The sequence below is a fragment of the Silurus meridionalis genome, chromosome 1 (assembly GCF_014805685.1).
Source record: "Silurus meridionalis isolate SWU-2019-XX chromosome 1, ASM1480568v1, whole genome shotgun sequence".
NCBI lineage: Eukaryota > Metazoa > Chordata > Actinopteri > Siluriformes > Siluridae > Silurus > Silurus meridionalis.
In genome coordinates this window covers 19006195-19078283 of record NC_060884.1, presented here as the reverse complement: position 1 = coordinate 19078283, position 72089 = coordinate 19006195, and the positions used below count along the sequence as shown (strand labels likewise).

Genomic DNA, 72089 nt, shown 5'->3' with positions numbered 1-72089 from the left:
CCTCACCATAAAAATGAAAAGAAAATTAACATTAATAAAGGCATTTGATTCATTTAGAGCCGATGTGTGTTTTTTTTTGGAGAGGCTTGGTTTTATTTGGTTTCTTCACAAAATTAGGTCTACTCTGTCTTCCTTGAAGAATTTCAATCTTAGCACCAAGCACAGGTCAGGTCTTTGAATTAAATTAGTTATTATAAATCTAGAATGGTCTTATTTTTACTGGCAAACTCGATTCGTAATATCATTATTTAAGGAAGCATCACCTACTCCATCTTCTTAGACAAAGAATTTAGACTGGACTGTGGACTGTAATAAAAACAAAAAAACGAAAAAAATAAAAATAACCCACTGGCTTCAGGATTTCTTTGGTATATCTTATAATTAACTGCTTTATCCTGATCTGAATTACTGAGGTTTTGGAGCCTATCCCAGAAACAGTAATAGTAATAATAAAAACATGTATGTTCATACATGTTCCATATGTAACTCTTTCATGTTTCGCATTTGTCATTGTTTATTTGCAGATGTACATCCAGACAACCACTCTTACCATCTCAGTCAGCCTGAGTGCGTCTGTGTCTCTGGGATTGCTCTACATGCCCAAAGTTTACGTGGTACTCCTCCACCCTGAGCAGAATGTGGCTAAGCGCAGCACACGTAGCTTGAAGGCTGTGGTCACTGCCGCCACCATGTCCAACAAATTTAACCCCAAGGCCAACCTCAGACCCAATGGAGAGGCCAAGACTGAGCTGTGTGAGAACCTGGAAACTCAAGGTGAGAAGCCCCTTTTGTGTTCTACATTTCTTGTTCTCATTTTTTTATTTATTCATCCATAGGCTCTGTGCCTGTCAAAATAAGTGGAGCAGTACTAAAACAATTTTCTTACCTATACATGTATATGAAAATGTACCTGACTCCGTTGAATGTTTTTTTTTTTTTTTACAATACTGTCTACATTATATATGTTCTATTTAAACTACTTTGAGTTAAGCAACCAGATATGAAATATTTGTAAATATGAAACAAAAGGGTGTTTTTAAGTCTATGTAATATTCTCTCTCAGGGCCATGCAGAAAGGGGCACATGGATCAAGATTTTAAAATACCATCTATAGAATGACCTGCTGCAATATAGCAAGCAATATTCAGAGTTTTACAAGAAACAATAAGTGACAATTCATTTTTTCAACAAATTATCTTGGATCATCATCATCATCATCATCATCATCATCATCTCTGTGATTAACCAGTTTATCCTGGTGAGGTGGTTTCAGATGCGGTTGTGGGAACACTGGGCTTGAGGTGTGAAAATGCTTTGTATGGACTGCTAGTCTTATACATTCATGGCTTTAAATATACACACTTTCACACCCTTATACATTCCAAGGGGACAGCTGTAATTACAATACAGCTAAAAAAGTATGACACAAGACAGTAGTGCAGTAAACAAACAATATATGCATCTAATGCATGCGAGTTAAAAAAAATAGGCATGTGTTCTCTCTGTTTTCATCTTGTTTATCCTCTGTGTGTCCATTACATGACTAGTGTGTTTTTTATATTGTTAAGATATAGTAATGCTGTTTGTGTTAATGCTGATAATGTGTTTAAAATGAACTAACAGGACATGTTAAACAAAACGTGGGAGCATAAGATGAACTCACTGAAACCAAAGTGCCTACAAATTTCAAATATGGTGCAGTTCTGCTTGTATTCTCTTATGCAGTACATACAATTAAGTCACTGCAGCAACAAGGATCACTTTATTCCCAAATTTTTGGTTTGAAAATGCTGCCTAATCTCATTCTAGAAATTCAACTACAAGGTAAATTGTTTTATATTTAGTTGGCCCTTTAGTCTTGGAACTCATCTTTCACCATTTGTAAAACTGGGCACTAAAGTAAAACTGGGCAAAATGTAGATAGTCTTTGCACAAAGTAAATATTAGCTTATTCAGCAGAAATTACTTATGATTATGCAACCACACTGTTTGTAGCCTGCAGAGAGATTTAAATTGTGCCTGTGGAGAGAGTTAGGCACTACGGGCTCCATATTCAGGAAAATAACAATCTGGTTTACTCTTGTGATTTCATTTAGACATGAAGAAACAGATGTTAATTACAAGCAGCTGGGAGGAAAATTTTGAAACATGGCATGTGCTCTCTCTTTCAGGACTTAGCCCCAGACAAACATACATCAGCTACAGCAACCACACAATGTAACAGAAGGCAGATTGCAACTGAGAACCATCAGACTATTGTGACTGGAAGTCAGGCCATTACAGTTGACTACTCTCATGGTTTCTTTCAGACAGGTGAACTTACAGAAGAGAACTTGGGCAGTATACTAAAATATTCCAGTGAAGACCAGATAAAGATCCTAAGGGGGACATCTTTATGTCTCAGGATGTGACTCATAACTTGATCTCGTTATTCCAAAGGATCTACCTACCAGTCATCCCAAGGGATCCCAAAGAATCTGCCCAACAGAAAAGCACAAGAAGCAAGTCTAAGTCACTGCTATGGACCTCAGTGAACAGACGAGCTTCAGTGCAATCAAAACAAGAAACCCAATTGAAAGGACTTAAAAATTGTTATGAACAGTGGTGCATGTGTTAAACAGAGAATGTAAAAGTAAATATGTATGCAATGCTTCTCTGTTCTAATTGGTATTCAAACTCTTACATGTCTGTTTGCTTATTCAGAATAGACAATAATTTGACCTGATGAATACACAATGCTCTGAAATTCTGTATGGACAATGTATTATGTTGAAAAAATCAGTCATTTCAAACATCTGACATAAGACATTTTCTTCGCTGAGTGTTTTTCAAGTCTGCATCTTCATATCGAACTACCCAGATCTACAGTAGCTTGGTCAGACACCCATTTTCTTTAATTACACTAGGCTCAGCCTTATGGTAAATTTATTTAATTAAATCTTATTAATATGGTTGAAAATAAATAAAGTCACAGTAAGCTATAATTATTTTTTTTACAATGCTTTGGAGTTTGAGCCTTATTGGAAAATAAAATCTCTTGACCGTGTCCTGACAAAAGTCCATATGTCCAGGCAGACATACAGTCTCACTTGCTAGATTATTAGGTGTATTGACTGTAGTAATTCCATCAGTTAATTCTAGCCATGCAATTTTTTTACTATAACAAAACTGCCAGTCTCTCTATGGTGTGGGCTAATCGTCCTCTGTGGCAGTTTCTGACTATAGAACTTTTGTTGGCTGAATATTTCTTCAGTGACAACGAGGTGTTTAAGAATCATAGCAACACTGCTGCACCAGATACACTCACACCACATCATCAACCAAATAATCTTTGGTCTTACTGGTGGTTACTAATCCACTGATAAACAATTTAGGGTAAACAGTTGTCTATAGGAACAGAGGCTACAGCAAGCAACTTAAAAGTGCAACTCTGTAGAAGATGTTCCAGAATAAAATGACCAATGACTGTAGCTACAAAGTAATTATGTGCAATAAACTGGCATCTGAGCATAATGTTTGATGTGAGGACCTATAATACTAATAATTATATTTTTATAGGTAACACAAAATTGCAGTGATGCAGTTTGCTATGGAGAAAACTTTGGATCCAGGGGCCAATGGGTAATCCCTAGAGTCCAAAATTCTCAAAAGCCTAAGTGTGATCAGTCATGCTTTTTCTATATTATTATTTCTTTGCTACAATAATAAAAAAAAGTCTTTACCCATTGAAAACAACAATCATCTAATAATCTGAAGCATAGGAAAGCAAACATTCTTCAAATGATTGACAGCATTTTTAAATATGTTACTATACTGTGAACTAATCTGTGTGTGTACGTGTGTGTGCACTAATGTATTGAAACATTTGATTGTTTAATTGCAACTATGTATAATTGTGCATAAATAAAGAGCAAATATCTGATGTTACCTCTTGTCAATGTTGGGTGGCTCTACAATTCTAAAACTTTCTGTGGCCCATAGGTGTCGTAAGTAGATAAATATCTCATTATGGTTCACATGTACATTTATAATATTAACACTAAGGATAGTAAGAGTCATTTGAGTACAGTAATTCACACATCTCAAGACCTTCTGACAGAGTTATACAGTGCTGTATGATATATTTGATGTATGCCACTGGGAATGGACTGCACTTAGAAATAAAAAGGTGTTCATACCTGTCAGCCACACCCATAGGTAAAGGGGAGTCTAGGGTTTCTGCTTAGAGAATATCTTTCCTGCATGGCAAAGAAGCAGTAAACCAGGGGTCTGCAATGCTTAATTTTTATTAAAGGTTGCAAAATCAGTCTACTAGAGTTGGGTGATATAACAATGAATATACCTTTTTTTTTGCTTTAGTGATTACCAGCAAAATGGCAATTGTGTGCAGTGGTCTAGAGAAATGGCTGCCAGATATACATTTAAGAAGTCTATCAGTCCCTAATGAATAATTATTATCTTTGGAATTGGGCATTATGCAAGATACAGCCAATACGATGCAAAATCTTCCATTTAATGGCAAAGGCCAACGTTCTAGAGGCTCTTGTGTTCAGGAACTGGTAGGTTACGGTACTTGTATGTTCATTTGGCACAAGGGACCAGAACAACACAAGCATGATGATATCTGCTACGCCTTGGGGTAACAGGGTTGTTTGTGTATCTACCCTCAAGATGATTAATAATGCCTGCTTCAGTGTTATGGAGGTCTTTTCTGAGATGTGTGCAAGGAAGATAGACATTAGTCTCTCCTGATAAAGTGCAGTTTGTAAGTAAATAGACAGTGAGCAGATTTAAATATTTAAACTGCATATCAAATATTGATTTAAATATTGAAATGGTCAACTTTAGTTCAAGAATATTTGCATAACCTGAAATTTGTTTTATTAGAAATCCTCAAAAGGGGTGTACTTTACCTGGTTCTGCTGTAATACAGCAATTTTCATTTTCATTTCCAAATGATCTGCCCAGCAAATGGGATGTGGTCAGAAAACAAAGATTAAAATGCATCAAAGTATTATAGTAACTGCATACCTACAAAATAAACTACTAAAATAAATTAGGTTTGATAAAAATTTCAGCAAATCCAGTCCATGTATATAAACCCCTGCATCATAATAGAATCTGATACCTTTGTACCAGTGGAACAAACACTATCATGTCAGTGTAATTGCTGTGTTGAGGATGTTCCCAAATATGTCTGGTAAGTACTAGTTTTATTGTCACCCCTTTTTATTGCTGATGTATTAAAAATGCACAGCAACAGACAGACTACAATCTGTAATTATATACTCACTTATATACTCACAGAATGCGCTTAAAGGTGTAGATGGTGCTGATGAAAAATCCAAGAAGAACAGTAAACAGATGCCAAATGAATGCAGTCCAAAAGAAAGAAAGAAATTTCCAACAAAAAAAATGTGTTTAAGTAATAATATTTTCTTGCTTAATTTAGATGTATAAACAATTAAAAAGAAATGGACAAATCTTGAAAAACGTATTTATTTCTATATGCTCTTTGTTCACAAAAACTCTGGTTTTACCTTTGACCATGGTCTGTTTCCCTGGTGCACAAATATGAGGTTTCACACACGGAAAATCCTTTTGCCATTCGTTACTATTGAAAAAGCAACAGAAATAATGCATAAAAAGAGGTTGTTGAAAACAAATCCTTGGAAATACTTTTTTTCTGAGAATATCTCACAAAATTCAGAACCTGACTTCACTAAGCATGATTAGGACTACAATAGTGCGATATACAGACCAATCTAACTTTGTGATCATGTAGCAGTGGCTAATATTTAATATAATATCAGACAATATTTTCACGGACCGGCCTTTAAGGTGTGGTGGATAAATACAACAAAATAAAATGATATGACTGGTATTTTCTAAATATAATAAACGTGAATGCACTGTGTTGTTTTTTGTTTATTTTGCTAGCTGGGGGTTTCAGTTTAGTGGTAATGTATTATGTGTTAGCGGCCGGAGCAGCCCCTTTAAGAAGGTAGCAGATTGAGGTAAGACATGTGACCGAGGCATCATGACATGCATCAAGAGTGAGTCATAGACAGATGTGGTGGAGAGAATCCGGTAATTTTCCAAAATAAAACATAGTTCAGAATCAGATAATAAATAAAACAGAAATAATGTAAGTTATGTATTCTTTCTGTGCGCCGGTACCAATTGACCCACGGACCGGTGCCGGTCCACGGCCCAGGGGTTTAGGACCATTGTACACCATTAGCATGCTTACCAACAAAAATAGCTAATACTTGTAAAATATTAGGTGTTTCAATTAGTTAAGATTTGGTTATTCTGGGTAGAGACAAAAATAAGTAAAGAGCAGCAAAATCTGTTAATAAACACAAAATCAATATCATGTAATGATTTAGATTACTACTGTACATTTTACTTTTGCAACCATATTCTATTTTATTACATTGTAAATTCTGTTTAATTCCCATTTTTGTTCTTTGGTGTCTTTGTTATACTTAATTTACCGTATTTTTCGGACTATAAGCCGCTACTTTTTTCCCACGTTTTGAACCCTGCGGCTTAAACAAAGAAGCGGCTAATTTATGAATTTTTCCTGGGTTTTTCCCAGTTTTACAAACCTAAAGCCAAAAAACTGAGCGACATAACATTAGACCAATGAAATTTCCGAACGGAAACGAAAAAACGCACCTTACCTGTGTTCTGAGCTGCACGGCATCAGGAGAAAAACTTCCACCGGTGGCGCACGACGATGACAAAAGATAAACTTCCGAGAGAAATACAGTGGTACCTTGACCTACGAGTTTAATTCGTTCCGTGGGCGAGCTCATATCTCAAATCAGTTTTCCATACTTAAAATGGCATTAATCCGTTCCAACCCTCAAAATGACACCCTGTTTTTATGTTTCATGTTATTAAATTGGAAAATACATTTCTAAATAACAAATCTTGTATAAAAACATAATAGAAAGAGTATGTAATGATATAGTAAGGTTTTATTCAGTGTATTTTCCTTGGAGATGAGACGACTTGAGCTAACGAAAACGCTGGTGGGGTGTGTGTGTGTGTGTGTGTGTGTGTGTGTGTGTTGGTGTGGAGGGGGGGTAAAGGCGATAAGTGGAGGCTGAGGGAAAACTAGTTTTTTACTATCACTCCTGTACACTACGTATCCCTAAACTTTTACATTTTTACTTTTTCTTCTTTGCTTATCTTAATTTTCGTCACAATCTTCGCTTTCTGGCTTCGCTTCGCAATCTAGCAGCGGCATCTTGAGCTCGAACCTTAATTTTTTTCTCGCGTAACAAAGCAAAAAAATCGACCGATTGACCGCTCGTACCTCGGAAAACTTGTACATTAATGCACAATGCAGGTCAAGGTACCACTGTAGTTGTGAAAGGAAGGAGGAAGACAGTGAACATAGACCTACTTGGTCGGCTACTGTTTAGATACAAGCCGTTGTAACACGTTGAGTCAGGGTGAAGGGAGAGCTCGCTAACTCCAGTTGCAACACAAATCATAGCACAGACAGGTTTCCAAAACTCCTGCTTTTTTATTTTTCTTGGCAACATCGTTATGGGTTAGTCAAAGAAACTTAGAAATGAGCATCAGAAAATAAAAAGGACATAATCCTCGGTCTCACACACGCAGTAATACCGGAGGAATGCAGTGGCAGGCTATTCCCAAAATACCGCTACGCTCCTTATAGAAGCGCAACATATTGCATTTGGTGTCTTTCCTTAAAGCCTGTGTAAAGTTAATTAGTTTTAGTGTAGACACCTGCGGCTTATGGACAGCTGTGGCTTATTTATTTAAAAATAAAAATCTTTGTTAAAGTCAGTGGGTGCGCTTTATAGTCCGGAAATTACGGTATATTCTTTTAATTTTTTAATTTTATTATATGTCACTGAACAGTCATAAGAAGCATTTCAGTGGATGTCATAGTGTGTATGGTTATGTTTATAACAAAAATATAATCTGAAAATTTATTTAAGTACATTTAGTCTGACATCTACATGCTTAAAAATAAGAATATAATGGAATTGAAAATGTTTTGCAAGACAAGCTCGCTTCTGCTCCACGTGTCTCCAAGCTTGTTAGACATCATAGAAAGTGATCGTTATTGTCCCTTTCAAAGCAATTGTCCCAAGATATTAATCCTATGGATTTCAGTGAAAGTGTTTTGTAGAAAGAACTGCATTCTTTTAAAAAGTTTAGACAAAACCGCATATATGAAATCAAAATATTATTAAATGCATGTGATTTTTATATATATCATATGTGCTCAATGTGAATGGCAATAACTCTGGAAGACGCATAGTACCTAAGCAAACTAGCATCAAGCTCTCTTCGTAATGTTTATGAGTTTAGGTTTAGCTTAAAAAACATAGACCTGCCACCTTTCTCAAAGCTGTGCCAATTGCATAGACACTGGACGTTTCTCATGATATGGTACATGCATGCCAACTTTTTGGACTAGCTCTTTCCAGGTTGATAACATTGCAATGGCAATTACAATTACAAAATAACAGTAAAGTGAGCAGGAAAAGACAACAAACAATTAAAGTGTCATTGTCTACCCCATATTTCTCAGCTTGTGTAAACATCCCTGTTTGCTTCACGTTCTGCGTAGACTATTTAGCATGTAGGGTGTTGTTTTTAGTAAATGCTAAAACAGGATGGGAAGATTGGGGGATGGGATAGTAAGTGAGTGGGTTCACCTAATGCTGCTAATTATGATCTCTATTTAACCCCTGCCCTTTCTCCCCAGGTGTATGTATATGTGAGTGGTCCCTACTGTGTGTTTATTGATGTGGAGAAGGAGGGCAAGATGCTGGAGGTTATATTCATGTTTAATTATCCACAAGTCTCTGAGATCAGTTTAAACTGCCACCTGTGATGTCTTCCTTTCACCTAAATATCCCTGGTGTAACTAACATATTGCTATTTTTCCAGATGGACTGTCCTGTTCTTCACAGGATGCCATGCGAGTGAAAAGATTGAGGAAGTGTAGACCTTTGCAGGAACAGTGAAAACACGTATAAGTGACAGCAAAGATGTAAACTTTCACAGAGTTATTTTCAGCAGAACTTTTTAACACCATTCTAATTTGGATTAGCTGATCTAAATCCCTGTGATCAGTAAAAAAATAAAAAAATAAATAAAACTATAAAGATAAGCACTGTGCTATGAATGCTCAATCACAATTAACTAATCGGCAAGTACATTACAAGAAGTGCACAGGCCCTGTTTCTGAATCATGTGAACCAATGACATACAGGCAAGTGTGGCACTGAATAGCAGCTGTGTATTTTCTGAAGTTACATGTCTAGATTCATGTTAGATCATAATCTATTAAGAAAATTGAGTAGTCAGTTTCTATTATCAGAAAATGTTTTATTAAGTAAAACTCCAAGCTGCATGATAGTAACCTACATCACCATATGACTTACCAGCAAGTTTAACATTTTAGATATATAGCATACAGTGCCCTCCGCAATTATTGGCACCCCTGTTTAAGATGTGGTCGTGGACTTCTAAAAATTCTCCTTTTTTTTTAAAACAACATAGAACCCAAATGCAAAAAAAGAGAAAAATCCAACCTTTTATTTAAGTACATAACTTTGGTGGTAAAAAAATCACACATTTAGAAAAAAAAAAAAAAACTTGAAATCATGTGTGCCACAATTATTGGCACCCCTGATGTTAATACTTTGTACAACCTCCTTTTGCCAACAAGACAGCACTTAATCTCCTCCTATAACATTTCACAAGATTGGAGAACACAGAGAGAGGGATTTTTGACCATTCTTCTTTGCACAATCTTTCTAGATCATCCAGTGTCCTGGGTCCTCTCTTATGCACTCTTCTCTTTAGCTCGCCCCACAGGATTTCGATTGGGTTGAGGTCTGGGGACTGAGATGGCCATGGGAGGACCTTGAGTTTGTGACTGCTGAACCACTTTTGTGTAGATTTTGCCACATGTTTTGGATCATTATCCTGCTGAAAGACCCAATGACGACCCATCTTCAGCTTTCTGGCAGAGGCCATCAGGTTTTATTTAAAATATCCTGGTACTTCAAAGCGTTCATAATGCCATGCACCTAACAAGGTTCCCAGGGCCTTTGGAAGAGAAACAGGCCCACAGCATCACAGATCCTCCACCATACTTCACGGTGGGCATGAGGTGCTTTTCGGCATACTCATCTTTTGTTTTACGCCAGACCCACTTAGAGTGTTTGTTGCCAAAAAGCTCAATCTTAGTCTCATCTGACCAAAGCACACGATCCCAGTTGAAGTCCCAGTACCGCTTAGCAAACTCCAGGCGTTTACGTTTGTGAGTGTTAGTGAGAAAAGGCTTTTTCCTTGCATGCCTCCCAAACAGCTTGTTGGCATGTAGAGAGCGTCTGATGGTTGTTTTGGAGACTCTGTGACCCCAAGATGCCACTCTTTGATGCAATTCTGTGACGGTGAGCTTGGAAATTTTTTTTACTTCTCTTACCATCCTCCTCACTGTGCGTTGTGGCAAGATAAACTTGGGACCTCTTCCAGCCTTGTTTGTCACTGTTCCAGTTGTTTTAAACTTCTTAATGATTCCTCTGACTGTAGATACCGGCAAGTTAAGGCGAGTGGCTATTTTCTTGTAGCCATTGCCTGACTTATGAAGGTCGACACACATCTGCCTTACTTGAATGGTGTGTTCTCTTGTCTTTGCCATGTTGACAAATGGGTAAGAGAATTAGGCCTCTGTGTCACGTCATATTTATACCCCAGGGAAACAGGAAATCATGAATTACTAATAAAAGTCCCTAGATACCCTGACCAACCTTAGCAACTACAGAAAAATATATTTAAAAAAAAATAAATAAAAATTTTTCAGAGGAATTGTTAGGGGTGCCAATAATTGTGGGACACATGATTTCAAGTTTTTTTTTTTTTCTAAATGTATGATTTTTTTTACCACCAAAGTTATGTACTTAAATGAAAGGTTGGATTTTTCTCTTTTTTTGCATTTGGGTTTTATGTTGTTTTAAAAAAAAGGAGAATTTTTAGAAGTCCACGACCACATCTTAAACAGGGGTGCCAATAATTGTGGAGGGCACTGTATATATCACATTTAATTCAATATTCTAAATCAAAATACCGTAATTTCCGGACTATAAAGCGCTGAATTTGACAAAGATTTTTATTTTTAACATAAATAACATGTCTACACAGAAACTAATGAACTTTACACAGGCTTTAACGAAAGACACTAAATGCAATATGTTGCGCTTCTATTAGGAGCATAGCGGTATTTTGGGAATAGGCTGCCACTGCATTCCTCCGGTATTACTGCGTGTGTGGAGACCGAGGAATATGTCCTTTTTATTTTCTGATGCTCATTTCTAAGTTTCTTTGACTAACCCATAACGCTGTTGCCAAGAAAAATAAAAAAGCACGAGTTTTGGAAACCTGTCTGTGCTTATATGATTTCTGTTGCAACTGGAGTTAGCGAGCTCTCCCTTCACCCAGACTCAATTCGCTACAACGGCTTGTATCTAAACAGTAGCTGACCAAGTAAGTCATTGTTCACTGTCTTCCTCCTTCCTTTCACAACTACAGTGGTACCTTGACCTATGGGTGCATTAATGTACGGGTTTTCCGAGGTACGAGCGGTCACTCTGTCAATTTTTTTGCTTTGTTATGCGAGCAAAAAATTGAGGTACGAGCTTGAGACGCCGCTGCTAGATGGCGAAGCGAAGCCAGAAAGCGAAGATTGTGACGAAAATTAAGATAAGCAAAGAAGAAAAAGTAAAAATTTAAAAGTTTAGGGACACGTAGTGTACAGGAGTGATAGTAAAAAATGAGTTTTCCCTCCGCTTATCGCCTCTACCCCAACACACACACACACACACCCTCACCGGCGTTTTCGTTAGCTCAAGCCGTCTCATCTACAAGGTAAATACACTGAATAAAACCTAATTATATCTTTACATACTCTTTCTATTATGTTTTTATACAAGATTTGTTATTTAGAAATGTATTTTCCAATTTAATAACATGAAACATAAAAACTGGGTGTCATTTTGAGGGTTGGAACGGATTAATGCCATTTTAAGTATTTTCAATATGGAAAATTGATTTGATGTGCGAGCAAATTGAGATATGAGCTCGTCCACGGGAACGAATTAAACTCGTAGGTCAAGGTATCACTGCATTTCTCTGGGGAGTTTATCTTTTGTCATCGTCGAGCGTTTAAAAATTAACACCGGTGGAAGTTTTTTCTCCAGATGCCGTGCAGCTCAGAACACATGTGAGGTGCGTTTTTTTCGTTTCCGTTCGAAAGTTTCATTGGTCTTATGTTATGGAGTTCAGTTTTTCAGCTTGAAGTTTGTGAAACCGTGAAAAACCCAGGAAAAATTCATAAATAAGCCGCTTCGTGGTTTAAGCCGCGGGGCTCAAAACGTGGAAAAAAGTAGCGGCTTATAGTCCGAAAAATAAAGCTTATATAAAGCTTATATTCAAAAGGAACATGATGCAAGCAGTGGAGGTCTTACTCAATGACTGGCAGCTTTAACTCACCACTGTCCGAGCAGTAGTCCAATTCTTTAGACAGTGTTAGCCGCCATTTCTATTGATGCATGTTGGAAGTTTATCTGGAGGGGAGCATTGCCACCTTACAACTAGGTTTCCCAGTTTGATTCTGTGCTAGATTTACTATTGGATTTCATGGATGTTCCTCTACCTCACCATCTTTCATTGATTTTGGGATAGGCACAAGATTCATAAAAACCCTCCAGAAAAAAGGGGATACTAGATAACTAAATAAAAAAATAAAAAAATACATTTTGGCCATATTCTTTCCATTGACATGTAAACTGGGAATAATAATTATGATTATGATAGATATGATTAAAAAGTTTTTTCTTGCAGGTAAGACACAAAACCTTTCAAATAAAAATGCTTACTTCACAAATATCAATATAATATTGATCAGATATTTAAATGACTTTACACAAGAAATATACACACACCCAGATTTAAGACACTAGCTTTATATGAACGTCTAACCAGATGGTCTTTGAAAAACTTCATAATAATGCTAGTGATGAGGCAAATTTGTAGACCAGGTAGCATGCAGAAGATGCAAAAAGTAGAACCATTTAACTACAGACTTGGATTTTTATGAAATCTCTTGACAGAGGTGCCTTTGACAGAAGTACTTCGATCCCACAAATCATAAATATCTAAACACTAAAAACTTTTTGAAGCAGTGAGAGACTCATGGTGGTTTAAGAGTTTTTTGGAGATTATAAATCTTCTGAATGACCACATGAATCACCTGGACTTCAACACTGGTGCTTTTAGTGGATATTTACGATTCCGCAGATCATGAGTATATCCATTAAAAACATAAAAAAACTTTTTAAGGCAGCGGGAGACTCCTGGTGGTTTGAGAGGTTATTGCACATCTGTTATTATGGCTGGTTCTACTGTATATGGTTCCTACAGCGTGTGTTGTTTTATATTAATATTACATTTTAATGTTATAATATAAAACTATATTATAATATTTGGTTACATGACATTTAATCTAAAATTGTATTTGTATAGGCATCCATCTGTTATACGCAGCACAATTTGATTTAGTAGTTAACTTCAAGCTGGGTTTTTTTTTTTTTTTTTTTTGGGAAATGTTGAATTTCAGATGATTGATATGACTATTCAGATTACTTTTGCCTGAGAGAAATATAAGATGCTTGACACATGAAATAATGAAGTGTGGGACTATACATTATTTATATTATGGCAGTAAGAATATTATAGAACTTGCTCATATTTCTTTATTTTAACTTTTCTACATTTATTCAGAATGTTAAACCTTTCCAAATTCTGGATACTCTTGAGCAGAGTGAGGCTTTACTAAACAACAACAACAAAAAAGGTTTAATCTGCAGAAATTGCAGACTTAACATTTAAATTATAAATAATAATCCTATTAATTATCATTGATTTTGTTCTGCTCAATATTTTAATATGAGTACAATTATCTAATTTTTTTTTTTTTTGGGGGGGGGGGTCGTTCACATACTATTACTATTATTATAACTATTACACTTCAATAAACATAAAATATTAAACGTGTCACTCAATGTAAACCCTAATTTATCATAACTCTAAAGTGCAAGACTCACAAAAACACACGCAAATTAACCACCAGTATATAACCAAATGTGGCTACTAAAGCATATGGGCATCTTACCTTTAGAAGAGCTGCAGACGACGAGAGGACTAGGAATTAATTTTTTTAAGAACAAGATGAACCATTTTCTTATATCCATTGTTAAAGAGTTTTAAATTAAAAGTGTTTTGGTAAATGTTTTAGACAAACTTTAGAATAACGATTTCACTGACCATTTAGCTGATTTACGTTAATGACGTAGTGGCAGCGTGTATGTAATTGACTATGTTGGCACTGCATTATGGGTTTGTAATTTTTATTTATTTATTTACTTATACTCTTCATTCTTTAACCAGTATTCATGGTATAATAAAATACATTTGTAAAACATTTTTTGTAATTATTAAGTTATTATTTTGAGAAGTAAGGGGGCACAGTGACTCAAGTGGCCGGGCCATGCCCCCCAGGGCCTGCTCGTGACCCCAACACTGAGATTACATGGGGAATTTTTATTGTTATTTATAAAAAATTTTTTTACAAATTATATACACTTCAGTAGATGATTACAAAGATTAATAACACAATGAAATGTGCTGACAGAACATTTATGAATCATAGTGTATCAAATTCATCCCCTAATTTTAATTTAAGGCAATGGGGTGTTACATTAAGTGTGTGTAATGCATTCTGTCCTATGGGGTTTGCCTAGGCAAGGGAATAGGCATGAGCATGATGTCCCCAGAGTGACAGTGCCATGTGGAGAACTATATAAAGTAAATAAAGAGTAAAATATATATTGTACACCGTTCAGTGAAATGCTGACTCTCGTTTTCATTACTGTGTTATTTTAAACGTGTTCAGGCGGACCCAATCCAAAAGCTCGGTCACATGAGCATGCCCCTGAAGAGACTGGAGCCTCAATCCAATAGAACAAATAACCGCATAACAATACACATAAAAATACATACCATCTGAATACATGTCCAAAATGTTCACTTTTTTAAGTACAGCACAAAGTATTTTAGGCAACTAGGAGGTTTTAAAGTCCTTCCAGCCCTACTCACATTAAGTATGCTCTCATCAGGTCCCTCAGGTGCCACACTCAAATCCCCTTAAGGTAAACTGCACTTCAACCCATCTAACACGTCAGACTCTAGAGAATTAGAATTATGCAAGGAACGAGAAACTTCAGACAATCTCTCCTTAGATGAAAGTGCTGGAACAAGCAATGAATAACCCAGCCAACATTTTCATGTGAGCCCCATGCAGGTCTCTTGGGCCCTGCATGGGCAACCCAAATAGGGCCCAGAGAAATTTGTCCATCAGCTCCACATGGGCCCCATGTGTGTTTGCCCAGAGGGGCCAATGATGGGGCCATGGTGGGCTTTAAGTGGGACCCGTATAGGTGTTCTTCATATGGGCTCATTTGGGTCCAAATAGGTGTTAAAAATGGGGCCAAAGTGGGCAACAAAAAGGACCCTTATGGGGCCCACATGACCCAATCATGGGCCAACCCACAAATGGCCCCTTTATGGGGTTGTGGTACCACAGTGGGTGAGATTTGGGTCCCATTTATTAATTTCCTCATTGATTTCTGTGGGTGAACTTAATGTGCTACTATGGAAAATCCACTGTCAAACCATTTCAAACCTCAGTTACAATGTAAAACTGTGCCTGACCAAACAAAGAACTAATATTAGTTGATTGTATGTGCTGCTATATGTTTAAAATTACACGGTTGAGTATTTGAACTGTGAAAAATAAATGACTTCAACTCAGAATGTGTAAATCACATTTAATTCAAATTAATTAAAGTAAACAAGAAACAGGAATAACAGAATTACTGAGTAAAATAGTTTACTGGTGGGTCTATGCAGATTCCTCAGCTGCACACCTACAAAACAGTAAAGAAAGAGAAGACAGAAAAGGCAATTTAGTAAATTTTAAAATACTACTATTCACAGCAGCATCTAAAAAAACATGCATCAATATAATTAAGACATATCCTAGAATCTCATCAGTGAATTGTTCCCACCTCTGCCTCGCACAGTAATAACTTATGAATCCAAAACTTATGAAATGTAACAATTAAAATATTAACCTTGCGTCTGAACTTGACTCTTAAACTAATATTTGGCCATTGCCAAAAGCCAGTGATTAGAACAATGATTCTGATCAGCTGAAAGATGTAAGTCACACCTCAGATCAAGGTGGCCCAGAAAGTTCAACGCACTGCAACTGAAGAAAACATATGCAAATAGAAAAAACACCAGCAAATTAAGAAAACATCACAGTGCTTTTACTGTTTCACCGTCCTATCACGAGGACACTATATGGAGAAAACACGGTTGAAAATGGTTTGAAAAGTCGTTATTGACACATTTTAATAGACAATTTCCTAGTTATTTGCCAATCGTTAAGAATTTTCAGTTTCCACAGGTGTTTATCTCTGAGGTAAACCAGTTCAATCTCGACACTTATTATTGTAATATCGGGCCTGTAACTTTAATTACCCCAAATCTTTCAGAAGTATACATTAAATAAAAGCAACAGTAAAATGTGATTAATTTAAAACAAAAGATCATTTCTTACCGTGACAGAGATGTCAGGTTATCGTGCTCCAGTGGTAGTGAGTGACGACCGTTTCTTCAGAATCAGAAGGCGGGAGCACAGGAGCCAATGGGAGGCGCTGTGAGCTGCACAACCGAATTATTTTTATTTTATTTTTTTTAACTAAAGGTCATACTATGTTATTGTTAATATGTAACATTTAGATAAACAAAATGGGCAACCTAACTGGGGCCCACAACCGTGACTAAGCTGGGGCCCACATTCAGCCCATTAAAGTGCCCACTCTGACCCCATGCCCATATGATGCCCATATAACCCAGATAAAACCCATGTGGGGCCCACATGGACATGTTTGCTGGGAAGGTCTCAGTCTATTGTAATGCACAACCTGTTTAAGTCCAGTGTGCTCATGATCCTGTATGTCAGTCCTGACTCTCCACCAGACTCTAAGACTTGTACAACCTTCAAAGGTCCTTTCAAGTGAGGTACCAGCTTCGTGCTGCTTTCCACAGGATTATGGAGCCACACCCTGGCACCGACTGCATAAGGCTGATGTCTGAGTCCTGAATCATGATATAATTTCTGGCGATTAAAGCTACTTCACTGTACATTGTTTTTTGTCAAGTAAAGTGGAAACGAATGCAGCATGAGATGTTAAATGTTGTTCTGGTTAAGTGCACATGTGGCATGCAACAAGTCAGTGGGCATCCTTAGTTCTTGTCCATTAACCAAAAAGAATGGTGAAAACTTGGTGCTAGGGGGAGGTGAAGAATTGTATGCAAACACCACCTTTTTGATGTAATCGTCCTACTGACCACCACATGGCAACAGTATCTTAGCTATTTGATCAGTCAACGTTCTGGTAAAACGCTCCACCATTCCGTCTGATGCTGTGATTTTCTTTATATTCAGCAAACGACAGTGGGTCAAGACCACATCTGATTCAAAAAGTCTGCTCAAAAATTATTTAAAAAAATAAAAAATTATTAATGAGCAGACAAACTGCCGTTTGTTATTGGCAGTTCCAAAATGATCATCTGGACTCTCTCAAAGGGTTGCATTTTTGGGGACCCACCCATGGGTGCTTGATGAACAGTGACAGGCTTACGATAAGTTTAGCATGCAGTACATTGTCTTTATGTCCTTAAACCTAGATGGCCAGTAGCAAAAGCGCTTTCCCTGTTTCCACACCCATTCCGGAGAAAAATTATCAGCAGTTGGGGCCCAGTGAAGCTGAAAACTATGTCATGTTTAAGAACATGAGGGACCACCATCTGAGCAGCAGGGTCATCTGTGAGAGGACAAGAAACCAAGTGACACGACAGTCTATTTATAATGGAATTTACATAAAATGTGAGATGTACAGTACCTGCCAGCTGTCTTCTAGGAGACCTTCGTGAACGCGCCACCCATCGCCGTACTGTGCCAATATCTGGATGGTTCTGCTGCATAGTAACAATATCTGCTGCATTAATGACTAATCAGACAGGCCATTTCATTGTCCGCACTGAAGGACGAGGCAGAAACAGCCACATTCCCAGCCCCCTCAGTGGTCTTAAAGGAACAAGACACGTCATTATAAGATTGTGCAGTATTCACCCCGTCAACTTATTATTTCAGCTACTATCTCACAGTCCTTTTAATCTGATGTCACCGGGTGACAAGACAGCACATCAGCATTTTTATGCTGAGTTTCCTTTTTGTGCACCATGACCTAATTTTGCGGGTCCGACTCCAAAAGCCATCTAGCCCTTCTGCCCCTGGGATCAGGCCGAGGAGCAGTTCAGAATCAATATTTGTCTAATAACATGACAAAACATTAAAAATGTAAATAAAATACAACCTTCTCACCAGAGATGCAGACTCATAATTTGCAGCGATCCTCAGAGGCTGTAATCCAGTGGTACCGCTCGTATTCACTGTTTTGGAAGTGGAGAACAAACCCTTTCCTGGGCTGAGACAAGCTAGCTAGCGGGGTTGGCCGACCTCCTCACGATGTCTAGCTTTTCTGGAAAATAGATTTTTAAGTATGACCAAATTAATTTCTCTTCATAAAAATGTCTAACTCAGATGTATCCATGAGTGCAGTGCTACACACGTGTTTTGCCAGTCGAACTTGTAACAGTAACAGTTTCCTTCTGACTAACCAATCAGAGGACGGAAAATGCTGACGCTATTCCGAGCCAGCTAGCTGGCCCTGTGAGGCGAATATAAAATCTGATCAGAGCTATTTCTTAAGGAGACTATAGTAAAAGGGCCAGCAGTATTGACTTTGAAGGCCCTGGTCAGATTAGATTGACATGGCAGCACATAGAGGCTAAAATCTGATTGGACAAAAAAATCTAACATTCACATACACATACTGGAAGAAGTGTAGCCAAGAGAAACTCTACAAAATGAAGAAAATAAACTGTTGGGAATAAATTAATAGAATTCCATGAAACAAATATTAGAATTTAGGTTTTAAATGTAGGTCAGTACTTCTGATAGCCAGAGAAGGCTTTGCTGGCCCTGACCGCCCACCACTGTTTGAGGGAAATTGTGGAACTGGCCAATTTCAGACCTTCTGTGTTTCTGGGGTCAGTTTGGAGATCTTTCTCTGAACATGACCCCAAAATACTGCATGATCCCTTGCCAGGTGGGAATTAATCTGTTACAATTAAATGGAATGAAATCCTGTGTTAATGAATACAGCACCAGGTGAGACTTAGTTAGAAAGACAAATCCAAAAAAAAATAAGGAGAAGGTCAGTAACAGTGCACCAGTCTCAATGAGGCAGGTCTATTGGGGTTAAAGAGTCACAGTAGTAGATGTGTATTAGAATTTGGCATATAGATTCTAGAAGACATTTTATATTAAACCGCTAAATAAAACATTTTGTAAAGAGTCTTTTTATTTTTTTTTAAATATATATTCTTGCCATTATGTAGGTCACAAATTGCTCATTAGGGACCCACACCCAGAAAGCTGCTGACAATGTTTGTTGAAAACAAAAGCACTACAAAATTAAGATCTAACTGAACTGAAGTCAGTTTAAATTTGCTCTGAGTGCCTACCTACAAATTGTCCTTGTCATGCACATTTATCAATGTCCCGTGTTAATCATGACAAGTCTGTAATTCATGTAGCTATTGGACGTCTTCCAGATATTGTGACTAGCTCAGCTACATCGTCGCCAGCTAATAAAGTCCTGAACTTGGCATTGTACTCAGATGAGAAGGCAGCTGGGGATGATGTTTTCCCAACCTAATCATAACACTTAATTGTGCTTCAGATTCATTGCTAAGAAAAAATATCAAGCAGTTACTCATCTATAAAAAGCAAGAGCAATGTATAAATATTATTGCCTGAAATAACTAGCTTGCTAGCTTGGCTGTACATTGAGTTAAAGAGAAAAAAAATACACTCAAAGAAAAAGTAGAACAGAACAAGTCCATATACAAAACTCGTGTCCAGTGGTCCCTAGTTCTGAATTGAAATAAAGCTTGTTCTGTGGCACTAGAGGCAGACTTACAACATGGTGACTTACAACATGGCTTGCTGACTGTTTATTATCATCGAGGGAAATAACTAGCAAAATATTTATGTTTTCAAATATATGCATCAGGCAGTTTTTGTTGCAGAACATATATATATATATATATATATATATATATATATATATATATATATATATATATATATATATATATATTCATTATCTGACCTTAAAATCTTTTAAAAATAAATTTCTTATTGATAGTTTTTTGTTTAATTTATAATGTTTAATACTGGGTGAAGTCAAATTATAGTTTTTATTTATCGGTGCTTCAATATGTGAATTTCTATGTATGTATGTATGTATGTATGTATGAATGTATGTATGTATGTATGTATGTATGTATGCATCTATCTATCTATCTATCTATCTATCTATCTATCTATCTATCTATCTATCTATCTATCTATCTATCTATCTATCTATCTATCTATCTATCTATCTATCTATCTATCTATCTATCTATCTATCTATCTATCTATCTATCTGGTCTAGGGTCTTTGGTTCAATGCTGAGCTTAGTATTCTGTCTCCCATTTCCCATAAACACACAGTGAAGAGAATTTGCTATAATCCCTAAGTCTGATTCAGTGTATATTTCTATATTGTATGTATAAATGTATGTACATTATGAATTGATGGATGGATGGATGGATGGATGGATGGATGGATGGAGGGATGGAGGATTGGATGAACAGATGAACAAACTTGTGATTTTTGAAAGACCGCTGTTCATGGGGAATATAAGGAAATGTTATTTTAAGAAAAGCATTATTTATGTATTCTTATTTCATATTTTATATTATTACTGATATGTTTTCTATCTAGAGCTGATAGTGGAAGCGTGGCTGGTGGGTCAAAAGGAGAGACGGATCTGCAGCATCAGCGCTTGTGTCTGACATTACACCTGTAGCTCTACGGGAGAGTAGCAGCCAAGAGAAGTGAATATCAATATTGTGTCATATAATGCCCTGGGTTTGTGTGTTGGACATAGTACATAAATCACGCTGCCTTGTGGTAGATAGATTATTGGAAACCTGTGATGTTTTGTGTGTTCGAGAGACTTTTTTACCTAAATAGGACTTGGAAAGATTGAACTCCTTACATTTTATGTGGTGGGAAATCTACCACTGATTTGAGTGCTTGAATTGTTCATGGGAGAATGGCACCAAAAGTTAGATCAGCTAGTTAAGGTGGTTAGACTGGATGTAGACTAGGCTATAGGAATTTATTTCAGTAATGGTGGCAAAAAGTACATAATTCTGAACATTTATGGACCCTATAAGAGTTTTCAGAATAAAGATGAATAACTTTTAACAGTTTAATAACAGTTTTTCTTAGTTGCTTTGGAGTGTTTCTCAGATTAGAAATTACATTCTCAAAACTCCTTGTTCAACCTCCACATCATTTAGTCATTTGTGCACATCATAAAAACATTTCTTGTTGCTTTGATCAAATTGCAAATGCTTTAGTACATTTATTTATTCGATTGTGTACAATTGTCTGCTGTTTCCTACATTATCAGTTGTTTATGTCATGTTGATTTAAATGTTATACTAGTTTTACCTAAATAGTCTTAACCCCTAAAACAAATAGAGTTTACTGCATCAGATGATGATGATCAACTAGTTCTCTAAAACAGGTCAAAGGTGAATCTTGTAAACCTTCAATTGGAGAGTGTATACAGACAAAGCAAAACAAAAAAATACAATTTTTGAAAATGGATGAACAACTAAGAAACTAACAAACACGTGTATAGTACAGTAAAAGTCTAAATCCTGTCCGATCTCTTGCAATCAAAATAAATCAAATATGCAATCAAATAAATGAATTTGTGCTGCTGGAATTCATATATACCATACAGAAGAAAATTCTAATATTGTGCATTTTTAATCATTGTAACCCAAACTATATTTTATATCAAGAAATACTAAAACTTTACAGAATCATACTGACAACACGACTAAGCATTTTGATTATCTAGTTTGTAAACAATGACAAAAGGACTTGTTATTCTGATGGCAATGATATGTGTTTATTGACACAAATACTTACTTTTGAGAGATGAACTAAGGATTTTGAGCAAAATACAGGCTTTTGCAAGAAAAACAATGTATTGTGCTGTTTGTACAAATTGTTTTGAGAATGCATTTACTGGCAAATCTTAAGGATGATTCCAAAGCAACTAAGAAAAACTGTTATAGAAATTTTAGATGACAGATAATGACAACTGGTTTAAACTTGTTGCATTCAATGACTTATGCAATAAGATGATGCTGAGATGTTTTATGGTTAAGACTATTCAGTATAATATATTTTGTTTAATACTACAAAAACAACTGATAATGTAGGTAACATTAGACAAATTGATTAAATGAATGTACCAAAGCAATTGTGATTTGATGAAAAGCAACAAGAAATATTCTTATGATGAGCACAATTGACTAAATAATGTGGAGGTTAAACAAGTAGTTTTGAAAATTAAATTTCTGATCTGAGAAACGCTCCAAAGTTGCTGTAAGAGGAATGAAACACAATGAGGGCTCACTGCAAAATAATAATTCATAAGATTTTTTGGAAAAAAATTAAAAAATTATAATAATTGTAAAACATCTTTGCCAACAAATATTAATAGGGTATGCGGAGCAGGGAACATAACTTAGCTGTGGAAAAAACATTACTATGAGCTCTTTAATTGTGGTAAAAAAATAACTCCTTTGTAGTGGGTCATATTGAAAATAATGATGATGTGTGATTTTCACTAGAGGTTTGTAATGCAATTATGAGGTTAAAAGAAAACAATGCATGTGGTATGGATATTCTGCTGAGCATTTAAAATTTGCGAATAGAAAACTCTGTCCTCTGCTTGCTATTTGTTTTACTGGGTTTTTAGTTCATGGCATTTTACCTGATTCTATCTTATCTGTTATATTAGTGCCTATTATCAAAGATATAGCTGGGAAAAGAAATAGTATGGATAGTTAGCCACCTATAGCCTTGGCCAGTTATGTATCCAAGTTGGAAAAGTTTGTTTGACCTCTGATAACCAGTTTGGATTTAAATCTAAAATTGGATGTGTGTATTTTTGCTCAAAAGGAGAATTTTAGATTTTTATATAAGTAAAAATTCCACAATTTGTATGTGTTTTATTGATGCATCTAAAGCCTTTGATAGTGTAAATCATGAAAATTATTTTGTAAGCTACACGACAGAAGCGGCGAAATGTCCAGTGTTACCTGTTTTTTTTTTATTTTTCTCAGTTAAATGTTGTGTAATTGACAGGTTTTATTTTTAATCATATTTATTTTTTTGCTTTTTATGCTTTATGATTATATATGATTATAAAAAAGAAAGAAAGAAATAAAGAAAGACAACAGCTTGCCACTGGGACAGTACCCTTAAAAGGACATCTTTGTACCTTATTTACCCCAAAAATGTATAGTTGTACATTAAGGTACACATTGGTACACTAAGGTAGTAATGTGTACCTTTTTGAGTATAAAGTACAAAGATATCCTTATAATGGACATTATGGAGTATATTGTTTATATATTTCAAATTGTATTTTGTGCATGCACAGTACATGGCATACAGTAATGGATACTTGCACATTCAAATAATACTTCATTTTGTTCTATTCTAAAGTCCATGTTTCAGGAATAAAACAAGTAATTCAAACAAACTATTAAAAGAAAATATGTATTGAACTCAACTGACAAACATGTCAAGACCCTATATCAATTATACAATTAGATGAAATAAAAATTTAGTGTCATTTCCTTTAAGCTTCCTGGCTGGTTTGTTTAAAAGTAGTAGCTTTTTACACAGTGTTAAAGCTAACATTTATCTCAATATATAAAGCTACTTAAAACTGCCAAAAGTGTTTCTGCGACGTTCCTTCCCATCTATAAAAGAGTTTAAGGAAAATACACAGAAAAAAGTGAATGTACTAGGGCGTGTGATGATGACGTGACAAGTAAGTGACTGATTGCCATGGATATGTGAACGTCATGTATAGACTATCTTGTCTCTTTAAATCACTCTGCATTTATATACATTGCTCCATTAAAACCCCAACATGTCGTGAACACAACTCTCCACTAAAAAAGTGAGGGGGACAAATTGACTTTTTATAAAATGTGCGTGGGACATAACCCCTGCATCCCCCGTGTAATCTACGCCCCTATGTACTGTATAGAGCATACTGTACACTTATGTATACTGCCTATTTATAAAAGCATTACAGAAGAAGAAGCATGCAGAAACTTAAGGTAGCATATAATGATGGAAAGATGGTGTTGCTTAAGGTGCCATGATGGAGTAGTGCAAGTCAGATGTTTGCCAGCGTTGGTGTGCCAACCTGCTCTGCTGTGTTATGTAATCTCATGTACAGATGTAATGTATGTGTAGGTTATTAGAGTCTGTAAACAGTAGTCTGTATGAAAATACATAATATTGTGGATTATTGGGGGTTTTTTTTGGTTGTTTGTTTTTCTGCTTATTGTTTTTCTGCTTGTTGTATTGTTTGTTTCGTGTTTTGTCCTTAAATAAAAGTTTAAGTAATTATCAAAATGTTTTTCTTCTGTTGACAAACTTTTCATCAATTTGGACAATTGTTGCAAATAAATATATTTATGCCATTTATATAATTTACGTTAGTTTTTACAACTACACAACTACACACTGGCTCATAAGCAATGCTCGTGCGTTATTTGCATACACGCGGAACCTTTTATACTAAACTCATGTTTCTGGTCGGCGCGCAGCTGGTGCTCGGGAGATATTGCCACAGCATTAATAATCCCCAATGGTTAGATATGGCAAGGTCCGATATTCTGAAAACCCTGCTATATACAGTCAACACTTTACTACAGCAGGAAAAATACAAAGCAGTTCTTGCTGTGCTTAAAGGATTCAGAAATGGCGCGGTGTGAGTGTGTTCTCTTTTTTTTCGGAACAGTTGTGTTATTTATGACTTGCACACAAGTTCCCTGACACATTTTAACAGCTTCATAAATTGTTTGGGTACGTCTAGATAAATCATACTATCGATTAGTAATAATAAAAAACCCACTGTTTTTTTCTTCCCATATAGTGACTCGCACACCGACCGTGCTAATTCACTGAACTGACAAATGGGACACAGGTCACTGTAACTGACCCATTCGTTTGAGTCTGAAAGAGACACTGCGCATGTGTCAGTACATTATCACTGACTGTGCTCAAAATGACTGCTGTCATAACAATACATCTCACACACGTCTGGTTTTAATTCCTTTTTTTAAATTCAAGTTTACATTGTTATATGTACTATATGTACCATGGGTGTAAGCACTGTTTTACTGGTCCATTCAGTGCAAAACAATGCTAAGCTTATTATTCTAATATTAATTATAGATCTGCTCTTGGTTGAGGTTTGATATGCATATCATAAATATGCAAACTTTTATTGTCAATTTAAACATAAACAGTTGGTGCGGTACACAGTGAAAAGAAAAAAACAAACAATGTTCACCCCAGGGCCACATAAAAACAACACAGAAATTCATGATTTAGCACAAAACTAACTTAAAATGATGCAGACCTACACATAGGACTAGATTTATGACAATTTATGACAAAGGCCTAATGGTGTTGCTGGTATTTAAACTCAAGATGTTCTGATCAAAAGTTCAACGTCATAAACACCGAGCTACCACTTCCAGTTAAAGGGCACATAAGCAAATGTGTTTGGCAGCTTTATGTACTAATGTGATCTAATGTTGCTAGGTTAATACTAATACTACTAGGTTGAGAGTTTTTCCAAAATAGAGAAAACAACTGAGAACTTGTCACTGTCTGTATGTTATTCATTTATCTTAAATTGTATTACAGGTACGGTGCCAAGATCCGGGCTCCGCATGCACTGGTGATGACATTTCTTTTTCGAAGTGGCAGGTAAAGCAGGCTACTATATATATATATATATATATATATATATATATATATATATATATATATATATATATATATATACACAACTTTATCATACAGTTACTTATTTTGTATGCTTTGGTTTTTTTTTTTGCATTCTAGCCTTCAATCCAAGCTAAAAGCAATAGCCCAGGCCACATATACACACTCAAGGAACCTAGCCTACTTTGTATTTTCCTATAAAGGACTGTTGGCTCTTCAGAAGTATATTCAGGGAAAGAGTCTTCAGTCTCATTCATTCTTGGCTGCCTGTCTCGGAGGTTGGCTGGTATTTGGGGACAATAACAATATCAATAGCCAGGTACGTTTTGTACTTTACATATCAATAGGTGTGCATATCTGATGTGAAATAAATTTTTGTATAATGTTGGAAATGTTTGTATAATGCACAAGGTTTTTGTTGGTACTTTAATCAGTATGGGCTCATAAACTGATCTGATGCAGTGATACTATTATCTTCTGTTTTCTAGATAAACATGTACCTGCTATCTAGAATTCTTTTTGCCTTAAGTCGGCTGGCTGTAGAAAAGGGCTACATCCCCAAGCCCAAAAGAGACCCCTTCCCACTGTTTGCCATGCTGGTGTGGGGCATCGTCCTATGGCTATTTGAGTACCATCCTCACACCCTGCAGCCCTCACTCCAGTCCTCCATGACCTACCTCTACCACGACAGTAACACATGGCATGACTTCTCTGACTTTCTCATATACAACAAACCACAGGTTTAAACTTGTAAAACATTGATCTTTATTAAACCACAGCTAATGATGGTGGTCTGATTAATTGAATGAGTCAGTCACCAGTGACTGTTCTAGGTTATGGCATTTTATTTTGGAATATTAACCATTATATCTGCACTTTTATATAATTTCCTGTTTGTAATTTTAAATGAACATATGATAAAATGTACATTTGATTTTTTTTTACTTTTTGCACATTTGTGTTCAAAAAGGGAACAACAGTTGGCAAACTGAATAAGAAAAAAAGATTGAAACTTTGCTATTAATTTATAATAATGTACTTTAAATACCTATTTATAGTTATAGTTAACAATTGTCTTTCTTTAATTTAGGAGAATGTCAAAGGTCCTTTTTTGAACTACATGTAATATCTTTTGCAACAATGACTGCAAACAGTACTTTTTTTGTCAGTCCATGTCACTCATGTCCTATCACTTATGCATAATTACTTTTAGTTTATGACCTATTTTCTGAATATTCCATAACATTAAAAAAAAAACTAATTACATTTAGAAGGTACTGATAAGCAGCTAACACAAATGGTGTTTGAAATAATGGTTAATGATTAAAGACACATCAGTTTGAAATGGCTTTGTTTTGTAGTAGTGCTTTGCATGACCACATTTGTGGAGCAGCAAGACTCTGAAGATTGGGCTTCTGTTTTTATCTTGAAGCATGGAGTAAACACACTTTTTTGTCCAGTTGTCTTTAAATGCTGTTAGTTGTTTGTTTGTTTTAAGCAAGCAATATCCTTACTTCACTAATCAAAGCAGAAAGAGATAAATAAAATGCAAAGGTCGTGAAAATCTCTGTGGTTCTTTCACTGCTTAGCTGCCACCCCATCCCTCAATTCACTGATTGTTATTTCCAGCTATCATTCAATACTATATATATACTATATATCTGTTTGCATATTTCACAGGACTTCTAAATATTGTGTTTACAAAGAGCTGATTCCTTAACTTCAACTGATCATAAATGCAATCATGTGCTTTTCACACAAGTGAAATAACAAAGCACCCAAATGTTTAGTTATCTAAGAATGTCCGAAGATCCTTTAGATTTTTTTTTATTTATCATGAAACTTGTGCACAAACGCGCTAATGATTTAGGCAAATACAACTCAAAAGAGTGAAATGTGTCTTGCGTTTTGTTCATCACACACATTTCTATGCATTTGTTGCTTATGCCACTAGAGGTCACTAGAGGTTTGGGAGTGCTGCTGCCAAGTTGGTTTACGTTTTGTTTGCGGCATTTAGCAGACTTATCCAGAGCAACGTACAAACGTGCTTTGAGTCTCTAGTAATGAATAAATCTACACTGGTACGCCAGCTTCTCCCATTAGGGGTCCCCACAGCAGATCTCCTGTCTCTATACCCCCTGTCCTCTAAATCTGCCTCTTTAAAACCAACTACCTGCATGTTTCCCCTCATAACATCCACAAACCTCCTCCTTCCTGATGGCGCCATCCTCAGCATTCTCCTACCGATATACCCCATGTCCCTTCTCTGCACATGTCCAAACCATCTCCTTCGTGCCTCCCTCATCTTGTCTCCAAAATGTCCAACATGCACTGTCCCTCTAATAAACACATTTCTAATCCTGTCCATCCTCATCACTCCCAACAAAAACCTCAACATCTTCAGCTCTGCTACCTCCAGCTCCACCTCCTGTCTTTTACTCAATGTCACTGTCTCTAAACTATACAACATTACAGGTCTCACCACAGTCCTATAAACTTTCCCTTTCATTCTTGCAGATACTCTTCTATCAACAATCACTCCTGCCACTCTTCTCCACCCACTCCACCCTGCCTGCACTCTTGTCTTCACTTATCTAACACACTCTCCATTACTTTGCACTGTTGACCCCAGGTACCTGAACTCATCCACCACTTTTCCACCTCTTCTCCCTGCAACCACACCACTCCACTGCCCGCACTCTTATTCACACACAGCATAAACAGCAGCTACGCTAATTTCTCTCCACTGCTTCTCTTTCTCTCCCCATCCCGGGGCATCCTGAGGTTTGGCCAGCTCCAGTCACGTCCCACCTCATGAAGATTATGGACCTTTAAAGAAGTAGATGCCGAACTCGCAAACATCCCGAACCATCTAGGGACGTACCAGTGCCAATTGAATCCCACTACGTGTGGAATTTTGACATTGGACCTCCTGAAGTGTTTAAAGGCTCTGGCATGGAGCATCAATATAAATATATATATATATATATATATATATATATATATATATATATATATATATATATATATATATATATATATATCAGAGGCGATTTCTTTAAGACTGCAAGGAAGCTCGGCTTCCTTATAATGTCACAAAATTAATGGTCAAATATGTACTATTGTATTAACATTTTATTGACTAAAAATGCGTTAGAAAACGTTCATCTCAAAGACGAGTTCGTTCAGAATCAGTTACATATAGCAGGTCGGCTGACTCGATTTCCTTCTCATACATTCCCGCAGCGTCACAGTGCATTTCCTATTGAAGCCCAGCGTCCATTGACTTCAATGGGGCTGCTTTGAACGGTTTTTTTCAGCGCTTCGAAACTAGACGGTCATTGGATAAACGCTGCGATTATGTCCCGCCCACGGACGCTCAGCGTCTCTGGGAGTGAATGGGGAGTGGGCTGGCCCGGACTCCGAGCTTCTGCGTGATGATTGGAGGGTCTGTCGAAAGACTGCATCTCCTTTTGACTGACAGCGATTCTGTACTATAAGGAATCACTGAAGCTATTCGCGCTCAGTCCCATCGCGGATTTCTCAAGTTCAGTCGAAATAAAAACTGCTGCAACCTATTTCTTTGATATTTGCTTGGCGAAATTGCTTGATTTTCATCATACATTTCACACAATTATACACCACATTCCTTGTTTCAGTTTTACAGAGTTTAATATATTTTTTTTAGATCGTTCATTCATTCATTCATTCCTTCATTCATTCATTCATTCATTCATATAACGTTATTCTGCAGGTGTAGAAAGGAGCTTCTCCTGTTTAAAGCGACTCAAGTCCTACACCCGAAACACAATGGGCCAAGGCCGTTTAAGCAGCCTAGCTCTGCTGGCCATTGAGAGGACACTGGTCAAGTCACTTGAAAAGACTCCTAGTTGGTACGACAGGGTCACAGACCATTTTCTTGAAAAGGAACGTAGGGCAGAATTTACTTTTAAATAAATAGACAATTTTATGATGTAGGCCGAAAATGAGCTTCCCCTCTCTGACAGACCAGTAGCCGCCACTGATATATATATATATATATATATATATATATATATATATATATATATATATATATATATATATATACAAAACTAATAAAAAATGTTGTTACCTAATGAATGTGTCCAGGCTGAAGATCCACGTATAGAACACAAGCAGAGAAAAGATGATGATCATGAATGTGTCTGTTCTCAGTCATGTTCTCATCACTGACTCCCTCTGTCTCATCCACGTTAACCCCAAACTTCTTACTGCCTTCTGCCTGCTGATTCTTATCTTCATAAAGAGTGAGAGTCAGGACTTTATACACCAGCGGATTGAAAAAGACGCGCAGTAACAGGAAATCGGTTGTTCGGCTGAAATCGGCGCGCAGTGAAATTAAAAAATATATATTTCACCAAATCAATGGATTAAAACTAAAGTAACGAGCCCGTTTTAAAAATGTAAGAAGTACAAATTACAGATATCTGTGTAAAAATGTAATGAGTAAAAGTAAAAAGTTGTCTGAAAAATAAATAGTGGAGTAAAGTACTGATACCAAAAAAATCTACTTAAGTACAGTAACTTCCCACCTCTGAAGACAACACAAGACAAGACAAAACATGAGATAGCGCCGACTAGTAAACCTACTGTATACTCTGAATATAAAGTACTGTACAAGGAGAACTGTAAAAACTATCCCCGGGAGTGAATATAAACAGACACAGTGTAGTGCAAAAAACAGCAGCAGTCAAGAGGTGCAAAAGACAGCATGTAAACAGTATAGTGTAACAGTATAGTGTAATAAGAAACAGTCAAAGGTGCAAAAAACAACATGTAAACGGTATAAGAGTCAAAGGTGCAAAAAACAGCATGTAAACAGTGTAGTACGGTAGAGTATAAATAATAATAAATAAATGGGCTGAGATGAGTAATGAGTGTGTGTCCAGTGTTAAGTCCAGGTTCTGATTACAACTGAGAAACCCTGGGGCACAGCAGTTCAACGAGGATGGGGCTGTCATTCTGGAACAGGTTTTTTTGCCCTTTACTACCAGTGAAGAAAGATCTTACTAATACAGTATACAAAGACATTCTGGAGACACACACTTGATAAAGTCTGCATATTCACACGTACAGTAGACACGCCTCACAAACATACCTTACATATAAACACACCTCACATTTAGACACACATGCACATAACAGTTATCATTACTATTTCTTTTATTTGCACACTTTTTAGTCTTTAAAAACATCAAACAGCTTTATATTCCTCTCCTTTATAAATATATTTTTGTAGGTTTACTCACATATGAGAATTGGCAGCTGTCCATATACATAAACTGTATATTTTGCCCATATAGTGTAGTTAGAAAATTGTGGAAGTGCACACTAAATCTACTGTAAAGATGAAGTGGTGTGAAAAAAGAGTAATGATCTTAGCAGTGCACCCCTCAACCTTTTGATATGTCTTGAACTGTTGTCATGGTAACCAGTCAGCAATGTTCCAAGAGTGAGAGTGTGAAAAACGTCACGTAAACAGAAGTGAAAGGAGTAGAGAACAAGCCTGAGGTGTGCCATTTGAGTCATAACTCTTGTAGCTCATAACCAAACACACCTCCCTAAAGAGGTACACCCATGTCTTAGCCTGTACTACCAGGTAATGCCATGGTTACTATGATATAAAGTGCCAGTTCTATAGTAAAAGAACAACAACAAAACACACACAATGCTTAAAAATTCTGTTGATGTACTTTGTTTTATTACTTCTTTTAAGTACATATAGATTATTATAGATTTCTGAATGAAATTCCTTTTATTAAACACCATTTACCAGATTGTAGTTTTTGACTTAAAAAATGACGGGAAGAGCAATCCAAATCAAAACAGTATTTGATTTCAGTATATTTGACCACCCTTTGCCAAAGGAACAAGGTAGGTAGGTTTTTATCAAACATGTTAGAGAACTAACCACAGATCTTCTGTTGATGTAGGCTGACTACCTTCTGTCTCTTCATGTAATCACAGACAGACTCGTTCAGATCAGGGCTTTGTGGGAGCTAAACCATCACCTCAAGGACTCCTTGAGATTAATTAATATCTAATGATATTTGTGAATTGTAAGGTGCTATTGAATGAAATTAGTTCTGAAAAAAGAAAATCAGATATCTGAAAGATAACTGCAGCATGCCAAACGCAATGCATGACTTCAGCAATCAAAAGGGCGTTTCTGCTTGTCTGTACTCTATTCGCTGTACTATGTAGCAATTTGCATAAGAAATTCTTTCCATAGAAAGGAGTGGCATTTTGCTGGTTATATAAAGAAACGATGACTTTATGACAAACAGAGTCAAACAACAAGAACAGCACTAATGGAAGGTGAGCTTCTACTATTCTGTATATGAACATTTAATTGTATTTTGCTTTTGTCACATGATTTACATTTATGGCATTCATCATGATGCATTATACATTTATTATTTATGAGTTAAGATTATGCAATATAATATTTTTTAAAAAATCTTAAAAATGTTTTGAAAATCATAATCATATGTCTGTTTTTGATATTCTGTTGTTTATGTGTGAGCAGGTTTGAAACTTGTGCATGCTAGCCTGGAAGAAGCTCAGAACCATGTGTGGCACAAGACAGAAGGGCTAAAATCCTCTTCTCTCATAGTAAGGAGGGGGCAGAATTTTAGACTCACTCTGAGCTTTAACGGACCATATATGTCAAACAAACACGAACTTGTGCTGAAAATACAACTAGGTATGAATCTACATCTTTTGGCTTTATGACTTATCCTTATTGTAGTCCTGCTTCCTTCATCTTGCCATTCATACACTTTTTATGTTGATGTTACAATTTGGCCAAATTATATTTATACAGGAAAGACTGGGGGTTCCAAATATTGATTGATTATGAAACACCTATTTGACATTATTGATAATATTAGTGCCAAGCTTAATGATTTAGAGCTAATACCATTTAGCAATGAAATTAAGGTCCATTTATTACTTTCTATATATACAATTAGGGCTGTCAAAATTAAGGCGTTAGTAACGCATTAACACAAATTTATTTTAATCGCATTTAAGATGTGATTAATGCAGTGTGCATTTCTGTTTTTATTATTATTATATTATTATTTTTATTCAACATATACATAAATAAATATAAAAGAGGCAAAATTAAAACCTTTAACGCAACACATTTATAAGTTTGCCCGATTAATCCCGATTTAACCCATGACAATGATGCAAAAATAATGAGAATAAAGTACTCTTTCTCAAAGGTCTACCCTACTGTTCATAATTTTCTCAATCTATAGACTTCCCTGTTTTTTATTTTTCCCTGCAGACGGCCTTTACTGTGATGTTCCCATCACGTCCTCAAAAAACACATCTCAGTCCCAGTGGTCTGCCTACATTCAGCAGGGCAGGCTAGACCCCAGTACCCCTCACAATACTTCGGTGTGTGTGTACAGTCCGCCCACTGCTATAGTCGGAGTGTATCAGCTCCATCTGTTGGTCAAGTCTAGCTACGGGTCTTACAACTGCAAAATTGGAAAGTTCACCCTCCTCTGTAATCCTTGGTGTGCAGGTGAGTTTGAGATTTTTAAAGTTTTAAACATTTTATCCAATACATATGCGGTTGCACTACACAGTACACTGAACCATTCTGCTCCTACACAATAAAACCTTCCTGTTTCAAATCATAAGTTTATATAAGTTGCGGTTGCAGGGAGAAGAGGTGATGAAGGTGGAGAAGTTTAGGTACCTGGGTTCAACAGTGCAGAGTAATGGAGAGTGTGTTAGAGAAGTGAAGAAAAGAGTGCAGGCAGGGTGGAGTGGGTGGAGAAGAGTGGCAGGAGTGATTGGTGATAGAAGAGTATCTGCAAAAGTGAAAGGGAAAGTTTATATTACTGTGGTGAGACCTGTGATGTTGTATGGTTTAGAGACAGTGTCATTGAGTAAAAGACAGGAGGTGGAGCTGGAGGTAGCAGAGCTGAAGATGTTCATTGGGAGTGTTGAGGATGGACAGGATTATAAATGAGTTTATGAGAGGGACCGCGCATGTAGGCCGTTTTGGAGACAAGGTGAGGGAGGCTGAGATGGTTTGGACATGTGCAGAGGAGGGACTGCTGAGGATAAAGCCACCAGGAAGGAGGAAAAGAGGAAGACCAAGGAGGAGATTGATAGATGTGGTGAGGGAAGACATGCAGGTAGTTGGTTTGAAAGAGGCAGATGTAGAGAACAGGGCGGTATGGAGACGAATGATCCGCTGTGGCTACCCCTAATTGGAGAAGCCAAAAAAAGAAAAAGATCATAATTTTATATAAGTTGCGAACCTGCTTCAAGATACTTAACTTTGTGTGTGTGTGTGTGTGTGTGTGTGTGTGTGTGTGTGTGTGTGTGTGTGTGTGTGTGTGTGTGTGTGTGTGTGTGTGCATGTGTTTGTGTTTGTACTTTTTAGCTGATTCTGTTTACCTGCCTGAAGAAAATCAGAGGGAAGAGTATGTGAGAAATGACTTCGGCCTACTGTACCAGGGCACAGCCAAAAACATCATCTTCAGGCCATGGGGCTTTGATCTGGTGAGAGCAATCTCAGTGCGATTCTTTAAGGAATGATACAGAATAAGTTTGACCTTTGGAGATTTTCCAATGTACTCTATGTTTTTAAAAGAAACTTCACATTGATACTGATAGATCAATATAGAAGAAAATTGTATTCTATAACCAAATCACAATGTAATACCTGTGTGTGTGTGTGTGTGTGTGTGTGTGTGTGTGTATATGTATGTGTATATATATATATATATATATATATATATATATATATATATATATATATATATATATATATATATATATATATATATATATATATATATATTTAAATGCCACTAATTGTAACTAATGTAACTAATAACGTGCGATTAATGCAGGCATTTCTGTTTGACCATTTTCATTAAAAATATAAATAAAAATAATTAAATAAAATAATTATAAAAGAGGCGAAATTAAAACCTTCAACGCAACACACGTTTTCACATACATGTGCATCACAGACATAAAAAATATATGTATATAAAGTTTAAAATGCCTACTTTAAATAATTCACATCGAAAACTAATATTCTCTGATTATGTACTCCACATAAAAGTAAGAAGAGGTATAGTCTCTACGGTATCACCTCGTTAACCGTTTGCGTGGTAACATAGCAAAAGTTCAGTTTGTTGTCCTGACGATTTACGGAATTTAAAACACCATAATTACTTTAAGACATTTACAAGAATATTTTGTCTTCATGCTCAATGTTGACTCTGATTTTAACTAATAATAAACAATAATAATAAAGAAATTAAATACATTTGCATAAAACATCTATATTAGTCCATGGCCATTTTGATTAGAGTTTTAAAAACTTGAAAAGTATTCATTTAAGGTACATTTAGAACAGATAAAAATGTGAGTTTAAGTTGTGTCTAATTAAAATAAGATTGTGATTAATTAACTCATGACAATCGTGTGATTAATCACGATTAAATATTTTAATCTATTGACAGCCCTATAATATATGTGTGTGTGTGTTTGTGTGTGTGTGTGTGTGTGTGTGTGTGTGTGTGTGTGTGTGTGTGTGTGTGTGTGTGTGTGTGTGCGCAAAATATTAAAACATCTGGTCACATGGTAAAATTTTGGATTGTGAACTATATATAAAACTGAAATTGATGTCTTTATCACATTTTAAAGTGTGTTAATAATTACCCCTGAAAAACAGCATGCCTATCTCTTCATATATACTATAATTAATCTGTTTATGTAAAACATTACGGAACAATGTTAAAGAATTCTACATTTTTAGCAGAAATTAATTATTTCATTAATTGCCAGCATCATATATAACAGACTGTCTCATTTTTTGAGTTTATAATCTTTTCTACATTTAAGCACAGGCTTCATCGTCATCTCTTTGTTTCACTGATCTCTGTTGAACTGTCAGCTCCAAAAGACTCAAGCATGCAGCATTTGACCTAGATCAGAGCGCAGAAAGATATGATTTTCCAGCTCTGTGTAATTTAGACTAGGGAAAGAAGGGAAAAAGCAATATGGATGCCTCCATGTTTGTCTTTTGTTGGCAACAAACTAGACAGCTTATTGTGATGAGAGATGTTTACTTTTTCAAATAAAATAAATTCTCTACACAGCAATCTATATATTTAACAACTTAATATATTGTTTGATCTAAAGCAAATACTAAATCTATTTAAAGCAATTAACAAGTAATTAATTTATTACTATTGACATCTGTGTTGTGTTGATGTCAGTTGTTGAACTCAAAGAAATTAAGAGCTGAGGAGATCACTTTGAGTTCCTGAGAAGAAAACAATTCAGATACATGGAAGATTTTTTTTGTTTTTTCCTGGTCGGAGGTCAGGAATTACGAGTTACAGCCTGTAGTTATATGGTATTTAATTAATTCACTCACTAGTTCTGATTTTTTTGTGTGTCTTTTTATTAGGTCATATGTAATCATATTCAAATTTGTGTGCTGTCATCTGTAAATCTGTAAACTGTTCACTGTTTGATTATTAACTAACTTATTATGAATTTTTTCAGTATGAGAGTGGTATCCTGGAGATCTGTATGATGGTGTTGCAGGTGAGCAATGAACACAAGAAAAACTGGAAGAGCGATTATGTTAATCGATCTGACCCTGTTTACATCAGCAGAGTCGTCTCAGCTATGGTGAGCAACTTCTCACTGTCCTCTCCTTCCTCTCAATCCTGTGTCTCAGCTTCTTTCTTGTGTACTGATAGTGGGGTTGTTTTTGAGCAGATAAATAATAATGATGACTGTGGCGTGCTGCAAGGAAAGTGGTCAGAGGATTACAGCAGTGGCCTTAACCCATCAGAGTGGACAGACAGTGGAAGCATTCTGAAACAGTGGGCCAAATCTGGCTTCAGTCCTGTCAAATATGGACAGTGTTGGGTTTTTGCTGCTGTCATGTGCACAGGTACCGAGCAATACTGTATAAGCTTTCAGTGCTGATAATAAAGATGACAGGATTTTGCTTTTTAGAGAACAATGCATTCTTAAAAACTGTGTCTTAATTAGTATTGAGAGTCCTGGGAATCCCGACTCGAGTGGTCACCAACTATAACTCAGCTCATGACACTAATGGGAACCTGGTGATCGAGGAGTATTACACTGAGAAAGGAGAAAAACTGACTCAAAATCGTGACAGCATCTGGTGAGTTGTGTGTTAGTGGTGCTACTGGTGAAAACATTACTTACTTTTTTCTATGGGCAGTTAATATATAGCCTTATTATTATGATTTTATTTATTATAAAAGACTAAACTTGGAGACAGTGTTAACCCCAGTTATATCATCCTTGCAGGAACTTTCATGTGTGGGTGGAGTGTTGGATGAAGAGGGGAGATCTTGGAGCAGGATTTGATGGCTGGCAGGTGCTTGATCCCACTCCACAGGAGAGAAGTGGAGGTCAGTCAAATATTTTTAGCTGAAGCATATCCTGAATCTCTGGAATAATTTATATTCAGTAGGAGATATTTTTCGTACTGTACAGACTGGTATAGTGATTTAATTACATGAGTAATAAATGCTGAATTACCCATCCCATGTCCACTCCTATCACAGGAGTATACAGGTGTGGTCCTGCACCAGTAAAAGCCATTCGGGAGTGTCAGATCAACATGGACTATGATGTGCCATTTATCTATGCTGAAGTTAATGCTGATGTACGTGTTTGCATTGTGCGCCAAAAACAAGTATTAAGCTGCACCACTGAGACAGACAGAGTGGGTGTACTTATATGCACCAAGAGCCTGGGATCCAACCGACCAGAGGATATCACTTCTACCTACAAAAACAAAAAAGGTAAAAAAAAAAAAAGGGATGGGGGGGGAGGAGATGGGGGATGGGGGGGGGATGGGGGTTGCTTACAATTACATTTCCTTTAATTGTACTGTATTTCAAAATGGCTAATTATGTTTTCATTCATCAATGCAGCCCTACGGCCATCTCTCCGCACAGCAAGTCCAAGTAAGTCTATTCAGTATGTAAGACAATATTAACCAATGATATTTTATTTTATATTTTATATTCATGACAACATATACTAAAATTAATATTAAATTATATTAGGCCTTATTTAATATTGAATATTTTGCTTCTAACAACACCCACTGTAAATTCTGTCATTTAATGCTATTGTTTTTATGATACTAAAAATTACTGTTAATTTTTCATCAATGATATGGCTAATTGCTGTTTTTGATGTCTTTTTTTTTTTTTTTTTGTCTCCTTGTACATAGGATCAGTAAAAGGTCTTTCTTTAGAACTAAACCACATTAAAGCTCCTGTGGTTGGAGAAAATATCTGCTTCTCGGTCACTGTGACTAATCATAGCAGTGTTCTGAAGACAGTAAAAGAATATGTCAATGCTCAGGCAAAGAGCTATGACCGCAGTCCATCTGACACCTTCTGGGAGGCTGATAACATCATCCAGCTTGCTCCACATAAAAGTATGTGTTTATGCAAGTGTAAAATTAATTTGGGATGATTTCTAAAAATTTGAGCAGAATTGAATGTAATTTATGAGTATAATTTATCATTGTTTAAAAAGTCTAAATACTGTAGTTCAGTTTATCTGTAATAAGTTTAGAATGAGGATTTTGCAATAGTACCCAGGAAATCTGATGAAACTGTGTAATTTTGTAATATATTAATATTCTTTAATTATAATTAATCCATATTATCATGTTATCTATATTTTAATATATCTTTTCTGTTTCTTTTTTTCTCAGGTGAAGTGCTTCAGCACCAGATCCCATACAGTCAGTATTCAGCACTGGGGAATGAGCAGCTAATAAATCTGGCAGCAGTTGTAATAGATTTGGCCACTCAGGAGAGAGTATTGGCTTCTGAAGAGTTTAACATTACTAGCCCAATCATTAACATACAGGTAAGAGATCCAGGCTAAGAACATGCGGAGAGAAAAGAGGAAAAAAAAAAAAAAAATATATATATATATATATATATATATATATATATATATATATATATATATATATATAGAGAGAGAGAGAGAGAGAGAGAGAGAGAGAGAGAGAGAGAGAGAGAGAGAAAGAGAGGTACATAGATAGATAGATAGATAGATAGATAGATAGATAGATAGATAGATAGATAGATAGATAGATAAAGCACTGCACAAATCTGATTTTATAAACAAAATGGATTTAAAAATAAAGTTTATTCTATTAAACATTGTCAAACAGCATAAGAGTTAAGGTTAAATGTTTAATGTTTACTTGTAAAATTGTTGAAAGCCATGTTCACTTGTATTAATATCACGGTTGGTATTGTCCAGGTTGCAGATGAGGACACCATCATTGCCCACAGACCACAGGTTGCTATGGTGACATTCACCAATCCGTTCTCTGTGGCAGTGAAAGGCATGTTGACTGTAGCCGGTTCAGGCTTGCTGGAGGACAAAGTGCACATCAAGTAAGGGAAAAGCTTTACAGTTCATTCGCAGTTTACCGCAGTTCAATCTAACCTCATTCCCTTCCGCACTGATTACAACATGATTTCTAGAATGTGTTGCAATAATGAGATCATACCATGTCTTTGGAACAAGCAGGTGAAAGTGCTTTTCACCCCATTATCTGACTTTTAATATTGTAACAGTATAGTTTCAGAAGGTTGTACCTCAATCTTGTTTGAGTTAGTTAAGCTGGAATAGAAGCTAAAGCAGTACGAGTCAGCACAGTGCAATTTCATTAATGAGTCTGCGCTTTTTTTCTTTACTGGTCACACAGCAAAGAGAAAGAGCACCAAAAAAAAGCACTGTTCCAGTGTTTGAGGAATCTTGACGTCAAATTCCACCCACTAAATAACTAAACAGTACATGCCTAAACTGGGTGGGGTGACTTCTTGGTAACCTGGAAACTTTTTGTCTTATTATGTTCACTATTAGCTAAATTCTAGTCTTTCTACAGGGGAGATTTGTGAACTACTGTCTGTACAGTATGTAATGTAGATAAGCAGATCAAGCAGGATACTTGTACTGAACAGAGTTCATGTATTGTGTGTATGTATGTACACAGAATCATGTAAAAGAAAGCATAAATGGTGCATTCTACATGTAATAACTTTTAAACCTTGTGTATTCTGTGTCTGTGTGTATGATCTCTGCCAGTTACCTGTGTATTGATTTTCTTCCAAAACTGGAAGAACTATATCTACCAAATTGTAAATAATTATATTATGGACACTGATATAGTAAGTATACTTATGTATAGTAAGTTCGGTGAGTTCATGTCTAAGCTGTCTTTCTCTTCTTCCCTGCTACAGTGTGGCACTTCTGCAGCCCAGGGAGACCATGAACACAATGGTACAATTTACACCAAAAATAGTAGGAGTGAAAATGCTGCATGCAAGCTTGAGCTTGGATATCAACTGCATCGTTATCCGTGGCTTCAGAACCATTACGGCCCGACCAGCATGAAAGGGAAAATCAAGAACCAAGTAGTAGAGTCACCGATTGTAAGATGGTCATCTAATGGAATTGTAACTATACATTACGAAACTAACAAGAAATTGTGCAGCTGTGAAATTGTATTGTTTCATATTTATTTATTTATTTATTTGTTGCCATGTATTATTTTCACTTTACTGATAATGAACTGATGTAAGTGTATCTATTGCCAGCATTAGTTAAACTATTATTTCAGCTTTGTGTCACATTTATATTTTGTTGTTGGTTGATATTTAATCCTAATAAATTACCATTTTTTTATTCTCTGTGTCTCTATAATATTACTCAATGGCCAGAAACAGACATACAAATAAAAATGTAATACACAACTAATACAAAAATACCTTTTTCAAATCCTCTTTAATTACCCATAACTAAAAAAAACCTAACACTTCTGCTGTTCTTTACTTAAACAATGTTGTACTTTACTTAAACAATAGAAAATAGTTTATAGAAAGATTGGGCCTTTAGACAGCATTGTTTCTTTATTAACCAGCACAGTCCAATAAACACAAGCGTACACACTGAACTGAATTTATAAAGTACATGAACCTACATGCACCTACCTACAAAACTCTTGCCCAAATACATAACCAAGTCTAATTTTATTAGCTGCCATGTTTAGAAAGCTAAAGTATCATTATTAAGATAAGGTCATCACTAGACCATTGCAGGTTAACAACTGTAGAATAATGGTCAATGATATACAAGCAATATGAGTAGATTTCACTGTTTGTAGTCTGGGCTCTGGTGTTTTGGTTCTGGACACCTTAACACATGTATGCATATCTGGATCAAGGTTTGAGGATAACAACATATTTTTATTTGCCCTGCCATTAAATTACATCCTATCCAGGGTGCATTCCCGCTTTGCTCTGGTCGATCTGCTCCAGATTTGACATAAATCTGTGTCTGAGCAGTAACTGAAAATAAATGAAGGAATGACTGTTTGAAGCAGCAGATCATTATTAACAGCATATTGACCCTGTTAGTTCTTTAACCATTGTGGAAAATAAATTCAAGATTGTGAGAATGGGAGCTGTAAGAATTAACCGCTTTACCCACAGTCTCAGCCAAATTCCCCCCCTACTCTCTAAGGTAATGCTTTTGTGTGTGTGTGTGTGTGTGTGTGTGTGTGTGTGTGTGTGTGTGTGTGTTATGTTCTGTTGGCAAGAGATGCAGCTATTATTGATTGGTAGCCGGATAATGAAAAGAGCACAGTTCAGTGCACATTGCAGTTTCTTTCCCTTCCTTCACTAAATCTGTCACATTCCCTTATGCCATGAACTAGATAGTCACTGATGAATGTCACTCATCTCCAGATCAGCATTGCCCAACAGAGCATGACTGTAATGAACCTTCAGGGAAGTGTGTTTGCGGATCTTGTTTACCATGAATTTCAAATGGACTTACGAATACACTTGTTTTACCCGCAAGTATGAATAATATTGCATATAAGAAAGCTTAAGGTCATAGCCTTGAGACTGCAACAGGAGAAATATTAGCATTTCTCTAAACATAATACATAAATGTTGTGTATGCAAAGAGGTATGCAGTGCAAAGGTGTGCAAAAGAGAAACAGTGAAAAAAAAAAAAAAAAAAACAGTGGCTGAGAAGTGCAAAACACGTTAACAAATCCGAAAACAAAATAACAAATGCAAAAACAAAAAAACAAATTAAAAAACAAAATAACAAATGCAAAAACAAATGAACAAATCCAAAAACTAAATAAGAAATTCAAAAGCACATTACCAAATGCGGAAACACAACGACAATTCAGACAAACCGGAAAAGGTGGGTATCGTTTGTGAATGGAACACTTACCGATCATTGGAGGAGACACCTGTCATTCAAGATATACAGTTAAGAAATCTTATAACTTTGTTTCTTGTACATGTGTAAAGTTCTCTGTATATTTGTATTTTCATGCACCTGTTCTGTGTATTGTAATGAAAATTGTATATCTTGAATGACAGGTGTCTCGTCCAACGATCGGTAAGTGTTCCATTCACAAACTATACCCACCTTTTCCGGATTGTCTGAATTGTTGTTGTGTTTTCGAATTTGTTTTTTTTTTTGGATTTGTAAATTTTTTTTTGCATTTGTTATTTTGTTTTTTAAAATTTTGGATTTGTTAATGTGTTTTGCACTTCTCGGCCACTGTAGTATCTATGTATGTAAATTCAGGGCTGCACATATACCAAGAATAATCGCTAGAATAATCAAACTTCATTAACCAGTTAGCCGATCGTGTATAATGCACATTTATTCAATGCAATTTTTTTTTACTCTAATAATGCTAAATGATCATTAGAGAGACTGAGAGATCTCAGAGACTAAGATCATGTGGAGTAATGTGTAGGAGTGGTCTAGTTTTATCCAATGGCAGCCCGTGCATTTGGTACCTGGGTCTTAAGTGAGGATTTACCCGACTTAATCCACTTCTTAATACCACTATCACGTCGCAATTATAGAAACCATCAATACTATACAAAAACACAATATAAAAATGCGTGGCATTGCAGAGAGAGAGGATTTTTACATATGGAGGGTGAAAAACATTTTACTAAAGCAAGAGACTCAGTTAAGACAACTCCAAACCTCTACACTACCACCGCAACTGTGCACCTACATCATCTGGAGCAGTTTAAAATAAATATTTGTCTAATAACATGACAAAAACATAAAAATGTAAATCAAATACAACCTACTCACCAGAGATGCAGACTCATAATTTGCACCGCTCCTCAGAGGCTGTAAGCCAGTGGTACCGCTCGTATTCACTGGTCTGGAAGTGAGCTGAGACAAGCTAGCTAGCTTCAGGGTTGGCCGACCTCTCCTCAAGATGTCTAGCTTTTCTTGAAAATTAATTTTTAAATATGTCCGAGACCAAATCAATTTCTATGCCTCCCTAGGCATAAAAAGTATTGCAGAGCTACACACGTTTTGCCAGTCAAACTTGGCTGTAACAGTTTCCCTCTGACCAACCAATCAGAGGACAGAAAAATGCTGACGCTATTCTGGGCCAGCTAGCTGGCCCTGTGAGGCGAATATGAAATCTGATTGGTTAAAGAGAGACTAAGTTTAAAGAGCCAGCGGAACTGACTTTGCAGGCCCTGGGCAGATTAGATTGACATCACATAGAGATGGCAGCACATAGAGATTGAAATCTGATTGGACAAAAAAATTTACATCCACATCCACATACTGGAAGCACTACAAAATGAAGAGAATAAACTGTTGGGAATAAATTAATACAATTTCATGGAACAAATATTATAATTTTGTTGTAAATGTAGGTCAGTGCTTCTGATAGTGTTTAGGCCAGCAGAGAAGACTTTGCTGGCCATGACCGCCCGCCACTGGGTTTATCTATGCACACACGTTTAATGTATTATAAGGCAAAATACAAGAGAGTGAAAGCATTTATTATTCACACACCAGTATGAAGCCATAAATATACTAGTTCCAGGATGTGGTCGGCTGCTTTTCATGATAGCGGTCTTTATGTGTCATGCTATAAAAATAATATGTGCCAAGGACATTTTTCCCCCTAAGGAAGCAGAGAAAAGGGAAATCATCTATTTATCTTTGCCTAATGGAGGTGTCATGTTTTTTCTTGCACCATCTGAAATACTTTATTTTGTATTCCAACTTCTCTGCATTTACGCCACACTTCTTGTATCCATCTGTCAGAGAAGAGAGGTTTTTGGAAAAATTAGGAACAAAATGCATAGCACCATGATGTTGTGCCAAATGTAAAAAAAATTATAAACCTTTCTGTCTGATATTATTGAAATGTTTAATAGCAATTCACTAAAACTGCATGTTAATTGTTGAATATAGCAGACAGTGAGCACATTCCCAAGCATCTCCACTATATGATTATAGATGTTTTATGAAGAGCTGCTCTCAATAATCTGGATTGCCAATAGACATTATCAAGGCCTTTAATGCTGCAGGTCAGCTCTTTTCCATAAACAATTTTCGATTTAATATTATTTACTCTAAAATACAATGCGCATTATCCATCAAACTCTCTCAAAAGGTCGCTTTGATATGCGTCAAAGTGAGAAGACTGGTGCAGATTCAGTAAAATGCTTTCTTTCTCTGTTGGCTAATGTTCCTTTGGATGATTCTCTTTAAACGAGTTTTCAGAGTGTGCACTGATTCATGAAGTGAATGACTGGAATAAAGAGAAAAGTTTTCAGAAAGTCGAATGGACTCTAATATGCTTTGCCATTTCTCATTCAAATCATTTGCTTTATAAAAACAGATGTCAAAGAGAATGAGTTACATCAGGAATCGACTCAGTAATGCCCAATGCAGTTAAAAGTAAGCTCTATCAAATAATTTATATATATATATATATATATATATATATATATATATATATATATATATATATATATATATATATATAAGCAAGGAAAAAAAGCACAAAAATTTCCTTTATGCTAAATATATGAGGTCCATTAGGGAAATTGTAAACTCCATAGAAGAAATGTAGAATGTGAGTTATTAGAAAGTTCCTCTCCTTGTAGAAATATTTACTCTGAATTAAATAAATCCACAGCTTCCATGAAGCAAGTTTCCAGAGTGATACCAACATGTTTCAACGGGACTTGTGTGACTTCCAATAAAACTGGTTTGTTATATTCTGATGTATGAAATGTTGAATGCTGATGTAAGTGCTTCATGTCCATGCAGACAACTACACTAACAGTCCCATGCTTCAAGATGATGACTGTAGGATGTAGGCATTAAAATCCACAAGCCATAAAACCACACAAACTTGGCCACCAAAGACTGCCATTACCTCATTTAAGTTCACCTGATTATTGATGACAGTCATCTGTACTCATTTATATACTTATTATAAGGAACCTCTTATCCTTTTATAAACTGCTGTGTTTATGCTCAGGGCTTGTTACCTGTCATTTCAAAGCTTTCTGCCTCATTATTGTCTACTTGATTTATGAACCTGTTAATTGGCTTCAGGTTGCATGTTTGTAGTATTTGCCAAGTTCATGTTAATGTTGCCAAGTTCATGTTGCATATCACCTTAACCTTGCTTGTTCAATGTTAGTGATTTTGACTGAAAATCTCGATTCTAATCAATTATAATGAATTAAACTGTCTTACCCTGTATTTTGTGCCTGCCGCTGTATATCTGCCACTATGACACTGGATATAGCTGCTATTGTGTTTTTACTTACATATGTTATATCTCATGTAGTCTGGCCATAGAATCAGGTCCAGGCCAGCATCAAATCAAACATTAGATAAGCATTGATTTTAGTGTTGCAGTCCTGTGAGATGTGAGACTGCACTCTACAGCAGTCTCTGTACACTGTAGACCGGGTATGAACTCTTGATAGTGTAAAGGTATTGAGTAGAAGGTAGTGCAGACTGTTTTGATATTATTTTTTGCAAGTTCATACCGGCTGAAGGAAACAAGGCAGTGCACTGTATTTGACTGGAGAGTTAAGGACCTAAGCGCTTGATTGAAGACTGATATGAGGACCCATTTAGGATCTGAATACAATGTTCTCTTGAGGATCTTATTAATGTGTTGAGGGCCAAGTTGAGGACTTGATAGACAGCTGAATTGAGTGAGGACTGGGTGCAAGTGTATCTTGCACTGATTTGAGGGAACAGTTAAGAGCTGATATGAGTAAGGTTTGTCTTGAGAGTTGATTTTAGAGTTGGTTTGAATACTAAACTGTAGCCTGATATAAAATTGGGTTTACGTTAAACATTGGTGTTTGATCAAAGCAGACTCATACCAGTGCATACTGTTGTAGAAAGGTATTTTTGAATAAACAACCAAATTCAGCAGGTTTCCATCAGCAAGCAGAAGGAAGGGTGATTTGCTTTCACTTACAAATATAACTGAAAATGATCCTTTACTAGATCCATTACTATATTAAAAAAGACAATGTGTGCTCTCCAGGCCTGAGTGTTGTAGCATAATTGCTAAACTTTGCACGTTCTGCTTGCATTAGGCGTTATTCATCTAGCTGGATACAAACGGATTTAATCTGGACAATGTTCATGTGCTACTAATGCTCCAGAGTATGAATACATTAACGCATAATTAAACAAGCTTATCTATACCTGGTTATTTCATAGATTATTGCATGTTTATATATTGGCAATAATGTCGAGTTAAAATCACCTTTACAGCAGTTATCATTCATTAATGTATATATAAATATGTTAAGACAAGAAAAGATAATCTATCAATTCATTCATTATAACAAAAGAAATGCTGTATATAAACTGAGGACAGGCCGGTTTGTCTGCACATAGTCATAAGCCATAAACAAAAAGAAGATTAAGGTTAACGCTTATGAGTGAAAGACTGTTTGTCTTGATTTTTTTGGGAGAATGAAATATGGATTATGAATCAATTCTGCTTGCAGTGGCATCTTCTGTTATGTATGCAATGATTCCAGTTCATCAGCCAAAACTATTTTAACCAATTTAAAAAATAGCAGTTTCCCTGTGTGACTTGCTTTGGTGTGCATGATCAACAGTGTAGATTTTCTCATTTGTTCTCATGTCTCACTCATTTCTTTTCAACTCACTTAATTCACACTTAATGCACCTTTTCTGTAATTTATGGGGCTTTAGCTTTTCTGAAATTTTTATAAACCCAGTGGAACATTTTATTTTTTGTTGTGCATACACAAACAACGTTTCAGAGGTCTTTTCCCTCTTTTTATGCTTTTGTTCTCTATGAGTAGTTGATTGTTCATGAGTTAATTTTTACAATAATTTAAAATGTTTCTTTAAGTCTCTCTACACACATACAGCAGCTCCTGACACACAGACACATACATACACACAAATTCTATTTAGCAACCCTAAGTAAGAGCATGTTTAATATAGGATACAAATTATTACAACATTAAACATAACATTAAGCGTTTCTAGGTGTCACATCGTTGGTATTTAATTAGTTGAAATGTCATGAGGAGCAACAGTGAGGTGAATGCTTAACTGGACTTTCTGCTGCTCTTCACAGTTTTCCTAAAAGTCTGAAATAAAGCATGTCACATTCATGGTATACAAATAACTGGTTATCTGGTTATACAAATAACAAATAATCTTTTTGACCAACATGATGTCACACCCTGTATTTTAGAGATATATAGTTTAAAGAAATCTCTTCTCCCACAAAATATAACAATTATATTTTTCAAGTGCATTGATTATTACATAGTAACACTTATTTTTTTTTTATTCTGTTATGCTCACAATTGTACTTGTAATGAAGAGGCTTCATGTAAGAGACTGTTTCAGGATAGCTAAGTGTGTCTGAGCAAACGTGTATATTTGTTTTTGTTTGTGTTCATGTTAGTGAGAATGCACTTACAATAGAAAATCCTGTCCTATCTTTATGCCTATTATTGTCATTATGCATGTCACATTGTATTATTAATGTCGTCAATAAAATGTCTATTTATTTTAAATGTCTGCTTATTGTTTGTCAGTTGTTACAAAAGTCTGATACACCAAGATTTAAATGCATCAATGTAAATAAAATCAGTAAAAGAAGCCCTGAAAGTGAGACCCAAGGAGAAACAGAAAAAGAAAGAAAAAAAGAGAGTGCCAAACATGCAGTAATGAGATATTGATTTGGTTACTGACAGTAGGAAGTCCTGTGGTGTGACTAAAAAGGCCGACCCCATCTTTAACCCCAGTTTCTCTCATCGACTAACATTGCACTTGCCACATAGCCTTACACCCAGATTGATGGAGCACAATTTAATCTCTCCTGGGAAATGCAAGGTAATGTCCTATTTGTGACATGTGCACCAGATATCTACATATTACATAACTTTAACATGGGTTACAGATTTCCATTAAAATTAAAATGGCACTAATTGATTTAGGGTTGGAGAGTTGGACATCAATTATAATATACTGAAAAGCATATACCGTGTTTTTCGGACTATAAGCCGCTACTTTTTTCCACGTTTTCAACCCCGCGGCTTAAACAACGAAGCGGCTTATTTATTAATTTTTCTTGGGTTTTTCCCGGTTTCACAAACTTCAAAAAAACTGAACCCCATAACATTAGACCAATGAATTTTCCGAGCGGAAACGAAAAAACGCACCACACCTGTGTTCTGAGCTGCATGGCATTGGGAGAAAAACCTTTTTTTTAACTCACAACGATGCCAAAAGATAAACTCCCGAGAGCAATAGTTGTGAAAGGAAGGAGGAAGACAGTGAATAATGACTTACTTGGTAGTCTACTGTTTAGATACAAGCCATTGTAATGTGTTGAGTCAGGGTGAAGGGATAGCTCACTAACTCCAGTTGCGACAGAAATCATATAAGCACAGACAGGTTTCCAAAATTCATGCTTTTTTATTTTTCTTGGCAACAGCGTTACGGGTTAGTCAAAGAAACTTAGAAATGAGCATCAGAAAATAATAAGGACATATTCCTCGGTCTTGCACACATGCAGTAATAGCGGAAAAATGCGGCGGCAGGCTATTCCCAAAATGCCGCTCTGCTCTTAACGGAGCCACAACATATTTCACCTGTTACACCGTGTAACAGACACTGTCTTTCGGTAAAGCCTGTGTAAAGTTCATTAGTTTAAGTGTAAACACCTGCAGCTTATACACAGGTGCGGCTTATTTATGTTCAAAATTAAAACTTTGTCAAATTCAGTCCGGAATAGTCCGGAAATTACGGTACTTGTGCCAGGGCCATTTATTAGGTTTCACTTTTCAGTGCCGTAATTCACTGAATACTGGATACATTGTTGTGATCCCTGTTTGCATCATTTTGAAAGATAAAAAACATCATGAATAGTCACATGACAAAGAGGCAGTATTAATGTATTGCTTTTTTTCATTTGCATGTGGCAAACAATCATGGTAGTTAATGGTTTAGGTAGGTGCAAAAATGAACTTCATAAGCATCAATAGATGTATGCATGTAAGTCCACTGACCTGCATTGAATCTGATTTAAATATATAAATGGTTAAAAAAAATTCAGCACAGTGTGCAAATGATGTTTTATGTATTGTTATTTTAATTTTCAATTTTACTTTATTGTACTTACTGTGTTTTCTGCATATTGAAATATCCTTATGTTTTAGGATGCTTCAATTACGCTATTTATAATCTGTTTTCTTTTTTTATGCTGTATATAACTCTTATTGTTACTTAACCTGTTTTTGCAGGTATTTTGCTTTGTTAAGAGACCATTTTCTTTGAAATTTCTATACTTAGATTGATACCATGGTTACAACATTTTGAGTGATTGCCAGTAGCAACTACCTAATCAGTGCACTCTCAGACCTCTTCCCAGATATGATAATTTTTTTTTGGTTTTGTTTTTTTGGTAAAAAAGACAATATGATACACATTTGAAGCAGTTGCAAAAATAACAACCCTGTGCACTGCTCACAGCAAATGTAATTGTATTCTTTATTACAAAAGTTGTCTTTTTAACTATGTTAATGAGGGAAAAAAAGTTGATGCCTATACGTGGTGGTAGTTTGTGCATATATATACATTTTTGTTTGTGTTTTTTTGAAAATGAGCCACATGAGTATTTGGACTTGTAGGTTCGGTAAAGAGCTAGCATGGGTTTGCGCCTTTGTTGTGAAGTGACAGGGTCATGGTGCTGACTGATGGTGTGTCTTTCTGGCACAGACGGGCACGGGCTGACGGATGGCCAGTGGTACACGCTGGCACAAACACAGCTCACCAGGCAGAAATGAAGGATACTGTGGCTAATTTTAAACACTGTAATACCAAGTCGTTTGTGCCGACCTCTCTCCCTCAGCAGTAAGTGGGACACAGTTGACTGACTAAGAAAACCAAGATGTGTAACAAACCAGACTTGGGAAAGGTGTGTGAGTCCATGTTCAGGTGCATGTTAATATTAAACACAACCCAAAATGTACACTCAAAAATTAACAAAGGTCATATGCACTAAAGCATTAAAACTTCACAGCCGGCATTATCTGGACCTGCCTGATCCATCCTAATGCTCTACTTCTGTTTGGAAACATGAAACCCTAGAATACAATATTAGAATACAATATTACTCTAATGTTCATGCTTAGAATACTTTAAACACTCTCAGTTCTGTTTGACTTTAAGTTTATAGTGAGGTATATATCATAACCTGGTGTTACTCAGAAGAGGGTGGGTTCCGTTTTGAATCTGGTTGTTCTCAAGTTTACTTCCTCCTCTAATCTCATCTCTGGCACTTTCCACAGTTACTTCTGTCATACTAAATAAGGATCTAAATCTAAAATTATATTTGGATTTCTGTAAAACTGTTTTGTGTTATGCCCACTGTATTCATTTTAATGTAACTACATTTAATTAAGCTGAATTGTAATTGTAATTCCTATTACTCTATTTGATTATCCAAAAGAGTGAAACCAAAAACGTTTAAATCGCAGGCAAGCCAGTCAGAATAAAATGGTTCAAAACTTAAGAAATAGTAAATAGTAGTAAGACTTTGCAAAGACATACTGAAAACCATGTATTTATATGGGCCATGAGCAGGAAGTGTAAATGGAGTAAGAAACAAATAGCAAAACATGAACTCAGGTAACAGTGACCTCTGCTGGCATGGAGGGGTACTGTCCTAGAGCACAGTCTTGACATAACAGCGTCAATCACAAAACCCACATAAGGGTTTTTAATCCATTTCAACAGTCAGGATTTAATAATGACATTTAGCAAAATTTGCACCATTTTTCACATTTAGGTAAGTGATCAAGTGCCTGTATCAGCAGCAGCAAGCACATTCTTTAAGCACATTTATGTATTATGGTTATGCTGGATTGGCAATACTTGAAGTTGTCTACATGTGCATTTCTGTATTCTAATAGACTTGATAAGGTGCTTTAATTTTTAATTTGTGCCTTGACTTGGCTCTTTGGTACCATTTTTCTACAAGGTTTGTTTTGGGTGTAGTAGTTGCTTGATGTAGTGTGTATGATGTGTCCATGCTGTTACAAAAATACAGAATTTAGTGAAATATTTTAGGAACCATTGTCTGAGATCACTTTCTAAGGTTGATATGAGATTTTGGATGACAGCTGTAGAAGTGGTTGAATAAAGTCCTTATAGCTAGTAAAATCTGCTGTAGTAGTCAACAGCTTGTAGACCTTTTTTTATTCCATGTGGAGAGCAATGTAGCAATGATTAGCCATGGCTTGCAGAACTATTATTCTTTCCCCATGACTTTTGAAGATCTCATCCCTGTAGTTCTAGTAATCTACAATTCCAGAGACACATTTTTCCTCAGTTTGTGTCAGTCTGGCCAAGGTGCTATCAGTTGCCACATTTCTTACACATTCTCTTCTAATTGCTCTCTATCTCTGTGTTGCTCAGGTCCATAATTCATTAATTTGTCTTTGAAAAGTACTTTGAGTAGCAAAGATGTTGTTGTTACTACATACAGTTTAAATCAATCGCAATATGCTTAAGGCATTTTAGCACTTTCAGGAGGTAAGGTTTATCTGCTGTACATATCTATAGTTCTAATATTTGAAAAAGAAGATAGCAACACTATTTCCTCATTGTTTCTGTTTGGTGGATCTTAAACATCAATTGGATTTAAAAAGAACATCTTTTCCAATTTGGTAATTTAAACAAATTTTAGTACATACTTTAAATATAGGTGAGTTCACACGTGTATTGTTCTATCAAAAAGAAAGAAATTGCTCGAGTAATGTAAGCTATTTTCACGTGTCTTTACATATTCAGTATTCCAATAAAACAGCAGGACAGTTTCTCCCACATTCTGCATCACCGGCTCACAAAAACGCTGTGTAGAGGAGCCATTTATTACTTGAAACACATTAATATTATATGAATAATTAGTCTGAGAGCGCCTAGACCGGGTGCTTGAAGTAGAAGTATTTAAAGAGTGAAAGAAAAAAAATCTTCTGAGAAGGCCCAGGAGCACTCCTCAGGATCATACCCTCTCCTCATCCACCAGATAATTCATGCAGCAATCCAGTTGAGTGGACTCTGTTCTGTGTAGTATGGTCCCCCAGGGCAGTTCAGCTCCAGGTGTTATTTCCTGGGCAGGTTTTTACAGAAAGACATGAAAATTGGGAGAGGCTCTATACATTAATCTCCACCTCCCATGCGAAAAGTCCAGACCATCTGGCCAGGTCTTAGTCCTGTCTTTTAAAAGATTTTGCAATCCAACTTTGGCATTACTGTCCACTGGAAGATCCTTGGGTGGTTCTTAAAACAACAGAAAAGTTAGTTAGCATGTGACATATTGGAAACTGTCACTCCAGTAGAGGAAATGTGTTGTGCGTTTTTTCGCATATACACCCCATGGTTTCACCGCAATACAATACATGCTTGTTATTATAATGTTTGAATTGGCCAGTAGACAAGGTTAATAACCCAAAGAAAATTTCACTGTGATATTAAGCTGTTTAGAGAAATGCTGTCCAGACATGTGATGTAAAATAAATCCATATAGAAGGTACCCCTTCTATCTTTAGTGGCTTAAAATCAAATAGTGATTTGTTTTTCGCTACATGTTCTAATACAGTATATTCTTATTTTATATATTGTCAATATGTGTGTGTGTGTGTGTGTGTGTGTGTGTGTGTGTGTGTGTGTGTGTGTGTGTGCCAGAGGTTTGGGTACACTTTCAGTCCTCCATTTTTTTGGGGGATACATGCATATATCTTTTTGGTCTCTAGGTCATTTTGTTTATATGCAAACTAGCTAGCACTGGCATTAAACAATGAATGACTGTAATAAAGACTTTGGAAAGATGACTCCAAATTTGACCTTTTGGGCTCTAATTAAAGAGCTTATGTAAGTCGAGAACAGGAGAAAAAGTGTACTTCATTTTTCACACATGGCTTTTTCATTTTGGCTTTATTTTTGAAAAAGAAATAATGCTATGGTGTAATATTTAATGTGGTGTTGTTCATCTGAGGTTGTATTTACCTCATTCTTACTCCTGCTAAGGACCAGATATTGTTTATTATGTTATGATATGCAAAACCATATAATTCAAACTGAGTGTACTTTTTATTCATACTTATATTAATTTAAGTTATATATTTTAAATCACTCTTAACATTGGAAAACCATAATAATAATCAGTGTCCAATTAATTTATTTACTGTTTTAAGACTTTTAGTTTGTACAACCAAACAAATTAAAGAGCTGCAAATAGCTGTAAAGATTTTTTTTCCACTGTGATGAGAAGAATGACCTTTCTATGTTTGGAGGAGCTGGCTGATGCGGTGTAGCCATGGTGATGCTCCCAGCATGATGTCAGTCAGGCTCATCAGGTCTCAGATTACACAGATTACAGAATGGTTCCCTTCTAATCATTGCCTGAGCATGCTACTGGAATTGAGTTTCACCTAAATTAAGATTAATTCCCTATTCTGGCCTGGCATCCACAGTTACAAAAGAAAAGAGAAGAAAATGGGAAAGAGATGGAGATGAGAGAGAAGGATGAATCCCTATTTAAAGAAAATTCAAATAAGATTTAGAGCTAACAGGAGGATGACTATTGTATTTGTGTTTACTGCTGTTGAACTGCTAAAATAAGTCTGAGCTGCTTACACAGTGTACCAGTTATAAGCAGTGTCTAACTTTTCTTTCAACTATCAATAAACATGAATTTTATGTATTTACTAGGTAACAATCTGTTCATTGTTCAACACCATGCCACTGACAAAAAAAATAGTCTTTAAAAGATCCTATACTACTATTGTATACTACAAAAATATAATGATTGCTGTCTTCTTGGTCAGATGTAAGATTTCTTTCTCACAAAGAAGTAACGAAGAACAAGAAATACATCTCCTTGATTTTAAAGTCTGTAATGCTGTAAAAATAAGTGTAATACTAGTAGCCTAATAATAACTTTTCACCAATATGAATAGCCAAGTGAAATGAAGGAGTGGAGAGGCAGAGAGGTCATGTAACGATAGGGTGACTGATTGAAATTCTGCCTGCCAGTAGCATTTGCTTCTGAATGATCCTCCTTTCACCTGGTAATGGCTATCTCTATGAGAGAACCATCCACCATTAACGACACTGATTAACCCAGACGTGTGCTCTTGTGTGTGTGTGTGCGTATATGTGTGTTCTACTCACTGCCTGATGGAGGCTGACAGCATAAGGCCCAAAGATAAGTAATGGAGGGAATGAGGGTGAAATGAAAGCTGAAATTGAGCGAAGGAGTGTTGGTTAAAATGTATGAGTTTCAGTCATACTCATTTAACCCGGTTCATTTGGCTGATTAAAACAGCAGCCCTTCATGCTGGCTGGGGATGAGATTCTGTCTACCACTTTCACTGAGGTGTTGACCCTGTCTGTCAGTTTTATATACATAGTTACCTAATGTGATATAACAAACACAGACACATTCCCATACCTATGCTTGCATAGTCAGGATTGCATACTTTGCAGCCTTTTGTAAAAGTACTGGAACAGCAAGGGTAATTCTTTTGTTCTGTCTATACGCTACATACATACATACAAGACATTTGGGTGTGAGATCAATAGATGATTATGAGATGATAGATCTAAATTTAAGCATTTAATTTATGACGTTTACATCATGTGAAAAAAGTACACTCTCCTTTTTTCTATATTTCTTTTTAAAAGCCTGAATAACAATTAGGTGGTCTTTACCATCTATATAAAACGACTCAGGCGATAAATACAAACGGTTTCAACATGTAGTCATTTTTTCAGAAACTAAACCAACATTCAGAAATTAAGTAGGGTAAAAAAAAAGAAAAAAAAAAAAAAACTTCCAAAATCATTAAAATAATAATTAAGACCCAGTCAGCCAAACATAATTTATACTGTAAATATATAGTGTATAGTAACTACAAAAGAAATGGCTTGCGGAAAAAAAAGGTTTGTGTTATACAATGTCAAAGATTAATTCAGTTGAATAACAGTAGGAGAAATTTTATTAATAGGACAAATCTTAAAAAATAATAATTATCATAATTATTAGTATCATTATTATTATTATTATTAGTAGTAGTAGTAGTAGTAGTAGTAGTAATAGTAGTAGTAATAGTAGTAGTAGTAATAGTAGTAGTAGTAGTAATAGTAGTAATAGTAGTAGTAGTAGTAGTAGTAGTAATAGTAGTAGTAGTAGTAGTAGCAGCAGTAGTAGGAGAAGTAGTAGTAAGTAGTAGTAGTAGTGGTGGTGGTGGTAGCAGCAGCAGCAGTGGTGGTGGTAGCAGCAGCAGCAGTGGTGGTGGTAGTAGTGGTGGTGGTAGTGGTGGTGGTGGTGGTGATGGTGGTGGTGGTAGTAGTGGTAGTAGTAGTAGTGGTAGTAGTAGTAGCATTAGTAGTAGTAGTAGTAATGGTGGTGGTGGTAGCAGCAGCAGTGGTGGTGGTGGTGGTGGTGGTAGTGGTAGTAGTGGTGGTGGTGGTGATGGTGGTGGTGGTAGCAGCAGCAGCAGCAGCAGTGGTGGTGGTGGTAGCAGCAGCAGTAATAGTAGTAGTAGTATTAGTAGTAGTAGTAATAGTAGTAGTAGTAGTAATAGTAGTAGTAGTAGTAATAGTAGTAATAGTATTAGTAGTAGTAGTAGTAATAGTAGTAGTAGTATTAGTAGTAGTAGTAATAGTAGTATTAGTAGTAGTAGTAGTAAAAGTTTGGATGGCTCTTGTACCTTTTTACAAAATCACAAATTATAAATAAACAAATATGCAGATTATACATATCTAGCCCACATTTGTTAATATGAACCTGTCATTATGAACATGCCATAAGATCCATCTTCATTAAACCACTAACTTGCCCAAATTGGTGAAACAGTATAAAAGTAATACATTTTTTCTCATTCTGATTCTCTGTCTGTTTCTGACCTTTTCAGCATTGCCATTTTCACATAGAGCAAGAAAGAGAGAAGAAAAAAAAGATGAAGGCTTTCATTTCATTTGGGAGATGGATGTAGCTGGATGGAATTTCCAGTGCTATTGAATCAGATGACAGAGGATTCTGGAGGCCTTGGGACAAAGTGGACTCTGTAATTGAGTTGGCTCTGCAGTGGCCATTCTACAGTTCCTTATTGGTTTCTCTTCCCCCACTCTCTCTAGCTCTTTCACTTTTTCATTTTATACACAATTTTCCCAGTTCCATTCCATTCAATTTAATAATAAAGGTTCCCAAAGTATTGTTTTCCCCCACATTGCTTGCAATAACCCGTGGAATTTCGTGGTATCTGAACCTTTTATCTTTTTCTCAAATACAAAATATTGTAGATGCAACATAAAAAAACTTTTACTATTTGGGCTCATGTTTTGAATTATATATAAACACACACAAACACTAACACTATTAACACCACCACAAAAAAAAAAAAGAGAAGCTGAACCATACCTTGCTTCAAGGAATCCTACTATACCTCAGTCTTACTCACTAAAATGTATATGAATATTTGAGTTGTTATACTTTAAGTCTTCATAGAGGTGCACACAATTGTGTCTTGTTTTACTTAGCCAGTCAAGGTGTCACCATATAGAATGTGCTCACTTTGCAATGCAATCCAGATTATTTTTAAATATCAAGAACAGCACTTTAGTCATTTGTATTTGTCGTACACATTACAACATTACTTTTTTAAATGAAGACAATAATTAAAAAAATAATAAAAGAATTTTATATATATATATATATATATATATATATATATATATATATATATATATATATATATATATATATATTTATTTTTATTTTGCATTTACATTTGCTGCATTTGGCAGATGCCCTTGTCCAGAGCGATGTATAAAAGTGCTTTGAGTCTTTATCAATAAATAAATCTACACTGGTTTGCACGATAACATACATAAGATAAATCAGATTACAACTCTTGATTTTTACAAAACAAACTTGGGAAGCGTTGCTTAAAGATAGCCAGGGATTCCGCTGTACGGACATCTAGGAGAAGTTCATTCCACCACCTCGGTACCAGAACAGAGAAGAGTGCTTAACTCTTATTTAAAGAGAAGGTGGTACCAGTTGAGCAGTGCTGGAGGATCTCAGACAGTGTGGTGCAGTGCAAGGTGTGATGAGGTCTCTGAGGTAATGGTGCTGGTCCAGCTGCCTCTTTCAAACCAACTACCTGCATGTCTTCCCTCACCACATCCATAAACCTCCTCCTTGGCCTTCCTCTTTTCCTCCTTCCTGGCGGCTCCATCCTCAGTATTCTTTTTCCTACAGTATATACCCCATGTATCTGCTCTGCACATGTCCAAACCATCTTAATCACACCTTCCAAACTTTCTCTCCAAAATGTCATACATGCGCTGTCCCTCTAATAAACTTATTTCTAATCCTGTCCATGCTCATCACTCCCAACGAAAACCTCAACATCTTCAGCTCTGCTACCTCCAGCTCCACCTCCTGTCTTTTAGTCAATGCCACTGTCTCTAAACCATAAAACAACACAGGTCTCACCATAGTCCTCTAAACTTTCCCTTTTACTCTTGCAGATACTCTTCTACCACAAATCACTCCTGCCACTCTTCTCCACCTACTCCACCCTGCCTGCACTATTTTCTTCACTTCTCTAACACACTCTCTATTAATTTGCACTGTTGACCCTATTAACCTGAACTCCTCCACCTTCTCCACCTCTTCTTCCTGTGACTGCACCACTCCACTGCCCTCCCTCTCATTCACACACATGTACTCTGTCTTACTCCTACTGGCTTTCATTCCCCTTCTCTCCAGTGCGTACCTCCGCCTCTCCAGAGTATTCTTAACCTGCTCCCTACTCTCACCACAAATCACAATATCATCCGCAAACATCATAGTCTTTGGAGACCCCTGTCTGACCTCGTTTGTCAACCTGTCCATCACCACTGCAAACAGGAAAGGGCTCAGAGCCAGTCCAACCTTCACCTTAAACCAGTCTGTCGTTCCTACTGCACACTTCACTGCTGTCACACTGTCCTCATACATGTCCTGCACTGCCATAACTTCATGGTGTGGCTGATCAACGTTATTCCCTGTAGTTACTGCAGGTCTGCACATCTCCATTGTTCTTAAAGATCGGTACCAGCACACTACTTCTCCTTTCCTCAGGCATCCTCTTATCTTCCAAAATCTTGTTAAATAATCTTGTTAAAAACTCCACTGCCATCTCTCCTAAACATCTCCATGTTTCTACTTTCTACATGTTCCAGACTTTCCACTCTTCATTCTCTTAATTGCTGCTCTTACTTTCTCTGTACTAATCCTATCCACTTCACCATCTTCACATTATCCAACCTTCTCTCTCTCTCACATTTCCCTCATTCATCAGCTGGTCAAAATACTCTCTCCACCTTCTTAACACATTCTCCTCACTAGTCAACACATTTCCATCTCCATCCTTAATTGCTCTAACTTGCAGCACATCTTCCCAGGTCGGTCCTTCTGCCTGGCCAATCAATACAAATCCATTTCTCCTTCCTTAGTGTCCAACTTCTCATACAGCTCCTCATATGCCTTTTCATTGGCTTTTGCCACATCCCTCTTTACCTACTGCCGCATCTCCTTGTACTCCTACTTTTTTTTATCTCTCTGTCAATCCTAATCCTGTTTTGCCTACCTCTTTTTCCTCATGCTTTCCTGCACTTTTCTGCACCCTATGCCCCTCCTTCTTCTTAAAATAAGTATTCACCACTGCCATTTCCATCTTTTTAGCAAAATCTACCACCATCTGCCCTTCCACATTCCTCTCCCTAAGACCATAACTACCCATCACCTTCTCATCACCTCTGTTCCCTTCTCCTAAATGTCCATTAAAGTCTGCCCTAATTACTAATCTTTCATTTCTAGGTACACCTTCTACCACTTCATCTAACTTACTCCAGAATTTTTCTTTCGTATCACATCCCACTTGTGGAGCATAGGCACTGATGACATTTATCATCACCCCTTCAACTTCCAGCTTCACGTTCATTACGCTATCAGAAACTCTCTTCACCTCCACTACACTCTTACTGTACTCTTCCTTTAGGATTACCCCTACACCATTTTTCTTTCCATCCACAGGTAACTCAGGCCTCGCACAATCTGGTATGAAATTCTGGTTTGTAATTTGCATATTTGATTTGGCACATGTTTTACGCTGGATGCCCTTCCTAATGCAACCCTCCCTGTTAAAGAGTGCACTGGCGTGTGGCCGGGTTAATTTTATTTAATATTTATATATATTAATATTACATATATATATATATATATATATATATATATCTTCTTCTTCTTCTTCTTTCGGCTGCTCCCATTAGGGGTCGCCACAGCGGATCATCCGTCTCCATACCACCCTGTCCTCTACATCTGCCTCTTTCACACCAACTACCTGCATGTCTTCCCTCACCACATCCATGAACCTCCTCCTTGGCCTTCCTCTTTTCCTCCTACCTGGTGGCTCCATCTTCAGCATTCTTCTACCAATATAATTCATGTCCCTTCTCTGCACATGTCCAAACCATCTCAATCTCGCCTCCTCACCTTGTCATAAAACATCCGACATGTGCTGTCCCTCTAATAAACTCATTTCTAATCTTGTCCATCCTCGTCACTCCCAACGAAAACCTTAACATCTTCAGCTCTGCTACCTCCAGCTCTGCCTCCTGCCTTTTACTCAATGCCACTGTCTCTAATCCATACAACATCGCAGGTCTCACCACAGTCCTATAAACTTTCCCTTTCATTCTTGCAGATACCCTACTATCACAAATCACTCCTGTCACTCTTCTCCACCACTCCACCCTGCCTGCACTCTTTTCTTTACTTCTCTAACACACTCTCCATTACTTTGCACTGTTGACCCCAGGTACCTGAACTCCTCCACCTTCTCCACCTCTTCTCCTGCAACCGCATCACCCACTGCCCTCCCTCTCATTCACACACATGTACTCTGTCTTACTCCTACTGACTTTCATTCCCCTTCTCTCCAGCGCATATCTCCACCTCTCCAGGCTCTTCTCAACCTGCTCTCTACTCTCACCACAAATCACAATATCATCTGCAAACATCATAGTCCAGGAGACTCCTGTCTGACCTCGTCCGTCAACCTGTCCATCACCACTGCAAACAGGAAAGGGCTCAGGGCCGATCCTTGATGCAGTCCAACCTTCACTCTGAACCAGTCTGTCGTACCTACTGCACACTTCACTGCCGTCACACTGTCCTCATACATGTCCTGCACCACCCTTACATACTTCTCTGACACACCTGACTTCCTCATACAATACCACAACTCCTCTCTTGGCACTCTGTCGTCGCTTTCTCTAAATCCACAAATACACAATGCAATTCCTTCTGTCCTTCTCTATACTTCTCCATCAACATCCTCAAAGCAAATAAGGCATCTGTGGTGCTCTTCCTCGGCATGAAACCATACTGTTGCTCACAGATGGTCACCTCTTCTCTCAGCCTGGCTTCCACTACTCTTTCCCATAACTTCATGGTGTGACTGATCAACTTAATTCCCCTGTAGTTACTGCAGGTCTGCACATCTCCTTATGCTTAAAGATCGGTACCAGCACACTCCTTCTCCATTCCTCAGGCATCCTCTCCCTTCCAGAATCCTGTTAAACAATCTGGTTAAAAACTCCACTGCCATCTCTCCTAAACATCTCACGCCTCTACCGGTATGTCATCTGGTCCAACCGACTTTCCATTCTTCATCCTCTTAATCGCTGCTCTCACTTCCTCCTTACTAATCCTATCTACATCCTGCTTCACCAACTCCACATCCTCCAACCTTCTCTCTCTGTGATTTTCCTCATTCATCAGCTGCTCAAAATACTCCCTCCACCTTCTCAACACACTCTCCTCACTAGTCAACACATTTCCCTCTCCATCCTTTATTGCTCTAACTTGCAGTACATCCTTCCCAGCTCGGTCCCTCTGCCTGGCCAATCGGTATAACTCCTTTTCTCCTTCCTTAGTGTCCAACCTCTTATACAGCTCCTCATATGCCTTTTCCTTGGCTTTCACCACATCCTTTTACCTGCTGCCGCATCTCCTTGTACTCCTGCCTACTTTTCTCATCACTCTGTCGATCCCACTTCTGTTTTGCCAACCTCTTTCCCCTAATGCTCTCCTGCACTTCCTCATTCCACCACCACGTCTCCTTGTCTTGCTTTCTATTTCCAGATGTCACACCAAGTACTTTTCTAGCTGCCTCCCTCATCACTCCTGCAGTAGTTCCCCAATCATCCGGCACCTCTTCACCACCACCGAGCCCCTGTCTGACCTCTTCCCTGAACCTCACACTACACTCTTCCTCCTTCAGTTTCCACCATCTTATTCTTCTTTCAATCCTTACATTCCTCCTCTTCTTCTTCGCCTCCAAAACCATCCTACAGACCACCATCCGATGCTGTCTAGCTACACTGTCCCCGCCAACACCTTACAGTCTCAATCTCCTTCAGGTTGCATCTCCTGCATAGCACATAGTCCACCTGTGTGCACCTTCCTCCACTCTTATCGTCACCCTATGATCCTCCTTCTTCTTAAAATACGTGTTCACCACTGCCATTTCCATCCTTTTAGCAAAATCTACCACCATCTGCCCTTCCACATTCCTCTCCTTAAAACCATACCTACCCATCACCTCCTCATCACCTCTGTTCCCTTCACCTACATGCCCATTAAAGTCTGCCCCAATCACCAATCGTTCTTTCCTAGGTACACCATCTACCACTTCATCTAATTCACTCCAGAATCTTTCCTTTTCCTCCATCTCACAGCCAACTTGTGGAGCATAGGCACTGATGACATTTATCATCATCCTTCAACTTCCACCTTCACGATCATCACCCTATCAGAAACTCTCTTCACCTCCACTACACTCTTACTGTACTCTTCCTTCAGAATCACCCCTACACCATTTCTCTTCCCATCCACACCATGATAAAACAGTTTAAATCCACCTCCAATGTTCCTGGCCTTACTCCCTTTCCACTTGGTCTCCTGAACACACAGCATATCTACCTTTCTCCTCTCCATCATATCAGCTATCTCTCTCCCTTTACCCGTCATAGTACCAACATTTAAAGTACCAACCCGAACCTCCACTCTCCTGCACTGCTCCTTTTCCTGCCGTCTCTGTAGACGTCTTCCTCCTCTCCTTCTCCTCCTTCGGCCAACAGTAGCCCAATTTCCACCGGTACCCTGTCGGCTAACGATACCTGTGGCGGTCGTTGTTAACCCGGTCCTCGACCGATCCGGTATGAAATTCTCCTTTGTGATCCGCATATTTGATTTGGCACATGTTTTACGCTGGATGCCCTTCCTAACGCAACCCTCCCCATTTACCCGGGCTTGGGACCAGCACTAAGAGTGCACTGGCTTGTGCCCCCCTAATGGCTGGATATATATATATATATATATATATATATATATATATATATATATATATATATATATATATATATATATAACAATTTGAATTTCATATATAACAATAAAGATAATAAAAAACAAAAAAAATTTTTTTAAGGTTATGTGTAGAAATATAGGATTTGGTAATTTCTGCTTAATGAACTCTTACATAGCTGCCTGTGAGTTAAACAGTTAAAGGTTTTTCTTTGATTACCTCACAAGGCATATTCAAGATTTTCCAGTGTCTGTTTTGACATCTATGTTTTTCTGTTCTTTGCACAATCCCTTCATCCTTCTTTCTAAAATTTTTGATGAACTAGAGCAAAAAGTATGATTCTGAAAATGTTGCTTATTTCTATGATTAGATGATGTATAGTAGGCATTTATTACACTTTGATACCATTTGTTCTGCTTGTCCTGATGCTGATTTTCTTAACATAACTTCTGTTAGTCATGCTTTCTAAAAACAACTCTGTTTTCTGGCCATGCTACATTTTTAATGCAATCTTTGCGTTCTCGCCAGACAAAATTAAAAGTCCTGATTGCATTTTTTGACACATTAGTGTGAGAATTGAACGATGAATTGCTTTTTAACAAGCTAGAAATGAGCTCTGAGTACCCAGGGTGACGTACAGATTGAGCTGAATGCAAAACAGTGACGCCTCACAAAAGTGTAAGCTTGTGGGCAGAAATTTAAATCGATTTAAAAGTTTCAATCAACTTTTTTTTAGTGGTAACTGACATATGCCTTTTATATGAACTTCAATTCAATTCAATTTATTTTTATTTGTATAGCGCTTTTAACAATGAACATTGTCTCAAAGCAGCTTTACACAGATAATGTGGTACTTAAAAGGGAATATGCTCTTTATATGTAAGTTTGTCCCTTATGAGCGAGCGGGGGGCTACTGTGACAAGGAAAAACTTCCCAAGATGGCATAAGGAAGAGACCTTGAGAGGAACCAGACTCAAGAGGGAACCAATCCCCATCTGGGTGGCACCGAATGTCCATTCATAGCAGATATATGATGTTGCGGGGTACAGTGATGGTGATCAGAAGCGAACTGTAGTCCTGAGTCAATATAGCAGACTGTTGACATTAACTACAGTCCAATCCATCCTCAAAGCGCCCGTTCTTACTCCAGAATTTCATAGTGGCCTCCAATCGAAGAAAACACTATCCAGAGGCAGGCTTGGACGAAGTGGAAAGATCCACAGAGGGGAGAGGGGCAGGAACAGTGGTCACTGGAACCTCAGCAGCATGTTTAACTAGACTGAGAGAGAGAGAGAGAGAGAGAGAGAGAGAGAGAGAGAGAGAGAGAGAGAGTGAAGTGACAGGAGGAGAAAGATATGGATTATTATGTCTTTATTGTTGTATGAAAGTAATGTCACTGTGCAGTTTGGACTCCGGCAAGACTCGCTATAGCAGCATAGCTAAAAGGGAGAACCAGAATGATAACACCGACATGAGGGATCTCTGGGATAAGAGACGACCCACCACACCACCGTCAACAAACCTGAGTGAACATGTGAATGTGAGGGGACGACAGCATACAAATATCCCAGTTCACCAAACACTCTATATCCATGATCTCTCCAACACTGTGCCTTTACCTAAAAAAAATCTACTGATAAAAGACTTAACTAAATAAATAAGTTTTCAACCTCGACTTGAACACTAAGACTGTGTCTGAGTCCCGAAGACTGATTAAAACAGGGGTGATGTCAATCATGATGTGCTCCATGATATTGCATTTAACTTTTTATTAATTTAGCTGACATATAGACATATGGACATATACTATATCACTGCTTCATTCATACTTTATTAATAACAATATTAGTCCGAAAACAATGCATACTGTTGACACATAGAGTGACAGCAAGGAGAATCTTATGTTATCTATTATTGGGGTGGCACTTCATTAATATTTCTAATGCAGAGGGACCACCACAACTACCATGTTATTGTAAAACTTTGACAAAGTAATACATTGAAAAGTAAACACAGTACAACACAGTAACTTGAAAACACAGTAATTTGAAAGCCAATCTTCCTGAGATCTTTTCTCTCTTTCATGTAATGTAAACACTATAAGGATGACCTATAAGGAACACTATAAGGATGACCTATAATGTCACCTTGCAAGTTATGTATTTGCACTTTTCATCAAACTCAATAATTACTTTATTAGAAAATGTATGCAATTTTTGTAAATGCTACTGAAAATGCTATTGAATATCCTACTTCAGTTTTTATATGAAATTCTATTATGCTTGCGTGTATGAGTATGTGCAAATTATACATCAAGCATTTTGATGAACTTGTAAATGATGAATTTGACATGCAGCCTGAGTGCCGTGTGTGTTCTTTACAACACATCTCTGTATGAGGCTGCATCATAATTGCTCTTAGTTTCCATTTTGATCTGATCTGCTCAAATGTGACCATCATCATAAAATACAGATTATAGGCTTGGCTTCATCACTTATTATCTATTCTCTCGCATACCTGGACAGACACACAAATGTGCACGAACACAAAAATAGGGAAAGAATTGACCTTGCCGTGTCAATGCAAATGACACACACATGCGCACAAGGCAGTGTAATTTCAAGACACTTTCAATGGCACTGTTCCCTCATTACATTGCATTGTCTCACTGATGTATATTTTGAAACTGCTGTTTTTTGATATGTGCTTTAGTAGCCTGCAATGAGTTTCTTTTTTTCATGTGAATTTAATGAGAATATTTGTACTGACTATGTGCCAGTCATAGGCTCAACATCTTTTCATTTTTAGAGGTTTACTTTCTATCTCCTGCTCAGCCATTTGGTAAGACTGTAAGATAAGTCGCTTTATCTGTTTTTCATTTAGAGCTTCAGTCAGAGACAGCAGAGAAACATTTCTGATTTGGTTAAGGTGGTTTAAATCTCTTAAGAGGGTATTATGCGCCTTGATAGAAATCTCATCAAGAGAAATGTTTAAAATGCACTTCAGGTATAATGCTCATCTATTTCTGAGATGAGCCACTTAAGAAGGTGTAGGTGTGGTTTACTGGTGGTTTGTGATGGGATGAAGTGTAACCGGCAAACACAAAAGTATTACACAATGGGATAATGGTTCAGAAGCAAACGATACTTCAACAGGCAGCACATTTTATTTTCTGTATGATGCTTGTTTTGTATCTTTGTTTTGTAAAAAAGACTGTGGAACAGTGATACTATCAGTGGACTTTCCTACATTTGTAAGTGTGCAATGCAGGATTGTATTTACACTTGAAAAACTAATGTGGTGAGCTGCTCTTTTTGTCAGACCTATACACCCTTGTTTTGCTGCTTGTTTCCTGATTGCTATTTAAATGCATGCGTCTCTAATCAAACTCCTGCTCTCTTATCATCAAAAGGGTGTTCTAATTTTAAACCCCATTATCCCACCCAACCTCCAAACTAATGATCAAATGTGGCCAAACAAATGGTATGAAATCTGCTATGTCTTTTTTTAAGCTGAAGTTAAGCATCTTTTTAGAGGTTGTGTGTAATTGATGAGCTACTGCAGAATGAACAAGGGAGTAAACAAATCACCGGCAATGAAGGTGTCCAAAAAAGAAATAACAAGAGCTACAAACAAGAAAGAAAGAAACAGCGACTATGAGATGTTTTGTTTCCAGTAGTGCACATGGTGTGCTGCAGAGCAGCACAAAGAGAATGAGTAATGTAAGGCTGAAGATTTTAAAGGGCAGACATCCCTCTGTGAAGTGAACCTCCCTTAAGAATCTCCCTTTACTTTTCACATAGGCAAGGTTCAACAATTTCTACTGGGTACATCTCTGGCTTATGGATTTATGGACCTCCCTTCCAACTTTCTCTCTCTCACTCTCATTCTGCTGACCTTGCGGACCTTACATGAAAGCTGAAAGCCACCTTTTTTGCAGCGAGATAAAAGAAGAGGGAATGAAAGGTGAGAGAAATAGGAAAGTGGATTGTGAAAGAGCAGGAATGGAGAGACAGTTAAAGTTTATTAGATGAGGGCAGAGTAAAAAAAAAATTCTAGTCCATTAATGCTCAATAAGTCAATATCAAGCAAATTTGTAGTGAAACTTTAAAGCAATTTTTTTACGTGTATTTTTATATTGTATTTTTTGTCTTTTTGTGTGTTGATGGAAAGGAATTTTCATTCAGCTTGCAGCTCACAGAATGTGATTTCCTCACAGTAATGCCTTCTCACCAGGGTACTACTGGGTATTGTATACTGAGCACAAAACACACACACACACACACACACACACACACACACACACACACACACTTTTTGCACTGCACCTGTCTGACCTGCATCACATACGCAATCTCACAGCTCTATTGATCACCTCTCAAACTCACACTCAGGTGCTGAGGCAAGGCGCTGAGCAAGTTCTCTCACTCCCTTTCTCTCTCTCACTATCACTCAGCTAAAGCAAGGAGGAGAGAAAACAACAAAGAGACTGCAGTAGAACAAAACATGCTATTTTGATTTTAATATCACTTAAAAAAAAGCCCTCGAGCTAGATATAAATATTGTAGAACACGGAAAATAGACATAAAATGTTCAGCTTCTGTATGTAAATCAGGTTGCAATCCTCAGATGAGTATCTTACTTTATGATACCATATTTCCATTTGTTCATGGAACAATATAATATAATTTCTTTGTTGTTGCAAATGCTCCTTCATTGCCTATTGTATTGATAATTACATTGGAAACTGCAGTGTTCAATAACGATCCATTTTCAAGGTTGGGTTACAGTGATTTAGCCAGGACTGTAAATCTTAATGATCTGGATCGAACATGCTGCCTTTCTCACTCCACTGCACATTCAAAGTTATTTTGTGCAGACCATCTGTTTAGGATGGAGGGTTACACTATTCTCTTCCAAACCAGACAGCTCATATAATAACACACTGGGCTCTATTTTTGAGACCAATAATGAAGCATAAATTCAGCACACTAAATATTTTTGGTATCTTTATTAGCATCACTGCAGGGTGGCATCAATGTTAAAAGGAGCCAGGTTAGAGCAAATATATATTAGGAGGTGTGATTAAGTGTGCTGCTAGTATATTCAAACAAATCAGCTCTTTAAAATCTAAAGTGTGCATAAACGTTTAATTGAAATTTTATCAATGAAACTGAATGCTAATGAGTCTCCACCAGGCCTTATTACATGTCAATGCACTACAAGCAAACACATGTTGTTTAATGGGTTGGCAATGTGTTTCTTTTCCAAATACAATCTTAGCCAAGTCCCATTATTGCTCTGTGCCCAGGAGCTTTATCTAGATCACTTTCACATCTTTATCAGGGGAAAAACTATTTTACACTGCTCGATAGGCATGCGGTATTTACATGTTACAAATTGCAGTCAGAAACGGCGGCAATTGCAGTTGAGTTAATTTTAGAAATAGACAATTCCAAATTGTAATGCAAAAATTGTTTGAGAGAAAGATCAGAAAACCAAAACAACAATGTGAAAATAAATGGCATAGTAACATCAGGTAATAATACACTGTATTCACAATTGGGTGAATGTTCGTGGTCTGATTATATAAGTGTGGGGTAATTGTGAAATGGTGTGCATGTTTAAAAGTCCGGTGGTGTGAAACATGACAGAGTTTGTAAGTTATGAAAAATGTAGTCATGGATGAATATGTTGTAAACTGTTGTTTTCTGAGAAACACTTGGATGATGTCGAGATAATCTTTCCAGAGAGGAATCAGGAAAGCATCAAAAGAAGGGCATGTGAGAGGAAAAAGTGCAGGAAGGAAAGTTAAAAATTGATTGATGCTAATGGTACTCTAAGAGCTTTCTGGGTCAGGTGGGGCCCTGGAGCCTATCCCAGCAGACTTGGGAATACCCTGGATGGAGTGCAAATCAATCACACACTACAGATAATTTGGCAGTCAGTCTATAACTCATGACTTTGGACTAGGAGAGGAAAGAAGAGTTACTAAAGAAAACTCCAGATGCACAAGGAAAACATGCAGACAAAAAATAAGCAGGAATAAAACCCCTACCCAGGTGCAGCAAAGCTAATGTACTAACGCCTATGACATTTTGATAGTTTTTTATGCAATTCACACTAAACCTACAGTGCATGCATATCAAAATCCCATTGTCCCTCCACATTTCAGTGCAGTGCACTAATTTATGACCAGCAACATGATAACCATTACTTACAGCCAGTAATTATAGGAACATGCAATGAACAATGAAACTTGTGTTACATAAATATATTTGTTCATGAATACTTTTCTTATATTTTATACAGCGTGATTAACAATTTAATCCCAGTTACTGAGCCTACTGTTTTTTCAAGAGCAACAGTGGCAGAATCGGGTGTGCGGACTGAGATGTTCAGGATTTACAATACAACATTTGTGACATACAGCCTGTGATATACAGCATGTGATAGGCAGACTTTAATATCTACTTTTGTCTTTATATTAACGTACTGCTGTTGTTTTGGTAAAATCAGTTGATGTTATATGGAAATGTAATCTGCCTTGGTTGTAGGGGGAAATGGTAATTTCCAATTGAGTTACATTTCCATAAAATCCCAGGGGGCATTAGATTTTTGTTTACATAATTTTTTTCAGAAATGTGCTGACTTGAACAGAGCAGATCTTTTTATAAAAAATATTCTTAAAAATTTCTGAAAATAGTTTCAGAGGCTTTAATTAAAATAATTGTCATTAGTTCAAAGTACGTTCAACTGTTAAGTAAACTGTTTTGTTAATGTATTCAGTCATCTAGAATAATTATAATAGAGAATCGAGTCTGGAATTCTCAACAAGTCCTGAATTCGCCAAAAGCGTTTTGGGTTAAATGGGTTAAGAGTCAACCTAAAAATATTTGAAATTGGTTAATATTTTTGCTTATCATGATTTTTTTCCTGAACATATCTTATGCTTTATTTTGGTACAAACCCATGTGGACTGATATAATGATATGCACTGATAATTAAAATGAATATTCAATTTTACACTCAAAATGCTAGTTCTGTGATTGTTTTCTTAGGCAGTGAGAATCACATACTTAAATTTCCAACCAATGTCAAAATGTGACACAACTCATTTGCAACAGATAACACTGGCCTACAGCCATTTTTCCCTCAAATTTTCTTAATCAGTGTTGTTAAGGACCGGACCACCTCTATGGAGTGGTGTATGAAGATGACTGTATCACTCTTGTTCCTGGAAGAGTGAGGCCCAAGTAGCAGCAACACAATCCTCCTAATAACATGCCTTTAAGTAATACACAGGATGAGATGTTTTCAGTAGGTATGTAATGGTCGGAGCCAGGTGTTCAGCCTGCTTCTAGGCTGAAGTGATGACATCCACCACCTAGTGGGTCATTGTCTGCTTAGACAAAGTAGCCTATCACATTTATTTCTCCCTACATTACAGAGTAACAGCTGCTCTGAGGACTGAATTGTCATTGTTCTGCCTGAGTGGCTCTGTAGAATGAACACTGGGTCCATGAAAAATGCTCTCAGGGTCAATTGAAAGGTTGCAAATTAACAGTGGACTCCCAGAGAGACACCATCTATGATTCTGAGACTCGCTGTATGACTGTCATATGCAATTTTAGTGTAGATAGGTACTTTCCAATGTCTGTCAGTCCCTAAAGGGAACTCTTCATTTTCACAGTGAGACACAGCACCATCATGTTTGGGGGCATTTTCATGTTAGAAAACTGCCATTCGATCCAGTTTCTGAAAGAAGGGCATCATCTTCTGCATAGTAAATGCTGGAATCCATGTTTCCCTCAATAAACTACATGCAGCCCCACACCATGATGCTACCACCACCATGCTTGACTGTAGGCAAGACACAATTTTCTTGGTACTCCTCACCAGTGGTGGACAAAGTAGACAAAGCATGTACTTAAATAAAAGTAGAGATACAGTAGGTAAAATATTACACCAGTAAAAGTAAAAGTGCTCCCTTTAGACTTTCACTTGAGTAAAAGTACAAAGTATTTGCCTTAAAATGTACTAAAGTATCCAATTACTATGATTTATTATGGCTATAATTGTCCTATTATAATTTTTATTACAAGATTCTTACTTAATCAACTCAAATTATGTGTTATGAGTTAAACACTAATTGATATCTAATTCATTATCATGAGCCCAGAACCTACTTTTTAACAACTTAAAAAAAATCATTTAAATAAGGTCACTGGTGCTGTGGCAAGTTAGAGTCAGGAGATTTTTTGAACCACACCATGACCCCTTGTCTCCCCCATTGATTAGTTTCAGCATTGAAAAGCTCCTTTCTGCTTCAGCTTCCATCAGCATTTCTGAGAGCTCCCTTTCATGAATAAATATCACCATAAATGCAAATATTAGACAATAAAATTCACGTCATTTTGCACAATTTATCAAACTCTCAGAACCTGGGAACCATACGACTCCTTGGCCAATTGTAGCCATAAGATACATACAGTATCTATATCCTTATAATATAGTTCTTTTAAACGAGCCTTTTAAGCTGCACTGGAGATTCCCCTTACTGATCATAGTTCAGGACCTTTTCGGTATAATCACAGAAAACCTTTTTAACATCACCTCAATTAAATGTAACCTCTAGTTTAACTACAATCCAAATAGACTAGTTAATTTGTCATTTTGTTGCAAGTTACACATAGGGTAAACTACATAATATAGATGTTATGCAGGCTAAAAGAAATATTGTTGTTCTATACATAAAAGTACAGCAGGCAACACAGCAAGTGCTATACAGTTATTAGACTATTTCATTAAATGTATCAGCTTATACTATCCTTATAACAAGATAAGTGATAAAGCTGCATACACACCTTTATCTTTTGTATGTTTTCCCCCTTACTTCTTTGTTTTTTTCTGAATTGGGCTCCTGGGGG

General features: G+C 36.8%; 3 protein-coding genes and 1 long non-coding RNA gene across 8 annotated transcripts in view; 3 read left to right on the top strand and 1 right to left on the bottom strand.

Moving 5' to 3' along the window:
* LOC124383807 (metabotropic glutamate receptor 4-like) overlaps positions 1-3927 on the top strand; it is a 134851-nt gene extending 130924 nt beyond the window's left edge. Inside the window, exons 10-12 of one of the 5 annotated variants that reach the window (XR_006925282.1) lie at positions 525-774; positions 1064-1258; positions 2172-3927. Coding sequence is in view for 2 of the 5 variants with exons in the window: in XM_046846138.1 (XP_046702094.1) it covers positions 525-774; positions 2172-2221 (300 nt within the window). In the remaining 3 variants the exon portion in view is untranslated. Of the gene's footprint in view, positions 1-524; positions 775-1063; positions 1302-2171 lie in introns of those variants that run through there. The other 4 variants (XR_006925281.1, XM_046846144.1, XM_046846138.1 and 1 more) reach the window with 4 other exon arrangements.
* Positions 3928-15933: 12006 nt separating this feature from the next.
* LOC124389429 lies at positions 15934-18637 on the bottom strand. Its single transcript, XR_006926584.1, has 4 exons — positions 18578-18637; positions 18096-18280; positions 16748-18017; positions 15934-16049 (listed from the first exon to the last, which is right to left on the bottom strand). It is a non-coding gene; the product is annotated as an uncharacterized LOC124389429 (long non-coding RNA).
* Positions 18638-25023: 6386 nt separating this feature from the next.
* Positions 25024-27782, top strand: pxmp4 (peroxisomal membrane protein 4). The gene is made up of 4 exons (XM_046854142.1): positions 25024-25193; positions 26138-26200; positions 26339-26537; positions 26707-27782. The coding sequence occupies exons 1-4, from the start codon at positions 25081-25083 to the stop codon at positions 26962-26964; spliced, it is 633 nt and encodes a 210-aa protein (XP_046710098.1). The 5' UTR covers positions 25024-25080; the 3' UTR covers positions 26965-27782.
* Positions 27783-32492: 4710 nt separating this feature from the next.
* Positions 32493-41009, top strand: tgm5l (transglutaminase 5, like). The gene is made up of 14 exons (XM_046861450.1): positions 32493-32578; positions 32790-32966; positions 33558-33800; positions 34674-34792; positions 36818-36946; positions 37037-37214; positions 37316-37451; positions 37601-37704; positions 37861-38100; positions 38233-38265; positions 38538-38747; positions 39030-39187; positions 39593-39729; positions 40579-41009. The coding sequence occupies exons 1-14, from the start codon at positions 32572-32574 to the stop codon at positions 40730-40732; spliced, it is 2025 nt and encodes a 674-aa protein (XP_046717406.1). The 5' UTR covers positions 32493-32571; the 3' UTR covers positions 40733-41009.
* The last annotated feature ends 31080 nt before the right edge of the window (positions 41010-72089 follow it).

Coding starts and splice junctions, on each gene's coding strand:
- pxmp4 (XM_046854142.1), top strand. CDS start 25,081: ATGGCAAGGTCCGATATTCTGAAAACCCTGCTATATACAGTCAACACT. Junction 26,201..26,338: donor TTTCTTTTTCGAAGTGGCAG/GTAAAGCAGGCT, acceptor TTTGCATTCTAG/CCTTCAATCCAAGCTAAAAG. Junction 26,538..26,706: donor ATAACAATATCAATAGCCAG/GTACGTTTTGTA, acceptor TCTGTTTTCTAG/ATAAACATGTACCTGCTATC.
- tgm5l (XM_046861450.1), top strand. Junction 33,801..34,673: donor CTGTAATCCTTGGTGTGCAG/GTGAGTTTGAGA, acceptor TGTACTTTTTAG/CTGATTCTGTTTACCTGCCT. Junction 37,452..37,600: donor CAAAATCGTGACAGCATCTG/GTGAGTTGTGTG, acceptor TCATCCTTGCAG/GAACTTTCATGTGTGGGTGG.